This window comes from Haliotis rubra, unplaced genomic scaffold, assembly GCF_003918875.1.
Source record: "Haliotis rubra isolate DU_JTF1 unplaced genomic scaffold, ASM391887v1 Scf154, whole genome shotgun sequence".
Taxonomy (NCBI): domain Eukaryota; kingdom Metazoa; phylum Mollusca; class Gastropoda; order Lepetellida; family Haliotidae; genus Haliotis; species Haliotis rubra.
In genome coordinates, this window is record NW_025765492.1 from 628997 (window position 1) to 689944 (window position 60948).

At 38.4% G+C, this 60948-nt stretch overlaps 1 protein-coding gene across 1 annotated transcript; it reads left to right on the forward strand.

The window, feature by feature from the left end:
• The first annotated feature begins 23577 nt into the window (after window positions 1-23577).
• LOC124270700 lies at window positions 23578-44574 on the forward strand. Its single transcript, XM_046705734.1, has 14 exons — window positions 23578-23601; window positions 23838-23915; window positions 24568-24685; window positions 24870-24978; window positions 26026-26101; window positions 26785-26868; window positions 35748-35890; window positions 36644-36681; window positions 36857-36962; window positions 37973-38137; window positions 38667-38793; window positions 40382-40504; window positions 40695-40746; window positions 41032-44574. The coding sequence occupies exons 1-14, from the start codon at window positions 23578-23580 to the stop codon at window positions 42342-42344; spliced, it is 2556 nt and encodes an 851-aa protein (XP_046561690.1). The 3' UTR covers window positions 42345-44574.
• The last annotated feature ends 16374 nt before the right edge of the window (window positions 44575-60948 follow it).

Consider the following 60948-nt stretch of genomic DNA (forward strand, 5'->3'; position numbering starts at 1 on the left):
TCCTTTCAAGACCATATACATGGTTATATGCTCAAGAAATCTTGGAAATATGAGGACAGTTCACTAAGTTTCTCTCTGCAGACGCTTGGCATCACTGCCGAGTCTGTATGTCGCAGTTCATTAACCAGGACAGAGGGTACTTAGTACATTAGTACGAAATACTCAATTTCTGGTGGCCACAGGGAAGATTTAGTCTAAGCATATTTGCAACCTATCACAGTGGACTATTTGATGCGGAACTATTATGATATCAACGTATTGCTTTAACCGAAAACAAATTAGATTCCTTCTTTTAACAGACAACGCAGAGTTATTCCTATGTAAAACTCATGTGAACGGTTAGCTTGTACTCTAACGCTCATAAACATATTGTCTTATTGTGTTACTATTTGTGAATATGTAAATACTGGGCCTAAGGATGCAGCTTGTGACAGTTAAAAGTTATTTCTGTGTACAACAGGACTATTTAAATATGATTAATATATACTCATGCCAATAATGGTTGTCACCCCCTTCAAGTTTTTTCATTGGAGAGGGGTGTGGGGTGGGGGTGTGAGGTGTGGGGTGGGGGTGGGGAGGGGGTGACAACCATTATTGGCATGAGTATATATCAAAGCATTTGGGTATATATCAAAGCATTTGGGATATTTCTCTCACCCACTATGGGAGCAATATGTTTATAGATACACATAAACGAACCGAAATGTCACCTGATGGCATCATGCGCTCATACCCTGACCTAGGCCAAAGTTTCCCGTGAAGGTCAAGGTCGTGGGTATACAAAGGATCCAGATTAAGTCTCCGTTACATATATATCCATGAAAATGACCTGAGTAATTATTCAGCTTGGCTACAACATTCAAGGCATCAGAACATTATGTAGTTGCATGATATAGTCGACCCCTTGTATAAGAAGCAAAGTTGAATTTTTAAGAAAGAAAGAAAAATTATGTGGGCCTAATTCACTTCCGCAGGCTAACGTAAATATGCTTATGTAATATATTTCCTATGCCAAGTTTCGTACCAGGAAATGTCGGAGGAGTGTAATGCGGCTCGATGAGGATGCCTCTAATGTCTTCTGTCACATGGTCAACTCCGCCCTCTCATGATGTGTTAGTACTCGTAGACCCACTGTATTTTCAAAGACTTCAACGTCATCATCATATTATTATTAAAGGAGAATACGAACGAAAAAAAAAACTTTTCATAGAGGTAAAAGTCACCTTCCGTGATAAAAATTGAACAAAATTTTTGTAAAATCGCAATAAACAATAAAATCTTACGGAAACACCCGACAGTTAATGAGCAGTGGGGGTATCACGTGACATGACGTCATATGCGAGCAAACATTGCTTCATGCCGCATCAACAACCTTGCTGCTATTCAGGGCGACTATTATTCTTGACTAAGCAGGACGTGACCTGCAAAACCAACAGTATTGGCTAAACAGTGGAATCAGCAGTGTCTGAGCGTGTTAGGCGGCTGGCGTTGTGTGCAGGAAATTGGGTGCCTGACTCTGAGGGTGTGGGATCGAATCCCGGATGGGACTCAACCCAACAATGTACTAGAATTTGTTTGTGTTAATCAGGTTCAGTGCAGAATTGACAAGGTATATACAATGAATTTAAGGTAAATGATAGCCAAATCTTACCATGTTTTATATCACTAGATGGTGCCTCTAAGTACTTTAACATAATTGTATTCAGAAAGTGATCCTCATAGCAAGTTGAAATTTTGAAATGCTGTGTTTAAATTTCAAAATGTGATTCTCTGTGTCCTGAGAGATACCAACTTGACTTATCAAGATGCTTAAACTCTGTGTCCTGAGAGATACTAATTTGACTTATCAAGATATGTTTTGTTTGTTTGCTGTTGCACTCAGCAATATTCCAGCTATTTGGCGGCGGTCTGTAAATAATCGAGTCTGGACCGACAATCCAGTGATCAACAGAATACGCTTCAATCTACGCAAATGGGTTACGATGACATGTGTCAACTTGACCACCCAATCCCTTTAATCACCTCTTACGACAAGCGTGGGTTACTGAAGATTAATTCTAACCCCGGATCTTCACGCGTCTATCAAGATATTAAGATGAGTGAGTGAGTATGGTTTAACGCCGGTTTTAGCAATATCCCAGCAATATCACGGAGGGGAACACCAGAAGTGGGCTTCACACATTGTACCCATGTGGGAGTATTAAGATGAAAGCAAATGGGCTACTTCATAATAGTGCCCACATTAGTTTATTACATTGCTGGTGACTGCGAAATGTGAACAAACTTGTGGTGAATCTTGATGTTTAGCATCTTGAAATGTCAACTTAGCATGTTGAAATCTTTAGGAAAATATGAAGAAAGAGACACTAATACACCTTCTGGAGTAGCATCTTTAGGCCATCCCCATTTTTTTTTATATTCTCATCTCCAAACTGGTGCTGATGAGGGGCGGGGGAAAAAAGAAGCAGTTTGCCATTTTCTTTTCAAGCTGGTGACAGAAAATGACCCTCCTACAGTACCCAGACCATAAATTTTTAGACAGTTCTTATATCATTAAACATAAGGAAACTATATGGAATAATTATGCTACAAACTTTTAATAGAGCCTCTTTAAATGTCACATTGGATCAGAATACAACAAAGTCAGTTCTTCAAAACTGGCACTTTCTTTATTTTTGGAGAGATTTATCACTTTTTGTAGGTTTTTTTACCACCGGTCAAAGGCTGTCGTCCTTTGGTAGCTCACTGGTTGCAGGTCCACAGTTTGTTTAATTTCCAAGCGCAATACGAATTGACACGATAGAAGATAACGGGAAAACGCCATGGAAAATCGGTATATTGTCACGGCATTTCCTACGAGAGAACACGAGACAGTGTAAGTCTCGGGTGTCATAGCATCTATGAAATAATGTAAACTCACTTTATATATCAGCCCTTATGTTCTTTCCGACGGCAATTCTACAACTATTGCCGCATTCAAATTTAACAAATAGTTCTCATACTACCACCGACCTAAATGTAAACATAATCGGAGATACACCTCCAACCAACGGACCTGTATCCCCTGGAAGACCTTTATCGCAAATTTGTGATTATTACACATCCCTGACATTTGAAGAAATTCTGTGTAGAATGTAACCTTTAACTATAAATATGAATAGTACGTTTTCATCAGCAGTTCTTCACACATTTCATTTTGTTTTTAAATTCTGACACTGTTTCTGACGCATACTTAATGTACCATACACCTATTATCCAATTAGTCGGTTGCAGCATAAGTACCAGTCATCATAGTTTGAAATAAAAGATTTAGCCCTTATACAATGTGCCCATCAGTCAGTGCTGTGAGTCATTATATATGTTAATTCATTGATCCATTTCTTACAAAAGTTTAACACCATTCAACCTCTAAACATAAGTACTCATTTACAGAGATTCGTCTCAACAAACAGCGGATCATTCTGACCACCCAAGAGGATGTGTGTGATAGAATTATATGTGTATAGAATGACATATGTATCTTCTTGTTTTAGTAACATTATGTTGATAAAATATTTCACGTGACAGACCATATATTATCTAGCTATAGCTTTATATTCTGATTTTCATCCAACGGTTCTGAAGAAAACTTGAGTGTTATGTCTGTTTGTTAGGAATTAACATAGAAAATGTGTTTAAAATCAAATATGTTTTTGATGACATAAATTCCATGTAGATATGTGTATGCATTTTATATTCTTTATACAAATTTAATAGATAATACTTATGTACAATGACTGAATAAAGTCATGCATGTGTAATGTAATATTAAAAGTACACACGCACCATCATACCAAAATATCAGATAAAATTCACGACGAAATTCACACGTTGCGTAACAATGTTTTCACATTTCGCGAACAATATCAGCTCCCGACCATACTGAATGACATGAATGTATAATTATACCATATAGATTTGAGTACAATTTGCAAAACTACACTGCAGGCTTAAAAGAGTGATATTCAGACATCTAGTGCCAGATTTGAATTACCGATTGCAAAACGTCAACAAAATGACAAAATATGACCTAAAAGCGATCAGCTGATTCCACCGCCTCGCTTCGAATGGCCATTTTGCGATTCATTAATGCAATATAAGCAGTTATGGCTATCCCCGGTGTATGGTGGAATCACATAACAAATATTTCAGGATATCACACTTGATATATCATCGGTCAAGGGAAAAGATATACTGTACATATGCACCAGCGTGAACGTTAACGGTGATGGTGAAGGATATACTGGTTAACTGTCTCTAAGTGTTTAGTAACAATAACAGCTCCCATCGCGCATAAGTCATGCGCTGTCAGTTTAAGGTTGGACCGTCCGGATCAGCGCTCCTAGTGGATTAGTGAAGGGAAGATGAATAAAAAAAGATCGCCCTTTTAGATGCTTGAGAGACTTTTCAAAATATTATATTTTTTTCAAAGTTGACTTTTAGACACATTTTCCATTTGATCGGGCTGAAATTATTGCTATCGGCGGCATTTTGTGAAAAAAAAGAAAAAATAAATTGTTCCGTCGGAAGGAAAATTTGGGTCGCCAATATCAACACACGCGAGCAATTCCCGAGTTTTCATTTCTGAATTGTCAAACCAATGAAAAGTGATTCTACCTCTATGTCAAAGAGGGCCTGAAGACAATCACAGATAACTGCCGAATGCATACGTTTCGTTATGTTCGTGGCAATAGACCTACCACTCGTCTAATAGAGATTCTGGTGTCCCCCGCCGTCATATTGCTGGAATATTGCTAAAAGCGGCGTAAAACTAAACTCAGTCAGTCAGTCTAAAAGAGATGTTCGATCTTTTATATGAAATATATATGTTAGGCCTTGCACGATAAAACAATATCTGTTAAAAATACAAATGAGATATTTCATTGACAGAAGATACCTATGCAGTTCTATTTCAAATTACCGTTCATCAAACTAAAACGACATCCAGAGCAAAAAGAACGTCTTTTTACACATAATACCCTGAAGTTAAACGTAGCTTTAAAGAAACAAAACAAAAAATACACAAATACAATATCTTAGCAAAAGTGCACATGACACTGCACGCCAGGGGAACAACCTCACTGCATACAACGTATGTACCGGCGTTTAACGTTATGGTTTCACCCGATCGATCAAAGTAACAAAAAACTACGCCCGACTGACGACACTGTTTTTCGAACATTTAACAGCCGCTTCACCTGTAGCAGCTATGTGACAGGTATGAAAACGGCATGTGCATATCTCTATATTAATTAACCTTAAAACGGCGTTAAACCCGTATTCACTTCATCTCATCCTTCCTGACATTTTGACACACTACCAACAATATCGCCTTTATTCAAACGACATATACCATTTCAGAGACGATTAACATTTACGTGACAAACCCACATGATGATCTCATCAAAGACGGACAAACATTACAAAAATAAATAACAGCCCCAAGCTAGGTCTAACGATGTCCCTTCTCGTGAGAAATTCTTACATTATTTCGGAAGTGTTGTGGATAAATCATAGATATAAATTGCGTTTGTTATTTTATGAACTGCGTAAAACGATGTAGCCGAAAAAGAAATGAAAAATATATTATGTTATGCGGTGTTACATAAAAATGCGAATAATCCTTCTTTACATTTTGGTCGTATACAGAGCCATGCGTGTATGTTTACTGAAGAGGGTGGCCAGTCAGCCGTTCAGAAGTGAAGCTTTAAAGAGGACACCTTAATCTGTGTAAGCCCGTCCTTTTAAGAAGAAAGCATTTCTTGTTTTATTGCCTTAAGAGTGAGGCCTAAAAACAGGTCACATAACTGGTGTGTATTATCATTCAAAGCACAATCTTTTGTAGGTTATCGATGTTGATAATTATGATTGATGATGGTGATGAATTCCACCAAACACTTCTGTGTGCAGGTGTTCCTCATGTACAAGGTGTGTCTCTTTTGTATTACACATCGGTATGTCACATCCAAGAGACTTCACTGACCAGGTGTCCACGAAACGACAGGGCATCTCCTTACCCGGATGTAACGAAGGTCAAGGGTGCCGTCAGTGTCATTCCAATACCGTAACCGTTATATCACGATGTGTCAGACTGATGTTTGAGGGTAAAGCCCAATGTGATACACAATATGGCGTCTTCCTTATATGGCTACTTCTCACTGTTTCAGTTCTATGACTACTAAGTACAACCTAACGCTTGTGTTTGGACATTGTTTGTACATAAAATGGATACGGAATTGGATTGATCATTAATGGGGAAAAGACAAAGCAGATTTAATGTGTAGTCTGCATTTGAAATAGAACTTATATTTGAAAATATGTAATCAACATTTTGTGTGCGAGGAAATATACTGATGGAAGTTGTTTAAAATTTCAGTGAGATTCAACTCCATGAGATCTTCCATGACAAAGTTATACAAATTCTGCAAATATTGATCCTTAAATGTGTCTTCCACATTAGAGGCGCGTCATTGTGCGGTAAATGTAAACTAGGCATCGAACAACTCTGTAAACCCGCAATCATCATAGTAACCATTTTCACAAAACAAATACGCCGGAGTTTCGTCAATATACCATATGGTTTTCTAGTGTTAATTGTTTTCATGATGTTTTCATAAAACCAAAACGTTATATTGCCTGCTTCCTTTGTGTTCCTGAATGTAACCATCACGTCAAGTCGAGAGCAGACTTTCTCATTTTGTGTGTATGATATATGATATTTTATCATTGCTTCAAATGTGCCGTTTGAGTGGAGGATTTCTAGCCTGGTGCACCTACATATTAACTCTTTCAACACTAGTCAACAAAATATCATGGTTATTGCTATGAAGCCGTGCTCCCAGTAACTGTGAGGCCCACGTTTATCATTGCTGCTGTATGTCATACACCTTTTGAAAAGCTTAATTCTACTGAAAGTCTTTTCATAATAATTTTAAAATGATATGTATAGTCATAGCGAAATGAGACACCGCCGGGAAATACTTCCGTTTTGAAGTAAGTAGATTCATTTGATGTTTTGTATCGTGCGAACGCTCTGGACATAATTACAGTGACCTTACCAAGAGTATTTGCCAGTTGTAACATGCGAGTTTATTAGATTAATGTTGGTTTCTAATGACGTCTGGTATGAGGATCTAAGCACGTGACCTAAGGCAGCCAATCACATTACAGCAATGGCTACCGTTTTAAGCAAGAATTCGCTACCTATATTTAAAGGCATAATGTCACACATTAACGACAATATTTGGTCCATGTTATTATCTTGGGGCATATGCTCTAACGTTAGCTTCCTGTTGATCCAATAAAAGACTTATTATCCCTTACGACTTGCCTGAAATCGATAATTGAAACTTCGAGGCGAATAGCTTCCAAACAGAGAACGCTCGCCATATATGGGATGTAAACAATTGCTCCGTACATCGAAAACTGTTGCACGCGGTGATGTCAGTGTTTGCCGAACTGGTTGTGCGTGGGATATTCGTAAAGAGCGCTCCAAGGGACATAAATCTGAGCAGTTCGCTTGAAATAATGTCCGGCCGGTAGAGAGAGCGAGAGTTGATTTAATGCAAGGTTGCATTAATTCGTTCGAACTTTTTGATTTAATATTGTAATCTAGATACGTAATGTTTTAAATAAATTATATGGTAGCTTCCCCGAGGGCTGATAGATATTAAGAGAAGTCAATTGTTTATTTTTAGAGATGTGGTGTGATATAATGCCTTTAAATTATGGAAATCGTATTATACTGTGTTGTGACCTGTGACAAAAATGCCTCATGCACACATTTGCGCATTAAACGCCGTGTCCAAGTGTAAAGATCGAGGTGATATCCCTCGACTTACATATCACGATCGCACAAAAGATGGAAATACTTTTACTTAAGTGTAAGGTTGGTAGCTTCTTTTACTATTTGTCATATTGCTATCATAATTGGATTTATTTTTTAAAAATAACTCTTAATGCCATTTATTGCTCACTGTAGATATGGTCCGTTGCCGAACATGTGTCTGAGAATTATCCGTCAATAGGTACCAACGTTAAATCTGTCAGTAAAATATTTTTATTTGAATTGAAATATACAACTGTGTATCAGTTTAAAGTGGCTACGGCCCGACTGGTAATCTGCCCTGCGGTGTTGAAGCGAGGGATGTTTTTATAAGTTTTTGAGCAATATTCCACGTCTACCAAGGAGACTTCTGACATTGTGGTAGCCCTTGCATTCCTCCCCACGAGTGAACTCTCTTACAATGACTTCTTTATGGCAGAGCATCACAAATATTTGCATCAGTTTATTACATGGTATTTTCTGTGCCAAATTGTAGGCCTGAAGCACTCTTTCCCTGACGTCCCCTGCAACTCAAACTACTCGATTTTCTGATGAGAACTGCATTACATCTGACTGCGGGATGTTTTACGCTTCTTCTAGCAATTGTCCATCAATAGTTCAAAGGTTACGCTTCACACATTTGAGGAATCCAACCTAGGCCCTTGGCATATCACGCGAACACCTAAACCTGTAGGTTAACCTCTACGTGGCACTTGAGCCATTTTTAAAAATTTACTCATCATTGTTATCTGATAGGTAGACAAGTATACAGTTATTCCCCATCTATTGCTGAAGGATTTAGTTGATATGGTGATTTGCGTTTCTTGTATCTTTAGGATTATGTCTACATTGCCGAGGACACATTGCTCATCTCTATGTTTGTAGACCCGTGAAGATCCGGGGTAGAATAGGTCTTCAGCAACCCATGGTTGCCACAAAAGGTGACTATGCTTGTCGTAAGAGGCGACTAACGGGATCGGGTGGTCACTCTCGCTGACTTGGTTGACACATGTCATCGGTTCCCAATTGCGCAGATCGATGCTCATGCTGTTGATCACTGGATTGTCTGGTCCAAATTCGATTATTTACAGACCGCTGCCATATAGCTGTAATATTGCTGAGTGCGGCGTAAAACTAAACCCACCCACTCACTCTATGTGTGTACACATCTCCTATAATTCTGTTTGTGTGTTATGATCCTTTGTTAAGGAAATTATTGGTACCAGTATGTAAACATATGATATGCGTACTCCAATTTCCAATTTGGTCCTGTCTGCGTGGTATCAGATTTTTATTAGACACATATCAATAACGATATGTGGTTATTTGCAGAGTGCAGACACATTCAGATGAAAGCATGTTTTTTGACTGGGATGCCCCAAGGATCAAAACTGGGACCTTTATTATTCTTTGATGACACTGAACGATACCCGCAGCGGTATTTTATTTTATTTTGCATTTCAGTGTCACGAATTTTGGGAAATATAAATGTTTTAAACAAAACAAAATGTATTTGTCAATGTGTGGTAATGAAAAATATAGTCAGTGAGTGCAGAAACATACAGATGGAAACATATGTTTATTCTGGTGTAACCCAAGGATAAAAATTCTGGCCTTAATTATTTATTGCATGATGTATAAATGATATTGTGGAATTGTGAATTAACAGTATTATTAGGGTCCTTGAGTGAAACAACATATATTGCCTACATATTATGTAATTGTGGAAGATCCGTGGGTTAAAAACTGCCAAATTAAGTATTTAAGTTCAAGGTCTACTTCAGCGGACAACTGGCAAGTGGAATGTTATCCAAAAAAAGACTAAATATATGCATAGTTCTCCTGTAAATCCTTTTAATCCTGTACTTAAACTTAAAATGAATGCCAATATAGTCAAGGAGGTTCACTCCAACAAACATTTAGGATTAAGGATTTTGTGTCCGACACAACTCCCCTTGGAGTGACATTGTTGGTGAATTAGTTATAAACACGAGGCCTTTTATAAAATAAAATCTCAACCTTTCCGAAACCGTCTAAATGGGGAACAGAAGAAGCCACGCAGTAGTCTATCAAACTGTCAAATTTTACTACTGGGGTGCTTGAAAAGCTAAACTTTTATGCCCTTTAGTGAAAGGAAATATATACATATTCAACAATAATATATATGGCAAAAAGAATGAAAAAACTTGCAGCTACCAAGACGAGAAGCTACCAAAATGTGATGTTGCAGGAACTAATGACGATAACTTTACATATAACTAAAGGACTACACCATCTAAATTGCACCACAGCGAGCTATTCAGTTTGTGTTTCTCTCGGATTCTCCCTGATTGGAAATAGACTGTGTGTCTTGGAGACAGTAGATGGAATGATTTTAAAAGGATGACTAATGGCGATGAAATGCAATTTGCAACAAAACTTCAATTTAAATTAGGGGCTAGATTGAACTAATTTGTCCAAGTTGCTGCATTGGCCTCTATGTGGACCGGTATATATGTTTATAATGGTTTGTATCAGCTATTTAAATGTCCGTCTGGCTGCTACCACGACGAAGTTGCACGCCACTGTTTCCTTGTTTGTACAAACTTCCTCTGGCATTTCTTTTTGTATTTTCGTACCACAGGTTCTGATCTAAACTCCATTTTCATAAAATTATTTTAGAAACATTAAATTCTGTTTAACTCTCATGTACCTGATCTTAGCTTACACGAGGTCTGTTCAGGGTCGGCAGCTGTGTTTTCAGGTAAAATAATTACGTTATTACGTACTCTTGACTGTACATAATTGATGACCATGTATAGCATCCGGGATAATAGAAGTTTTTATTTGCGCACAAATCTATCTTTACACATTTTATGACTTATATTTTTAAAAAACCATGTGTTGGTCAATGTTTGAGATATGTGACAAAACGGGATGTTTTATTATTTTCTGCGTGTTAGATCCACGCAGGTGAACGTGAATTTGCTTATCAGTGTTTGAGGTGTGGTGATACAGACAGGGGGTGTTATTATTTCCAGAGAAAACGTGACTGGGTTTCAGTATGTGAAATGTGACAATGACTAAATCTGTATACTTACTCTTACTTATACTTAAGACTGGAAGCAGTAAATACGATTTGTTAAGCTTACGAAGAGTATCGTTGAAATGTTGGCCAGGCACACGTGTAATCCCGACCACCCAGCCCTTGCCCATTTGTGATGACACCCGGTGTCCCTCTGATGAATTGTTAAGATTTGTCTTGTGTTTTGCACCATTCACAGCAGAGTTCTGACGTCGACCAGGCGCTTCAAGCAAGGCTTCATACATATAAGAAGTTCTCCGCTAGACGTGAATGGAAGGAGACTGACACACATTATGTGCGGAGAAGCCGCTAAGCTCATTCATTTATTCTTGTAGCAAGGTAATAAAATCCAGCTTCCTTTGTCTAAAATGAGGTGTGGCTCATAAAGTGGTGTTGACGCAAATGTAGCTAGGAAGCCCTCTGGAAACACATGTCCTAACAGTTACATGATCTGAATATTTGAAACCTCAAGGATCAGATTTGTTTGCAACAGTTATGTTCGGAGATATTGCCTTTGTGCAGTAAGATTGTAAAAACGTCCATTAATTTAATTCATCATCTGTGATTGAAAGTTTGCTCAAATATAAAAATATTGTTTATTTCTTTGTTTTTTAACACTGCACGCAGCAGCATGAGGGCGGTCTGTCCATAACCGATGCTGCAGCAGAACGTCAAAGGACAGTCGTCATCTTCGTAATTACGATCAGATCAACCAAGTCAGTGAGACTGACCGCCCGATCCCGTTAGTCGCCTCCCACGACAAACACTGGCTGCTGAATGCTCAGATCTTCACGGTTTAAATATTTGGAAAAACACAACGGTCCAGTGAATGTGTGGAACTACTTTGTAAGGGCGTCGAAATAAAATGTTCAATGATTATCTCAATTAAAACAAAAGATGTTATTGTAGTCATATATCTCGATTTCGTTGTTATATAAAGACCCCCCTTTTCAACTGTAAATAGACAACACGCCAGAGATGCAACAACTGGAAAGTGCGATTATGTCGTTTGTCGCAGAATTTTCCCACTGTTGGTAAGAGTGTCATAACTTAAAACGGAAGTTCTAACCTAGGCTTATAGCACCTGCATTCTCACTTTGTGTCCATAATGTGTTATGATTTAACAAGCTCCTGTCCCTCCCAGTGTTTGCGAACAAGCTTCAGAAAGTCACGTGCTCCCCAGCTCGCCTCACGTGCCCGGGAAAACAGTCTGTCTCATAGTCCCTGAACCGCTGTATTTTCCCTTCTGCCTACCTCTTTCTACAACCCCTAAAAAAGCCCTAAATGAGACAAGTCTAGATTCCTCAGGTTCAGTCTGGACCTCCCTTCACACTGGGGCTCCTCTTCAGTTTATGCTTCTGTCAAAATTGTATATATCCAGAGACTAAGAGCTAGTCCGGGGAAAACACTATCAAGGGTGATACCTCTAGGTCCAACATGGCCACCATCTTTGACAACGCCCTCTTAGGTTACACAAAACCAAATGCTTTCCTATAGACTTCTATAGTAACTTCTAAAGTATTTTGATAATAATGACGTCATCGATGCTTCCAACGGTAATTACATTTACGCACAAACTTCCTATTCGACTAATGATAAAGTTTCTCAGTTTCCTTCCAAAATTGGTTTTATCCACCCATGCCTGTCATAAAAGACGACTAACGGGTTCTGGTGGTCATGCTCGCTGACTTGGTTGACACATGTCCTCGTATCCCAATGGGTCTATGCTCATGATGTTGATCACTGGATTGTCTGGTCCAGATTCCGTTATTTACAATATGCAATATATGAATTGTACATGACGCGTTTTAATGGTTAACAACTACGGTGCTAAACAACTAACAAACAAACAAACAAACAAACAAACAAACAAACAACAGTTTCCTTCCACTAAGGCAGCCGCTGCTCCCTGTTATCTTACTTAGACAACCTCCGACAGAATCCGTCTTCTTTAAGGAGAATTTATGAAGTGGTTACTTGACGCAACAGTACCTTGAATGCAAGAATTTAATGACGTTCTTTACAACTTAAACACCAGTTGCAGCACGCAAGTATTCGCCCTTTACAGATATAACAGGTTCGTTCATACCTTAAAACACATTATGGCCTGGCGACATGTTGTAAACAACAAATATCCAGGTGATGAGTAATATCTACAACAAAACACGTGCATATATGCATGTTTTGCTTTAAAAAAGCTGTTGTGGAGACAAGTACATTGCATGCATAACACCTGCACGCAGTTGGGCTTGCATCCTTAAGTAGCAGATACATCAAAGAGGCGTTACTTTACATCCTCTACTCCATCGTATGCTTTTAAAAATAGCGTGTATAACAACCCGACGGTCATGAGAAAGACCACAAGGGGACTACTTTACAAGATATCCATGTACGTACAGTCATATCTTTAGTATGATGCTTAGCGTTATGTCTTCCGATGTCTTGAAACTATTATGACATATTATTGAAGGGACGTAATATATCATTTGTGCAATGATGTAGACCCGCAGGCCAAAGACAGTTCTCCTATTTTTTTCCCCTATAATTGCCCCAAGACATTTTTTGTAATCGTTGTAGTTTCTTGACATTTCAAATCAATGACATTCTTCTTCTGAAAATACCTACAGGGACTAACAGCGTTATGGTAGGTTGACAATCATGGCTAATTAAACAAGTGCTACACCTGCATCTTTCCTCGTTTGTGTTTGAGGCCCCTGAGTTTCTTTTCCCATTTCAGATTTGCCTGTGAGTGAGTGAGTGAGTATGGTTTTACGCCGCTTTTAGCAATATTCCAGCAATATCACGGCTGGGGACACCAGAAATGGGCTTCACACATTGTGCCCATGTGGGGATTCGAACCCGGGTTTTCGGCGTGACGAGCGAACGCTTTAACCACCAGGCTACCCCACCGCCCCTAGATTTGCCTGTAGTATATATACATACAACAATGATACATAAACTCGTCTATATAGGAAGGTGGACATTGGTTCATATTAAATCATATACACAATATAATATATTTAGGTCTACCCTATGGTCACAACAAGACATTTAGACCTGTTCGTACGTATTGAGAGTTGTTGAGATTATTAACTTACATATGTACATAATCAATACCAAATTCTAACTCGATCAAATAATATACATTGACACATTCAGATCTGATCATATTGACACATTTAGATATTGCTTTGGAGATTACTGTGTTACATAAATATAGTTATCTACTTCATAACTGCTTACTTGTCCTTCCATTGCATTCTTTATTTACACATAATTACCTAGTTAACATTTACCGTGATCACATTTACCTATTTTTACTTGGGTATATATACGCATTTGCACATAATTACCTAGTTACGTGATCACATTTACCTATTTTTACTTGGATGCGTATACACATTTACACATAATTACCTACATGTAGTTACGCGGTCACATTTACCTATTTGTACCTGGATACATATACACATAATTACCTAGTTACGTGATCACATTTACCTATTTTTACTTGGATGCGTATACACATTTACACATAATTACCTACATGTAGTTACGCGGTCACATTTACCTATTTGTACCTGGATACATATACACATAATTACCTAGTTACGTGATCACATTTACCTATTTTTACTTGGATGCGTATACACATTACACATATTTACCTACATGTAGTTACGCGATCACATTTACCTATTTTTACCTGATACATATACACATAATTACCTAGTTACGTGATCACATTTACCTATTTTTACTTGGATACATATACACATTACACATTTTTACACATATTAAACCGACCGCTTTGATACATTTGCACATATGCACATATCATCACGGTGAGATGTTTCCTCACATATATTCTGCCTAAATAATTCTGCCCATCTCGTGTCGTGTTGTCATAACCTGTCAGAACACGAAACTGTCAACTGGTGTTTGTTTATTTTCCCTCCTCCAATCGTTCTTTTAAAAATGACAATGACGACACCCACACATTAATGTCGAAAGCAAAACGCGTCAAGTTCATCATGAAAAATTGTCAGTGTGACAAGCACCATGCAGTTATCAGACCGTAACGCGAAACCCACGTGACCTCATCAATCACGCTTGCTCATTGGTCAAAGAGTCTGAGATTGCTGACATTACGCTGCAATGGACAAATGACATCACACTAGTCACGTGGTGCTTGATATGTTCCTTTTGTCGATTCTTACCACTGGTAGGTGTGCCTGTTGAGTTGATACTGCTTTCCTTCCACATGCTTATGTGCGTGTGTGCAGGATGTGGTACTCTTTCGTCTTAAGCCTTGCATGGGTTGCGTTTATTACTTCAGTGAAGGCCATAACACTCAAACCCCGGGACAGATTAAGAGGTAAGTGTGTTAAGCTGGTCGCATCATGCATTTTGATTGCACCTTATACTGCATATGTCATTTTAATGTAGGAAGTTTTGAATTTTATAAAGCTGAAGATTTTGAAACCGTTATTATGTCAAGACTGTGATTATTCAGATATCAGTTCTGAATATTTAGTGTTCAGCTTGAAACAATGTTAACTGACAATATTTTCACACTTGACAATTTGCTTGATATCAACACACAAGGTTTCAGGACTTCTGCGTTCAGCAGGTTAACTAAGCCAAGAAACGTTATGTATATAAAACATAGGATCTGTTATCCATAATAACATTCCGTGTCATGTAAACATCAAACCCAAAGATACCCATAAAGAATCTGTGTTAACAAGTTATGAAAAGCTTGCCATTGACTTACACATTAATAATATGTAAAACATATGGTTTAAAATAGTGTGTATAATTTAAAGGTATGAATTGACTCCCAAACACATTGCTCTTGATTGTTCATCGTGTCATATGCCTGTCATGTTGATTGTTTAATGTCGCCATGCAACTTGTTTCAAGCACATTTTGATGATTGAACAACGCATCTTTGAATGCGTCACACTTCACTTTGAAAATAGGTTTCATTAACATATCCCTTTTTTTCATGAAATACAGTTTTTATCTGGTCTTTAAAAGCTACAGTTGCATTAATGGTAGCCTTTCAACACACCGTCACACACACAGTTAGAGTCAGTTACATTGTTTGGGAACTAGAGCGTTGGTTTGAAGGTAATTGCAATCTTTATATGAAGACAGCGGAGTGATGGGTATACTATGACTTTTATTAAGGATACGGGAGGATTTAAGTCTTCACTTAGACATGGCCAGGTGACAAAACATGTAATATACGGGAGAGGGTTAAAACGGTTAATTTTAGGAGACACTAGAATGGAATAGAACAGAGGAAACAAAAACATTTGCTATACAGTGTTATTGTATATGGATGTATCTGTGATTCGAAGCTGGAGGTGTGACATGGAGACCCATGTGGTTAACACCATACACCGTAACAGCTGTTTATGGTTTGAACCATATGCTGTAAGGGGGAGTTTGTCGGGATCTGAATCATGTGCTGTAAGAGGGTTCTGTGATTTGAATCATGTTTGTTGTAACAGGCAGGCGTCAGTGATTAGAATCATGTTTGTTGTAACAGGCAGGCGTCAGTGATTAGAATCATGTTTGTTGTAACAGGCAGGCGTCAGTGATTAGAATCATGTGCTGTATCAGACAGTTGTCTATGATTTTAATCATGTGCTGCATCAGACAGTTGTTTGTGATTTAAATTATGTGCTGTATCAGACAGTTGTTTGTGATTTAAATTATGTGCTATATTAGACAGTTGTCTGATTAGAATCATATGCTGTATCAGACAGTTTTATATCATTTGAAGCATGTGTTGTTGCAGACAGTTGTCTATGATTAGAATCATGTGCTACATTAGACAGTTGTTTGTGATTTGAACCATGTGCTATATGAGACAGTTGTCTATGATTAGAACCATGTGCTATATAAGACAGTTGTCTATGATTAGAATCATGTGCTATATTAGACAGTTGTCTGTGATTAGAATCATGTGCTATATTAGACAGTTGTCTATGATTAGAATCATGTGCTATATTAGACAGTTGTCTGATTAGAATCATGTACTATATTAGACAGTTGTTTGTGATTAGAATCATGTGCTATATTAGACAGTTGTCTGATTAGAATCATGTGCTATATTAGACAGTTGTCTGATTAGAATCATGTGCTATATTAGACAGTTGTTTGTGATGAGAATCATGTGCTATTTTAGACAGTTGTTTGTGATTTGAATCATGTGCTATTTTAGACAGTTGTTTGTGATTAGAATCATGTGCTATTTTAGACAGTTGTTTGTGATTTGAATCATCTGCTGTATCAGGCAATTATTTGTTATTGGAATCAGTTGCTGTAGGACAGTTGTTCGTTATTTGAATCATGTGCTGTAACAGGTAGTTACATGAGATTTGAACTCATGTGATAACAGACAGTTGTTTGTGATTATAAGCATGTGCTGTAACAAGCAGGTGTCATTGATTAGAATCCTGTGCTGTAGCACTGTTATTTGTGATTAGAATCCTGTGCTGTATCAGACAGTAGTTTGTGATTTGAATCGTGCTGTGCCAGACAGTTGTTTGCGATTTGAATCGTGTACTGTAGCAGACAGTTGTCAGTTATTTGAAGCATGTACTTTAGCAGACATTTGTTTGTAATTTGAAGCATGTGCTCTAACATGTGTCGCTGTACAGATCAGTGTCATGTGCATCTCAAACTAATGTATAACGTGTTCTAATCATCAGTCCTACCTCAAGATGTCCTTTGGCTCGTAACAAGTTAACTGCATTATCCTTTGAAAACTGTTCATGCTGAAAAAAGGTTTTGCACATCTTAGTATTATACAAAAGTCTGTTATATGTAACATGTTACAGACTTCATTACATTTACCTTATATATTTAAAAAATATATATACCGTTAATCAAGTAAATTTTATATCAAATATAATGTAATCACCATGGAATTTTAAACTTAGATGTATTTCTGAATGCTTTTAGAAAGGATACTTTAACAGCCTTTCGACAATGTCCCAGTGTAGTTTCCTTAATTACCTATTCATGTCACAGTCATGAGTATTATGCATGTGTATGAAAGGTGGGCATCCTATTTAGGCCAACCTTTCCGCTACACAGCTACAGTGGCATGGGGTCACCACATGGCCTGACATTGATATATGGAACACGTGAAAATAACACCAAGGGATTAAAAAGAACAATACGAAAGTGATATATGTACCAAACCATTGCAAGGGATAATGAATGCATCTTGTCATCTTCAAAGAAACAATGTCATGAATAGAGACTGCATTAATATATTTGTCACACGAAGCGAAAATATTTGCATTAACGTGGAATCTGACAAGAGTTCAGTAAACACAACAGTTCTGTATCATGTCTATCAGTAATAAAAGTAGGATCTTAGAATGTTTGGAGAGAATCGTACATAGATCGATATAGATAACAATTTACACATGACGTCAACAATAATGGTGAGTGACAGAATCTACTGTGACGTCACTACACGGTATGTCTGTGTAACAGGTATCTGCATTACGTCATCAAGGTCAAAATAATTTTTGCACGTATATTCGTTTGGTTTGTTCGTATCCACGCTGCTTTCTATCCATTATCCAATGCTTTTTTTAGGAGAGGTAAATTTGCAGACAGACTTCATCAGTAATGTTTAGGCATCGCAGCACAAGTGTCTAACGTAAAACTTAATAGTTTAAATGATAATTTCTAAAACATAATAAACAACAGACTGGGGTCTGTACTGTCCCCTTATCTTGACTTGCCTCTTTAAAGGATAGTGATGGAGTGAGTGAGTTTAGCTTTACGCCGCCCTCAGCAGTATTCCAGCTATATGGCGGCGGTCTGCAAATAATCGAGTCTGGACCAGACAATCCAGTGATCAACAGCATGAGCATCGATCTGTGCAATTGGGAACCGATGAAATGTGGGTCAACGAAGCCAGCGAGCCCAGTCACCCGATCCCGTTAGTCGCCTCTTAAGACAAGCATGGGTTACTGAAGGTTCATTCTAATCCGGACCTTCACGGGTCCTTTAAAGGATAGAATTACTATACATCCAAGGCTAGGAAGTACCATACATGTAGAATATTGCATGTGTACACGATTTCAGTTATATCTGTGTTTTGAAGATATGTCCCAGGTGGTGCTGGAGTTAATAGAGTATAAGCATAATTGATAGAACTCATTGTATACCCCTTGGTCACATATTCACTGGTACTATAGAACAGTGTGAGAGTTGTAAATAACAGCGATTACTAAGTCAGATTCTTACAGGGAGTACCATGTATGCCTTCTTTCAGCACGTCCTATCCGTGCGGAGGCGGTAGGGTAGCCTAATGCTTAAGGCGTCCGCTGATGTTCGATTCCCCACTGGGTACAATCACTGGATGATTTTATATAACATGACAGAAATTGTTGTGTTGGCTCGACATTCTTTCTTCCAAAGTGGTGTCCCTGACATTGCGAAGCTAATAATAAGATCACTTAAAGAGATTCACACTTCAAGGTTGTTCGTCAGTTTGTGGAACATTGACTAACGTAAATGCATACTTACATTCCGTTACCCCACCTGTGGTGAGAAACTGCATTTCAGTTAGGTTCCGCTCATATTTCTATGAACACTGATGGTTCGATATTAAAAGTATCATGTCCTTATGCTTAAAATGTCTCAAAAGTTTCAAAACGCCATGTGCAGTTCTTTAATATATAACATTAGATTAAATGAGTCCCATTATATACATATATTATACTCATGCCAATAATGGTTGTCACCCCCTTCAAAAACATTTATTGGAGAGGTGGTGTGGGTGTGGGGTTGGGGTTGGGAGGGGGGTGACAACCATTATTGGCATGAGTATATTTGAGAACACAAATATTACTCAGAACTATACTGAGAGAAACAAATAAAGGAACACAGGAAAATTCAAGTGTTCCTTTAATATGTTCCAGTTTTCATCACCAGCTTTGAATAGCGCTGTGGGAGGAAATCTGAGAATAAATAAGGAACACTGCCATGAAGTGGTGTTCCCTTGTTTGTTTCCTTCGGTATGATATTAAAAAGGAAATATATCACAAATGTTCTTTTTTATATTACCTTTTTTACTTATTAGTTATAGATTGCAAAGGAATTCCATCTTCACATACAAAATAATGAATAATTCATATTTTTGGTCTTATTTGACACAAAAATTGATGGGTGTCCTTAGCATAAGCCACATTATGACAGTTTTATATTCCTTATATAGCGCCAGTCGGCTACTCACGTGGAAGTAATCAGTTGTTCCACGGCGTTATATGATGACACTGTCACGCAAGGTGACGTACTACAAGCGTCGCGTTTACCCTAGGCAAAACCCGAGCTCCCTTAATAGAACCATAGACGCACGTGACTTAAATTAACAACTCATATACAATTCAGAAATGCAAATATTTCATTTTACTCGTTTCAAAGTAGTGACTTAAAACTCTACGTTCTACGGCAGCTTTCGTGTTTCTGGAAATGGGAAGTCATATGTCAATCTCATATCTTTCCCATGCTTCTAGCGTGAGGTTTGTGAGAAACCACGTGCTTACTGAGACGGCTAGTAAATAAATAAATAAATAAATAAATAAATAAATAAATAAATAAATAAATAAATAAATAAATAAATAAATAAATAAATAAATAAATAAATAAATAAATAAATAAATAAATAAATAAATAAATAAATAAATAAATAAATAAATAAATAAATAAATAAATAAATAAATAAATAAATAAATAAATAAATAAATAAACAAATAAATAAATAAATAAATAAACATTTGACACATCAACCGCCTCGCTGAAAAAAGCGTCCATTCATGTATGAGAATGGCTAAAATTGAAACAAGCAAGAAATGGTTGCGACTTAACAAAGTTTAATGAAATCCCACCCACAACACTACATAATGGAAAACAGCCTCAAGTGGTGGCATGTGGTCCTGTGCATTTTGCTCAGGTCACAAATCAGTTGAAGTTAAGCAACGATAGGCGCGAAGAGTCTTTAGATGGGTGATCATGTTCGGCAGCTTGACTCCTGAGAGTTTCTAGGCTTTCAGTCCTGCCCCACAACGAAGCACTTGTGATACATGGCTCACCTTGGGCAAGTGAGTTTGTTCAAACACGCCTGTTCACCCGGCAGAAAATGGGTACCAGGTGGGATAGGTCATGTGACTTTAACCTTCTAGCGCCTCATAGGCAGCTTGGGTTATCTGTCTGTTTGTATGCACTTGGTGTTTGGAATTATTAAAAAATCATTAGGTGTGTACTTTTCTTTGTACGTCAGTTTAGGTGTCCGAGCCTCAAGTCAAGTCAAGTATTTTTATTCCGTATGTAGGCCACAGGCCCATATACAACATACATACATTTGTTTACAAATATAGATACACTTTAAAGGGCAATAATACACGTGTTATTTGTTCGAATAGATTTCTTGTCAGTATAAATATAATATTTAATATAAACATATATACACACCTTTATAAACATTTAAAATGGAAAAAATGTGTGGTTTAAAGAAAATTTATTGGAGTTTGATTGCTCTGATTTTATAAGCATGAAAGATATATTTACACAAATTTCTTAAAAGTGTTTCATTATTTGTTGATAACAGGGACTTAAATTTATAGTAGTTTGGTTGTTTCTGATATACATATGGCAAGTATTTTAATCTAAGGGAGTTATATTCAGTACATATAAAAATAAAATGATACTCATCTTCCACACCCAGCTTACACAATGGACAATTACGTTCTGCAACCTCAACATTTAACCATCTTCCCTCATTATACTTTAACCTTAATAACCCACATCTAAATTTGATCAAAATATTTCGAAACTTTTTGTCCAAGATACATGATAAATATTTTTCTGGAGTTAACAGACTTTTAAACTCTCGGTAAATACGGTATCGTGAACTGTTATTCAATGTACAATTCCATGATTGAAAAACATATTGATTGCAACAGTCTTGAATCTATTTACAAATGAAGCTGCATCACCAACTGTCTGAGACATCCAGACGTAACCAAATCCATGTGAAAAAAGTATTTCTCTAATATATGAAGCATATGTCTTATATCCACAGTTATCGTAATACATTTGCATTTTGTACACTTTTATAAAGAGAGGATATCTTTCACACTCGCCATATACAATAGGGAAAACAATAAAGGGCTAAGAACTCAACCTTGCTTTAAACCAATTGGACAGTCAATATACTCAGTATATCCGTTATCACTTCTAACACAAGCTGTTACCGAGCTGTAAATACTCATTTTAGCAGTTAGCATTTTCCCATGTAAACCAGATTTGAATAAGCGCTTATATAACTTAGAACGGTCAATTGAATCAAAGGCTTTTCTAAAATCGATAAAAGCAACATATAACGTTTTCCTTTTCTTAATTAGACATTTTTCTATAACACCATGCAAAGTAAAAATATGATCAATCGTAGAGTACCCCTGTCTAAAGCCTGCTTGTGTTTCAGGAACTTTACTCCATATATTTGCCCAGTTCGTGATACGGACACTTAAAATAGATGTATATAATTTACTTAATATACACAATAAAGAAATCCCCCTGTAATTATCTGGGTTTTTGCGATCACCCTTTTTATGTAAAGGAATAACTATTGTTTTCGTCCAAGCCATGGGAAAAACACCTGTGTTAAAAATACTATTAAACAATATCTTTAAAAAAGTGAATACATAGAGGTAGTGAATACATAGAGGTAGTGAATACATAGATGTAGTGAAAACATAGAGGTAGTAAATACATAGAGATAGTGAATACATAGAGGTAGTGAATACACAGAGATACTGAATACATACATGTAGTGAATTCATAGAGGCAGTGAATACATAGAGATAGTGGATACATAGAGGTAGTGAATACATAGAGGCAGTGAATACATATAGGTAGTGAATACATAGAGATAGTGAATACATAGAGGTAGTGAATACATAGAGGCAGTGAATACGTAGAGGTAGTGAATACATATAGGAAGTGGATACATAGAGGCAGTGAATACGTAGAGGTAGTGAATACATAGATATAGTGCATACATAGAGGAAGCGAAGGTAATGGGGTAGTTGATAGATAGAGGTAGTGGATACATAGAGGTAGTGAATACATGGTGGTAGTGAAGATATAGGGGTAGTTGATAGATGTGGGTTGTGGATACATAGACACGTAGATAGATATAGTAGAGGGAGTGAATACATATATATAGTGAATACATATATTTAGTGAATACATATATATAGTGAATACATAGATGTAGTGAATACATAAAGGCAGTGAATACGTAGAAGTAGTGAATACATGGGGTAGTGAAGATATAGGGGTAGTTGATAGATGTGGGTTGTGGATACATAGACACATAGATATAGTAGAGGTAGTGAATACATAGAGGTAGTGAATACATAGAGGTAGTGAATACATAGATATGGTGAATACATGTATATACATCTTTATAAAACTGCTCCTTTTTGTACATCTCTTGCTTCCACGCCCTTCCCCTTGTCTTCTTCATCAGCTTACTGCCTACCCAATTATGTTAATTGTGTTGTTTCCTTGGTTACATGCACTATATATACTTCACATCCTCTTCATGTATCATTCCTGCTTGACAACGGTACAAGAATCTGTATCGAAACGTCGCACTCAAGAAATAAAGAAGTTGTTATCCATACAGTTTGTTCAATATTGATAGATATCCTTCATTACCGATGAGGTAAACATCAACGAAACTGTCAGGCTATCACTGACAAACTATTAGAAGCCTAAGCGTAAAACCTACCTCACTCACTCACTTATTATCTGAAGTTATTATCTTGTCTTTCCTGTACTAATCATCTTGTTTCCCCCCAGACTGCAGCGTCCTATCTGGACAAGGTGTTGGGAGCCTCCGTCATGGTCAGGAAACACCGCAATGGAAACTTCACATTGGTAAGTTCAACACCATGACTGTCTCTTCACTGAAAACTGATTAGTTACCCCACGCTGCCATGTCACTAATCTTACGACTATTTCATACTTATACATGTATACGTGTTTAACACCTTCACTATGTAATATTGCCAATGGCAATACCATGATTCCCATTGCATTAGATGTGTAAAGAAGTTCTATACAAGGATTTGTAATCACTGCCATAAGAACGGAAGGTATGGACACATGTACTGCACGAAAAAGATTTCACTCCCAAACTGTCCAATATAACCACACTTAAAACCAGACCTGCCGAGTTCGATTCTACGTTACTATAGACACGATATAGATGCAATGCAACAAAGAGTATGCCAGTATAAAGTAAATTTGGGAATTGGGTGGTCATGCTCGCTGACTTGCTCGATGCTCATGATGTCAATCACTGGATTGCCCAGGTTTAGTTATTTACAGACCGCGGACAAGTAGCTTGAATTTTGTTGAGTGTATCGCCAAACAGCAAACATACATTTCTTTGAGAAATATTCATCTACTAATGAATATGTCGGAGAAAGTCCTTGTTGTTTCTTTGATTACAAAACGGAACTATCGTCCAGGGTTATATGCATTTGTGTCTATGACAAAGAGGAAACGTGTTCCACTTGTATTGCAGGAAGGGACATACTACGATACCTCGGGGCAGGTGCACATCAGCCATATCGGTGGCCCCAAATATGCCGTACATCAAATTGCCGAGGTGAATTATGGGAACGACTTTGTGATCAACTCCGGTATGTTTTTACGTTTCAAAATATCATCAAGAATGTTTTAAATACATCTGTGTATATGTCAACATATATGTCAATCCGGATATGTGAAAGAACTGGAATATCTTAAATACATGTAACGACTGTCTATCGAGGTTTCTTACATCCTAAACTTTACTTTCAACTTAAATGTGCATGTCTGTTCTAGAAACCATCGCGAGACCTCCACACACGACAACAGCACGAGTGAGACGTAGCAGTGTTGACGAATATACCATCGAGATCCTGTTCTGTGCAGACTATAAAGACTACTCCAGGCACGTTATCCTCATTATTCGTGTCCATCTTAGTATATATTAATGGCATCATTTGTCATTTAGCTTTCATTGAAACTATTTCTTTTGACAAAAAGTTATAACCTTGATTTCACATTACTATTTTCTCAAAACAGAAGTGTGTATTCGCAACAAAAAAAAACGACATATAGCGGGAATATTGCTGAGTGCGGCGTAAAACTAAACTCACTCACTCACTAGCAGAAAAAAGGCTGATTACAGAATGGGCCGTGTCGTCGCATTTGATATAACCATTGGTTTATGACAGGGTCTGAATTAATGCCAGATTGACAATGCGAAGGCCTCTTGTCCACTCTTGCAGTGATTGGCCGATTAGCTGTTCATGTCCCAGAAAACTCACTTGTCTTGCGCAAGTGAGCAGCGATTTGATTGGCTGTTTTGTCTCCATTTCTTAAAGCCTGTATTTGTTCTTAATCGCCTCTGGACTTGTGTTGTTTGAGGACATGCACAGAGAAAGCATAAAGTTTCATTGCGTCGTGTCTGGGAGTAATTTTACATAAATAACCGTACCTCTGAGGACCGTTCATAATGTTTATATGTGTTGATATCCCATTTTTCTGTTCAGAGTATTACATGTATATAATTTATTATGCAAGCATATATTTCCGGTTACCTGATTGGTCTAGAGGCGGTCACGTGACCGTCGGCAGAAAAGCATATTGACTCCAACCCAGGTCCGACCAAACGTCATATTGACCTGAGTTACTATGACGTCAAGCTATGACGTCATTCTATTGTTTACATGTCACAGTATTGTTGACATAACGTTATTGGTTTGTAATGAAATAAAATTACTTTTCTTGACTAAATGGAAATGTTTTGATTTTAGAAGCTTTATTTCGGTAATTACATAATAAAACATAATTCGGTCAGTACCTGTTTTTATGGACCGAGGACGAAGTCTGAGGTCAATATTGCTTTTCGCGGGTCTATAAAACAGGTATTTACCTCATCACCAGTCTATAATTGTATACTGTTCACCTTCTTATCATCATTGATACATTGCAGTTGGGAGAATCACTTCCACAACCGTACTCTTGCCCACAGTGAGATGAGATTATATTATGCATTCATTGCACAGTCGGTGAGTGGCAGCTAGAATTGGAAATGTCAGACCATCACCACCATCATCATCACCACCACCACCACCATCATCGTCATCATCATCTCGTCATCATCATTAATATCGTTATTATTTAAATAAAAATAAATGCAACAAAAAGGGTCCGGATGATCATGCAGAGTCAGGCAGACTGTTAGATTAGGATCCTTTTTAGTCACTTCTGCGTGTGACTCAGTCGGGGAATGAGACACCTGAGCGAAGAGATTCCCCTGAGCATAAGACGAAAATAGTGATGAAGATTATTGAACAGACAATAATCTGTGATGGCAACCTTTAACCCTCGATCACTTCATAGCATGTTGTACTTTATGACCATAACAGAAATCACTGCCATAAATCAGGACTTTTCACTATAAGGATGTAGAAGTGAAACACATTCTGTCTCTACAGCAACACCTGCGTTATTTTCTTTTTGCAATCTGTCAATTCATTACTGTTGCAATCCGTCATGTCTCGTAAATCTACTTGATTTATAGAAATAGATCTGTCCCTGATTACTGATCGTAAACTCGATTTATGTGATATTCTTGTGGAGCTTGTATGTGGCATTAGGGCAGCGTTTTGTTGGGTAATCTGTCTTATCCATGATCTGCTCGAGTGGCTTTGATTGCTCGTAATTTGTACCTTTGATTTTTTTTCTACAGATATCTATGAGATATGCCAGCGTGACGGATGTAGATCCACGCATAAAGATTAACATACTTGTCACCGGCCTGCTGATTCTGGACGTAAGTAATACATTGTCAATACATTGTGGAAAGGCAGAAGACAATCATATGTCGTATCAAAATAATCAACACACCGTGTTAAGATAATCCACACATCGTTGAAAGACAAATAGTTATCGTGTTATGTACACCTGGAAAAGGGTTAAACACCCCCGATAATGTTTACACATTTGTACGAATCGGCTAACATTAGTTATGTGCAAGCTCAGTACGTTGGTACAACTGCATGTTGTTCTGTAAGATCATGTCTTCATTACACGAAAACAAAAGAGGACATTTTCCTTCAACATATTTGTTGTTGGATATTTTGGATATTGTACAATACACAAATCATCTGTTTTGGCTCAAAATGACACATGTTACAAGTGTGAAGCTGGATAGAGTTCCAGGCAACATGGCAAGAGTCTGATGAGACAAAAACGTGTTATTTGTACCCCGGGATCGTTGTACAATAATTCAATATCTAGTGTACCCTCCGTGTGCTTGGATAACTGTCTGTACCATACGCCGTATCCGCCCGATAAGGTCCCCTATGTGTAAGGTCTGGACTTATGGACTTTAGTCACTGCATAAATGAATGAAAGCTGTCATTGCACGAGAACGATGAGGCCTAGCGTTGTCATCCACAAATATAGGTCTTACAGCAATAGGATAATCATCAAAATGGGCATTAACAACTGGATACAGTACCTCGTGGATTTAGTCACCCGTCAAATTCCAGTGTATTGTCTCCCAGTCAAGTTTACAGTTATGAGAGACACATCCCCACACCAAGACGGAATCTCCACCGAAGGCAACAGTTGGTTGACTCTCAAACGCCCATCAGTTACATAAAGAAGGAATCGGCTTTCATTAGACCAGTGTATTCTTCGCCGAGTCCTCAGTTTCCAACGTTCCCATGCCACCAAGCTGAACGTGATCGCTCAGTAGCGGACGCTCGATGACCCTTTTAGAGTTGTACCCGGCTCTCCTGAGGTGATCCTTAGGACTTTTCGAATTCTCGTACAGACCCGGCGAAATTGTAACCAGTGGTGCTTCAGAATTAGTGCTTGTGGTGAATGTCTGTCGTCGAGTGAGCCTCAGTAGTGCTCTGTTTTCACTATCTGACGACACCCTGGGTGAGCACATCCCAGGAAGTGAACTCACAAAGAATTTCGGAGAATGTAAAGATCCCTTCCCCAACACTGCAGATTTCTGCAGTACCCCAAATGAACTCTGCTAAACAGCGTCAGAACTTGCAGCAAACCATGTTACTCTCTAAATGCCTGTCAAATGATTGAGATGTACCAAACCTGAGAACGCAGGCGATCCTTCACCTCTTTGATTTTCCTGTATTTTCTGAACAAACGACTGACAGCTATGTAGTGAACATTACCTTCCTGACATACCGGAGTTACGCATATCAATAATGTGCGCCCTACCCCCACCCGCGGCCATCTCATATTCTCCTTCGTACCATAGTAGTAGAAACTGATTGAACATTGTAGAACCTGCAGATACAATGTCGACACGTGCAAGTTGGATTAGAACATAGTTCTTCTAGCGGTCAACATAGTTAGGGTGCTTAACCATTTTCCGGATGTACTGTATATTTTTCGCGTTCATGCAGTCAAATAATTATAATGTGTTAATATAATCATTTAACGTGTAAAGATCATTAGATTCTGTGTGAAGACAATTTTACATTGTTTAAGACAAGCATACAGAGATCGTGTTCAGATAATAGTACATCGAGTTATTTATCACTTGCATTTCCCTTTCAAAGAGATATCAATAATTGTAAACAATGTACATAATATTTATAAATAACAAAGAGACCAATTTGTCGAAGGGTATTTAAAACAAATGTATTCTTAAATTCTTGTAAATTTGGATTTGTCACAAAGAGACCGTTATTACTTATCAGTATGAATATGTGGACATATTCATTCTTCATGTGAGTTTCTTTTTCAAAATATATACTTGTTGCAATGAAGAAACAACATCTTTCATTAATAAGATAACTCTGATGTAAATAGTAAACTCACAGAACAGATACTAGACTCGCCTATAACTAGAGAAGAAATATTAGACAGCATCCAGAATCATAAGCTTAACATATCCCCAGGAATAGACAATATGATACCTGAACTGTTTAAATATTCGGCTGACCTTTTAACTCCATACTTAGATTTATTATTCAACCTGATACTTGAAAAGGGTAACTTTAAGGGAATAATAGTTCCTTTGCACAAAACTGGCGACTTAAACAAAGTTAATAATTACAGAGGGATAACACTTCTCGGCATTTTCACTTCAGTTATCAATAAGAGGTTAGTATTTAGGGGGGAAACAATGGATAAGTTAACTGAATGCCAGGCAGGTTTTAGACAATGCTACACAACCATTGATAATATGTATATTCTTCAAAGTATCGTCCAGAGATACCTTAATATTAAAGGGGAAAATTTTATGTGTTATTTGTTGACTTTGCAAAAGCATTTGACTCTGTGGAAATAAATAAATTATGGAACATTCTAAACACAAGTGGGCTAAGCCCTAAAATGAATAATCTCTTAAGACAAATATATGAGAATGTTAAAGCTTGTGTCAGAAAAAATAATGTAGTATCAGAAACCTTTGACATTTACATATGAGTCAGACAAGGCTGTGTATTGAGCCCCTTCTTATTTTCTTTTTTCATCAATGAATTGGCCACGCAGATCGAAAATAATTGTACACATGGTGTACAACTACATCCGGATATCTTCCAACTATTTCTGTTGCTCTTTGCTGATGACATTGTCTTAATATCAAATACTATTATCGGCCTGCAGAGGCAAATATATGAACTGGAAAACTTTTGTAAGCAGTCAAAGCTGACAGTTAATTTGGAGCAAATTAGGCAAATGTATGAACTGGAAAACTTTTGTGAGCAATCAAAGCTGACAGTTAATTTGGAGAAAAAAAAGTAGTGGTATTTAAAAATGGTGGAAAACTAGGAAAAAATGAAAAATGGTATTATAAAAATTGCAAACTTGAAACTACAAATTCTTACAAATATCTTGGTCTATACTTCACTTATCATTTATCATGGTCATTGCATGCAAACTATGCATCAGTGCAGGCACAGAAAGTACTTCTAGGAATCCTAAGACAAATACATATTCTTGGTGATCTCAGTATGAATTCATTTTTCAAAATATTTGATGTAAAAATATATCCTATTCTTTTATATGGCGCAGAAATTTTGGGATTAAATATATTTGGAAAATTAGAAATGGTACATTTGTATGCCTGTGAAAAGTTTTTGGGTGTTAAACAAAACACTTCAAATATCATGCTTTATGGAGAATGTGGCAGGTTTCATTTATATATTACTCTTATTGTAAAGTAATTCGGTATTGGATAAAGTTATTACACATGCCAACCTATCGCTTACCAAAGAAATGTTATAATATGATGCTTTTATATGATAGAAACGGACACAAAAACTGGGCGACTGATATAAAACAATTATTATTTTCTACTGGATTTGGAGATCTTTGGCATAACCAAGGAATTGGAATATATCCGGAATTCATGAAATCATTTACTCAAAGACTAAATGATATGTATTTTCAAACCTGGGAAGATAAATTATCTATTTCAAGCAAATGTGACAATACCTAATGTTTAAAAACAATATCCATAGCGAATTCTATCTATCATGTCTAAATGTAAAATAGTATAGAGTAAGTTTAGCACGATTCCGATGCTCATCTCATGAACTTTTAATTGTGAAAGGTAGATATGTAAATACGAATAGAGAACACAGAACTTGTCAATTATGTAATACAAATGCAATTGAAGACGAGTATAACTTTATTCTTGTATGCCCTAACTACAATAATCTTCTAAGCAAATATATAAGAGAAAAACATTATTTCCATCCAAATAGGCTTAAGTTTTCATTACTGCTAAACAGTTCAAGAAATCGAAATCCTGTCTATGTATATTTTCTACGCATTTGTACATAGAAAACATATTGTTCCATGAACGTGTATAAAGTAAATGTATATAGTGTACTAGAGACCTGAGGCCCTTTCAGTACCGGAATAAAGATTATATATTATATATACATTAATAAGTGAAATAAATGTGTAATGGTTTGATGTAAAAGCCGTTTATGACCAAACATTGCACTGTACATGAGTTACTGTAGCCGGCTATCCTTGCTTCACTATGATAACCTAAAATGCAATTGTTCTGTTGATAAAATATTCAGTGACAACAAGCTGCTCAATGTGTGTTACAGAGGTATTATTATCTTTTATTCACAGGTTCAGTTCATTAGGCAATAAGATAAGTAACAGATAATAAAACTAATACCCATTAATTACTTACAGAAAGTGTCTTGAATAATGACGATATATGAAATCGTTGGGAACATAGGTTGACAAATACAGACCATATCTTTGATCTATTAAATTCCAGTTTGGATATAAATCATATTAATTAATTCTACATATATTAAAGTCAAATACAGGGTACAATGTGTGAAGCCTATTTATGGTGTCCCCCTCCGTGATATTGCTGGAATATTGCTAAAAGCGGCATAAAATCATACTCACCCACTCAACTCACTCTTTTACTAAAGTCAAAAACTGTATCGGTAGCCCATATTATGCAATGTATTTTTTTTCCTGGGCTCGAACCTGGTGGAAAAAACATTCAGAACATTTAATAAGTTTTTAACGTACATTTTATCATGTGAATACAATTAACACACGGAAGGATGACACAGTTTCACATCAAAAGGAGTCCCCTGTCTGCGCGGTATGAGTTTCACTTCAAGATATCACCTAAAAATTCATCAACTATGACTCTTCAAATTTTACGTCCTAATTACAGAAAATGATCCATCAAATTAAAAAATCAAGACACATTATTTAATATGCTTCAAGTTTAATTGACTACTTTTATGCTGACGCTGCAACATCTCGTATGTCCTGAATAGTGGAGATCGGATATGACCTTATGTAAATTTAGCTAAGCCTTGACACATGTATGTAGTTTAGGAGGTGTCTTTTATAGCGGTATCGAAACTGGGTTTATGGAGTATACGATGGTCGCCGGTTGGCGTGAATGGAGGTGTGTTTACCGCGCAGGTGTTTGGTTACAGAACACAAGCTGCTAATGTATCCCACTGAAAACAATATGTATGTTCTTCCATGTTCTTGCATAACAAGTTATAAAAACTGCTTATATATAATACATAAGTTATGCGTTTTGACCAATTAAAGCAGCTCAATTGCATTTAACAATATTTAACAAATTTAGATTCTGAACTGAGCGTTGACATTCTTCCTCCCTCTCATACTTTGAGGATGGCACAAGTCGAACTGTCAAACAAAACATATACTCGTGGGTGCGCTTCCAATATAAAAAAAATCTATTCCGTCTTATTGGGTATTGATGTTACATTGCATATGGGAGAAACAAAGGGTAACTTATCTTAATATTAACGACAAACTCACTGAATTCATCTAGTCGTAATTTGTACTGCAACCGTAGTTGTGCACCGGACATTGCGTTGAATAAACCGTGAAGTAAAAGCCTGGGCTCGTTACGCCGATAGACTCTTCCCTCTCATACTTTGAGGGTGGTACCAGCCGCCTTAATTAGTATTTGTAAATAATTTTCAGCTGTCAAATAAACATTATATTCGCTTTCAATAAAAAGATCAATTCCGTCTCACCATGCCACAGAATATCCAGGTCCATTGTCAGGAAAAGCCAAATGGTCTATAATCAGTATCCGGTGGTGTTTGAAATGTTCTGAGCCTGACGAGGATGGATGTGTGGTATGTCCATAACAGCAGGCTTGTATTTACAAACACTGTCCGTGCTTACAGACTGCAAAATACGCATTGTTAACTGAACAGCATATTTACATACACATCAAAGTACAAGGGTACTCTCTATTGATGAAAACTGGTCAAGCTTGGCTACCGCCGCTGTCATCAAGTACATATAACTCGAACAAACATACCGCCGTGATGTTGCTGGAATATTGCTAAAAGCGGCTTAAAACCAAACTCAGTCAGTCAGTCTAACAGACATTATGTTCTCTGACGCATTTTTAAAGCAACTAGATTAATCTGTGCCCACTAAAAATATATGTAAACATATATATCATTGTTCAGGTCTCAATATTATTTATGACTTCGTATTTAGTGGAAGCGTTTGATGAAATACTAGTTCATGACCTTACTTAGTTATGAAGAGCCATGTACCTTGGATTGTAAACGCCAACTTGGTGCTTGGATTGTAAACGCCAACTTGGTGCTTGGATTGTAAACGCCAACTTGGTGTTTGGTGTTACAGCTACAGACTCGCGAAATTCGTCGCAATGCGTTCTGGTATAGTTTTCCAAATGATTTTTACAAGAGAATGTTTTGTGTAAAATTGGGGATATGTTTTAAGCGGGTGGTTATGCTCTTAACTTTCCATCCCTTATAGATAATGAGCCTTGCCTCTACCCTGGGAGGACGGTGGGGTAACCTATAGTCCGTCAACTGAACTATTGGCACCCTGTTTTACACAATTTACCTTTTAACCAAAAATGCCTTCAAAATGTTTTTGTTCATACGCTCTTTATATCTTATGACCTATCTAAGGTTAAAATTTCATAATTTTATGTCAATTATTAAAGCTTCTTCTTAAGAAGCCATCATATAAAATAGAAGTAGTTATACAGGGGAGTAAAATGATATGATGGAACAGCCAACAACATGGTGTGACACACGTGCATCTCATTTACATTGTTACGCCTGCAAGCAAATCTACAGGGACTGTATAATCATCACAAATCCATTTTAAACAAGTAGATTTTTTTATTCTTCAATTTACTTGATGATATGGACTCATTGGATCGGTGTAACAGACGTATGAGGTCCCTTACAACCCTTCTATCGAATTAATCAAGCTTTCTTTTCTTTGCATGTTTTGAGACGGCCCCCGAGTTAACTGCCATGTCATCCTCAGGCTCTGAAATAGTGCCATGGGAGATAACTCTTTGCAAAGTTCTTTTGCAGATCTTGGTGGCATTAAATGTTCTTTTGGTGAAACACTCAACTGAGATAAGAGTTTTTTTCGCTTTGCCTCGCGCTTGAAAAAGTTGTGAACTCTTTTGATGATTTGCCGGGCATCTTTGGGCAACATCGTTTTCACTACTACTCTTCAACCTTTTGCTGACGATCTTTGACATCACTTAAGCGTGCTAATGTAAATACGCGTGCATGTACATTTCACGCTGACACACATTTTACAATGTTGTTGGCTTTTCCATCACGTGCGTTAACCCCTCGTAAAACTCTCCACAGTTTTACAATTATTACATGATAGGTTTAAAGGCAAACTCTTTAATAACCGTTTTGAAATGAATACACTCGATATCGTGATAGGTCACGGGATACAATTGCCATATGAACAGAGTAATGTTTTAAAATATTCAGGAGTTTTTTGTAAATTGTGAAAAACAGGGTGCCAAAAGTTAAATTGACGGACTATAGTGGTTAAAGCGTTCGCTCGTCACGCCGAAGACCCGTGTTCGATTCCCCACATGGGCACAATGCGTGAAGCCCATTTCTGGTGTCCCCCGCCGTGATATTGCTGGAATAGTGCTAAAAGCGGCGTAAAAATAAACTCACTCACTCACTCTACTATGGGCATTTATCGTAACTGGGACATGCTCTCACCGTAATGTGGAGTTATGTCCCTTCCACTGTTGGCCTGTCAATGTACACGCAGCACGGTGATCGCCTGATTACACAGTACTAGAAATTAGGACAACTCTAACATTACCTTAAAGGGCAATAATCCATATGTGTGTCATATTATATGGAATGTTATTTATGGGCATGTGTTAACCCTGCAGACGCGGTGGCACCCTTTTATTGCACCCACTCTAGGGGCCATTGACATGGGAATAAAATATTTCCGTATCAATCATATATAACGTGGCTGTAATACCTCAATATCCTAAAATGTCACTTTCTTCCATACTTATAACATGATCCTTATTGTTTTGTCTTTTTATTATGTTTGTATATGTCCTTTTTTACCGACCTACACAATATTGAAATTATGTATGTAATGGAATCATCTAATATTGCAAACTGTGTTTCAGGCGGGGGTGGGGTGGGGTTGTGGGGGTGATGATGGTAAGTGAACACCCTCCATGTCATGTATAAAATCAATGACACCACCCCTACCCCTAGTGCATGTATACAAACTTGATGCCCCCACCTACCCAGTTCTAATAGGTGCCCCCCCTTAAAGTCACCATCATCCCCTAGCCATATATTATGAATGGTCACTGCGCATATTCAAACGTTTCTTATTATTGTTTAAAAATATATATACATAAAACAGAAAGTTGTCTCCCCTTACAAGGAATATCCCCTGTCCAGTGAAATAATGCAAGTTATACTGACTTAACTAAAGGGATGCGTCGGTCCCGCGTGCAATCCAACACTATGATGATACCCCGTCTAGTGTCTGTGTTACACACATGTTTCAGTGTTTCAAACAACAGTCTGAAATGGTATGATAACCCGGAAGAGTACAAGGGGCCAGTAATGTATAGTTTCCTACTGATATTCCCTTTACCATTACATATACGACGAAATACCACATTCCAGACTGCGTAATCGAAATAATTGATGTTGTGCTGAACTTTAAGCATTGTACAAAGAGCAGGCTATTTTGTTTTTCATGGACGCGTCAACCACCAGATCTGTGCAGATACTAATTATGATCGTTGTTACTCATACTACAGATGTTGATGTCAGTAAATTTCCCTCTTTACATAAATGAAAATGAATAAACATATAAAAATGAAAATGTTATCTTCAGACACCAGAGAAATCCTACTGGACAGAAAACGAGGCAACTCAGTTGGGTACCGTGGAGGTCAAGCCTGCCCTGAGGTCCTTCAAAGACTGGCTTCAGTATCAGGACAATCTGCCACCGAGTGATCACTGGATGTTGTTTTCTGGGTAAGCGTTTCTCTTTATCTTGATCCACATACATTTGCCAGCGGCCCTGTGTGTATCAGTGTCCATATCACCAATGATACCGAGGTGATCTTGTCCCCAGGCCAATAACACGAGACGAGCAGAGGTCAGATGACCGATGTCTCTCTAATTGTTTGTCGTTATTGAATCAACTGCTCACGTTGGAATTGATCTAACTGGAAGATTGTCACAGTGATTAGTTCTATGATCCAGGGACCATTTTATGCGGTAGCGACTGGAATGTGTTAACGTTGATACATACTTTCGTTTCAAATAAGAGCTGAGTTTGAATACTGGAATGGAAATATAAAAGGTATACATGTGAATTCCGTCCTGTCCCACACTGATGCGCATGGTGCACATGTGGTGTCTCCATGGGAAACTGACTTTGATTGTACCCAACAGTGAATGGGTACCCGGCAGGGTGGGAAAGTCATGTGACGGTTAACCTTGAGCCACATGCTGTTTGGTTGTATGCTTATAAGGGAGATAATAAATGTTAAATCGAGTTCAAATCCATTAATCCGGGTGATTATACGCCAGCGCGTCGAGCAAAGATTTCTATAAGAGTTACATTGCGTATGGATGTTACATTGCGTATGGGAGAAACAAAGGGTAACGCTGAAAGATAGACTCCCCTTTGTATGCAATGTACTCCATGGTACCCCTCAACGTGATATATTGATAAACTCTACACACTGACATACTCACACAGCACTCCATCCCTTGTTTCAGGTACGACCTGACCAGCAGCGGTTCCAAGATCGTAGCAGGTACTGTCACCAGCAGTGCCAGATAGATTCTACAGCACACATAGAATGAACGTCTGTTATAGACAACATATCACTATTTACATAACGGCATACATCCTGACATATACAAACTTGTCTTATACACATGTGTATAATGCACTTCGTGGACAATTAATCAGCCGTTCTTTGTTGTTAGGTCTGGCTACCTTAGCTGCAATGTGCACCTCGGCGTCTGTGTCTATAATAGAGCAGGACTACTCGGCCAGTGTCGGGGCTACAGCAGCACACGAACTGGGACACAGGTGGGTACAGCAGCACATGAACTGGGACACAGGTGGGTACAGCAGCACATGAACTGGGACACAGGTGGGTACAGCAGCACATGAACTGGGACACAGGTGGGTACAGCAGCACATGAACTGGGGCACAGGTGGGTACAGCAGCACACGAACTGGGACACAGGTGGGTACAGCAGCACATGAACTGGGGCACAGGTGGCTACAGCTGGGGCAGGTGGGTACAGCAGCACACATGAACTGGGACACAGGTGGGTACAGCAGCACACGAACTGGACACAGGGGTACAGCAGCACATGAACTGGGGCACAGGGGGTACAGTAGCACACATGAACTGGGGCACAGGTGGGTACAGCAGCACACGAACTGGGACACAGGTGGGTACAGCAGCACATGAACTGGGACACAGGTGGGTACAGCAGCACATGAACTGGGACACAGGTGGGTACAGCAGCACACGAACTGGGACACAGGTGGGTACAGCAGCACATGAACTGGGGCACAGGTGGGTACAGCAGCACATGAACTGGGACACAGGTGGGTACAGCAGCACATGCACTATGAACTGCAGCACATGCACTGGGCACAACACAGCAGCACATGGGTACACGAACTGGGACACAGGTGGGTACACATGAACTGGGGCACAGCTCATGAACTGGGGCACAGGTGGGTACAGCAGCACATGTACTGGAGCACAGGTGGGTACAGTTGCACATGTACTGTGTACTACAGCACAGGTGGGTACAGTTGCACATGTACTAGAGCACGAGGTTGGGTAGGGGAAGGGAGGTACAGCTCCACATGTACCACATGTACCACGGAACAGGGTGTGTGTGGGGAGGGAGGGAGGTTGCAGGTGTACATTGTAGCCTTGGTGAAGGTTTTACTAGGTTAGTTCTGAGTGGTCAGTATTACTGATGAACCAGGCACCTATTGACACCACTGTTGATTAACTCGGGCATGGATGACGTTATTACTGTTAACGAACCATTGCACTAATGTTCTTCCTTCAGTCTGTCCGCGGTGCATGATGGGACTTTAATGGCCGGGGGTTGCCCCGCCGCTGACAACTACATCATGTCCAATAAACTCTTCAACCCCACCAACAACGCAACGGCATCACGACCGTGGGAGTTTTCCTCATGCTCCGTGGCTGCATTCAGAAACTACCTGGCAAGGTGAGACATCAAAATCACCTGTTGAGGATCGTATGGTCACAATGTTGTTACTAGCACATCACGATGTTACTCTAAAGTTACGAGTATGTATGAACCATTTTATCAATCGATCAGTTTTATTAGAGGAGAAGTATATAGTTACTACGGTTCGCTGTATATCGGAATGTTAGAGATCCATTCATATGGGGTAATATTCATATTCAAATAGCATCACTATTTATCATTCATTGTACGTGGGCAGTCTTCGAAAATTTCACATATTTTATCTTGATATCAGTGAGAATATGCAGTACGAATGCACAAGAATCACCGGGCGTAAAAATTCACCGTATAAAAATTAACATTCGTTTTGATATAAAGCACCAAGGCACAGTTTGTGTTCCGGCAGTGTACGCATGTAGATGAACTGTGTCTGCATTAGCTGGTGACTGTTAATATAACCGATGGAACATAGTGCCAAATATACCACCTTTTAAACATGGTATGAATACATTGATATACCCGTCTCTGGAACGACTTAACATTTCAGGGTATACTGTGCCAGGGAGACCGGAAAGACGGTGTCCCCAGTCACCACTAAACTGGTTCCAGGCCAGGTGTACTCTAGCGACATACAGTGTAAACTAGCACTCGGCAATCAATCCTATTTTGGCAGGGTGAGTAACCTCACAAATGTCTCCAAACACAACCACGCATTTTTTGTGTCTCGGATGTATCAAGGAAACTGTCGTCCTCGTTGTGGCTCTCATTTATTCCCGAAGAGATGTCGGAATGAGTGCGTGAGTGAGACGTTAATACACGTTATCTCTGGGATTTGCCGTGTTTTAACTTATATTAACCTGACAGAAACTACAGAAACGATCAGCTATTAAATTCATCACACAATAACAACCAACATTCAACACCGTATATTTCGAAGTCTGTTAACATGAATCGATATACGTTTAGTGAAAATTCTTTAATTCCAACACTATGGACATATATATATGTCAATAGTGTGCGATATATATATTTTTTTATATATATCCTTATTGGGATTCACGGTCCTATCGGTATCCTCATCTTCACCGTGTTTTGCTCTTCTTGTACAAGTGACCTGGCTAGAGACCCGAACATGTGAGGTGGAAGACCAAAGACCCTAGGCGTGTATTAGCCCTACAAGTGACAATGCCAGAAATACGTCAGAAGTAGATTTGACATATCTGTGTCATTCTCAACTGACACTTTCTGTCGTGTTCAGTGTCACGCACCTTGTCATGTTTGTTGGTTGGTATCCTTAAAAGGGCACTTCTGTATAGCGAGAACACACGGATCAAAACTGACATTGTGATTGCATAAAGGTGTTCACCAAAATGTGAAACATTTGCCTACATTTCGTTTAGATCGTTAGGAGTATTTCAACTTAGGTTTAAGGGGATTGAAAGCTCGGGAATGTTAAGATAGATATATGCAGTTGATTAAAGACCAGGGATCAATACCACACAGTATCAGGCATAATGACATGACCATGCCGTCAGTGTATCGAAGGGGTCCAGTATGACAGGGTGGTCACTACCGCAGTGGATCTTGCATGCCTTCTGTAAGTAAGCTTTCCAGCACGCATCGTGTGTAGTGCAGGTGGTCCTGATTGACAAGGAGGTGTGTACTGCTGGTGAACCAGTATAACAGGGTGGTGGGTAATTCAGGGATTCAGTATGACACGATTCTCTGTACTGATGGGATCAAGTATGACAAAGTGGCGTATTTTGCTCAGGTGGTCAGTATAGCAGAAGATCAAGTATGATAGGGCGGTCTGTCTTGCACTCGATCCAGTATGACAGGGTGGTCTGTATAGCTGAAGATCAAGTATGATAGGATGGTCTGTATTGCACTCGATCCAGTATGACAGGGTGGTCTGCATTGCACACGATCCAGTATGACAGGGTGGTCTGTATTGCAGAAGATTCAGTATAACAGGGCGGTCTGTATTGCTGGGGATTCTGTATGACAGGGTGGTCTGTATTGCAGGGGATCCAGTATGACAGGGTGGTGTGTATTGCAGAAGATTCAGTATAACAGGGTGGTCTGTATTGCACACGATCCAGTATGACAGGGTGGTCTGTATTGCAGAAGATTCAGTATAACAGGGCGGTCTGTATTGCTGGGGATTCTGTATGACAAGGTGGTTGTATTGCTGGGGATTCTGTATGACAGGGTGGTCTGTATTGCAGGGGATCCAGTATGACAGGGTGGTCTGTATTGCAGGGGATCCAGTTTGACCGCGGCTTTGACTCGATGTGCAGGGCCATGTACTGTGCCATCCCGGGACGACCACGCTACTTCCAGAAGAGCTTCCCAATGGAGAAGACAACGTGTGGAGATGGAAAGGTTGGTTTTAACATCGCTGTAGTGCGCATCTCAAATTGTAGCGCCTTAGGCGATTTGGCCACACGCGCCCCTGAAACATAAATGCTTTAATATGAATGGCAGTCAGATGTCACAAGTGCAAAGACAGTTAGATAATGAATGTGGCTATGTGTAGCACTTTGATACGGTGTTTCATTTGTTTCCATTGTAGTGGTGCATTAAAGGAAGATGTGTCGTGGATCCGGAGGCACCCAGAACACCCGGTAATGCATAGCGATAAATATAGTATTTCCTTTCAACTGAGAAAAACAGAGAATAGTCTATCGCACTGTTTAGTTAAAGGCGCCAGTTAGCCATTTAAGAGGTGGTCGGTAATTGAAATATTGAAAACTGAAGACTCTATTGTATGTTAGCCTAAATGTCCTCTGATACAATCTCCAGCAATCACTTTATGTGGAAAAATTGAATTCTATCAAGCCAATAAAAATTATAATTTCATTTAAGGTGTTGAAAGGTAATACAGTAACATAGATATATTTGAATTTCAGAAAACTGTCCGCAAGGGGACGACCCTGAGGAGGCCTGTCAGGTGTCCGACTGTCCATTCCTCACAGATAAGGGAACAATAAGCTACTGCTGTGCTACCTGCGGAGTCAAACCTGACATAGTACTGCACACCATGCTGTCAAACACAACACCAACGACACCAACTACAACCACTACACCGACCAAAGAGGTCATGTCATCACCGCCCTCTAGCGACCACCAGGACAGGGCGGAGAACTCTTGGCATGACACTATTGCACCTGAATCTTCCACAAACACCAAGGATTCTTCGGACTCTGTGTTGCCTGGAGATTCAGAGTCTGGTGATAATGGTCTGTCGAGTGATGTGCCTTCGGGTAGAGATCCAGTCTCAAGTCTAACCACAAGTCCTAACAAGGGAGGACCGAGCGACATCGGTCCCGGACTATTGGGAATGATACAAGGAATATTTTCAAGATTTCGAAATATGTTTGGTGGTTCCAGCAGAGGAAGGAATTCATATAGAACCTACCCACACGACACAAAGAGAAACTCTTCCGTTGTCGTGGTAACAGGAGACGCCAGTACCAGATCCACAACAACCCCAAAACGTGGAAATTGGTTTATTCGAATGTTTGGCAACAGAAGCGTTAGCAATAATAACAGAACCAAAGTCAAACCAATTTCTGTTCATCCGGTTGAGGACACAGGATACATCACATCCGTCCTGAACAGCCCTGGTAATGGTTTCTTTTCGTGGCAGTCAGACCCAAACTCTGGATATTCCCGTTCCTCCAACCCTACACCTATAATTGGTGGATTTTCACGATTCTTCAGCATTGGTGCTAGGGCCAAGGGTAACGCTAGCAATGAAGACAAAGCTATAGTAAGTTCAGTTCCTCCTATTGAATCTAGCCGTAGAAATACAGCAAGTATTGCTCCAGTTTCCAGAATATCCACCATCCCCGGGGGTGTTATTTCCAGGTTTAGCAACAACAACGGAAGACTGAGCCCTCGTTGGCGATCACGTAAAGTTGTGAGGGTGTCCAGTACCACGTCAGCTGACTCAGGATTTTCAACTATCACTCTCAGTCGACCAGGAGCAAGTCGATCGTTCTGTGTTTCCTGTTCTAGTTCCTGGACAGCTAAACAAAGGGAGATAAACCGACAGGAAAGAAAGGCGAGACAATCTTCACCATGGTCCAGTCGGTATGGTGGATATAGAAACATATCTTGGCTTTCCAGAAATGCCATCCGTGAGATTGCAACATCGAACACAAATAGTGATGCCTTCAGAGTTCTTCGGCCTGTGCCAGGTATCTTTATTGGGACATGAGTATATCTTTGTTGGGTGGGAGCACCAACCAGACCCTCTTCAGGGTTGTGGAAAAATGTTACCTGTTTGTTCGATGGAAAAATACTGTTGGAAGCAGAGTGTTTTGTTGGCTCGAAAAATCAACATTTTGGCGCCTGATGGCTTAACGGTATTAATGCAACTATTGCGTAGGATGAGTGACAGTGTCCATTCCACCAATAGATTTCAGATTAAATCTTTCTTTCTTTTTTCTAAATATCCGGTAATCTGACAGATGCAATAGGAAACCGTAATCAGGGAAATTGAGGTATTACCATCTTTAGTATATTTCCGGTCAGAAGTGTTTCTTAAAAACATTCATGGATCTATATTATGTCAATTCAATCCACATTCAATTACATCTCCCTTTCAGTACGCACTGTTCATACGGATGCATCAACTGTAGGCTCAACTCGCGTCCGGCGTAACACTGGAAACACACTTAAAACAATTATGATATTGGAAAATGGTCAAAATTAGTGAGCCACACGTAAATACCACTTATATTCTTTGTCATTATCCATGCTCATTGCTAATTATCCAAGTGTTCAAAAGTTGGACTGTTCCTCTATAGAGAACTATTATACAGAATTAAAGCATCTTCTCAGCTAAGATTCGGACCAATTATCTATAATATCCAAACGTAATCATTAAGAAGATACATGTCTTTTTGCTTTATCTGTAGACATCCAAGAGGCATTTACACGTATATCTGCTTGTAATCTTCCCATTAGCAGCAAATGACGGGAATTTGATTGTTTTGTATATAATCACATCCTTTTTCTAACTTAGTCCATCTGCAATAGTTTCATCTCTGTACATGAAGAGTATTTTTGTTATCCGTTATTGAAATCCGGGCAAGTCTTCTGTCTCCAACTCATTCCCACAATTTGTCACATAGGTAGTATTTATGAGGTACATGTTTGTTTTGTTGCTACAGTCCTTGTAGGAGAAACTGTTATCCTGCCGAAAGGATCACACATATGACTTTAAGGTCATTTAAAGTTAAAATATGATTTGCATTGGCTCTGTGACTCTCCTTTTCACAAGACGTCAAACAGTTTTGGTTTTGATCGGTAAAGGTCTTTTGTCACAATGAGTTACAAAATAGTCCGCATCAAAACGGAAGAGTTGTATTTCCTTACCTCGTGTATTTCGCCATTCTTGTTCACAAGATTTTGGCATACTGACAGAGATGGTCACTTGGTGAACGAGGCTGGGTTCCCAAAACGTTCGAGGCGTAATAACAGTGTTAAAGTTAAGTTACACTGTAGAAATACGGTAATTGTGGACCAATGAACACTTTGCTGAATGGAACCTGGTCTTTGTTTGATAACCGTTGAGCGAGTGTCACACTGGCTGGGTACTAAAGCAAAGATGATGTAGTTTATCTTAGTGTATCCAAACATATAAATGTACAATAACGTATGACATAATACCCCGTAAAATACGCACGCACATAGGTAATGTGTAAATGCTCTAAATACATTGAAACCTCACATGTCAAATATTAATTCTGGAATGTGTATATTGCTTGCTTGCTTGTTGTAGTACGCTACATTCAGCAATATATGACGGCGGTCTGTAAATAAACGAATCTGGGCCAGATGATCTAATGCTTGACATCAGGAATGCAATACTTTGCGCATTAACATTGACTTCAGCACTTACAGTTCGGGGTACAGTTACCTCCCTTGTGTCGTCATGACAACGGTGTATTTTCAGCCTCTGTCCCATAACAAAAGGCTCTTCAGGGGTGATGGAACGTATACTGTTACATCGTGACAGAGACCGAATAGCGCAAGTGGTCGGTCAAGACGCATAAACTTCAGCGATTGCCTGGAGTCATCAGTGCTTTTTACGCCGGATGGAATATATATGGTTAGTTAATCCAGACTGGTATTCTGTCGTTGTCGTATAATATCTACTACCTGTAAAATACATACGGGATATGAAAAGGGTTTTATACTGAGAAACTTATAAAAATTAGGATTTCATCAACTGTTTTCATAAACTTATGGAAGGAGGTAAATGAAAAGAAATATTTTCTTGAACCTATATAATATACTTGTGTGAAGATTGGGTCAATACCGCAGACTGTAATAGCCAAAGTAAGCAATCACACCATACATACTTAAACATTGTTTTTTACTCTATGTCTGAGTGATGTGTATAATGTGCACCTTTAATAAAACCATTTTCATAAAAGCTTCATTTTTGTTATGACAATATCATTCGCATAACCAAGTAAAAGATATAAACTGCATCAACATGTCAACAAACTTATACTGTGCGTAATACCCCAGGTAGGATATGGCGGATATTTACAGTTATCTGTTAGAGTGTCACCCACATTAAAAACACATTTACTCTTTAAGCCCCAATCAGCAGGAATCCGCTTGTAGATTTAGCATCGGTGGACACATATAGCAACAGTATAGCATCGGTTAGGTTCAGGATACCTGAACACGTGTGTGAAATAATGAAGTCAGTTTGAACTGATGGGGTACCTTATCGTTGTTCGGTAATTACATGCATATATCTAGCATGTTGTATGTTATAATCATTTTATATTATCATTGTTCCCAATACGTTGAATACAAGCATACAGATGAATATGAGTACAAACAGCTTCGGGCTCAATAGAGATATAGTACATTAAATGTCAATACCAACAGTTATATGTTTTGGTTAAATAGTTATTCAGGATTAAATACTGGGATGAGAGGAAACCATCTGGCCAAAAAGCTTTCCAAATAATAATTTCTTCTGGAAATGAATTTTTCAGTCTTTCAAAATCCTCAAGTGATTATCGACTTTTGGAATTGTTTTTCCAAACAAAAAGTGTAAAGATACCGTTTAGCAGATCATAGGCGGATCCAGGAACTGTCAAATGGGGTGCGGGTGTTTCAGGGAGTTCGAAGCCCTGGATCCGCCAATGGAGAAGATTATGTGATTCAGTAATGGGTTCAGTTTTAATAATAAACATACCTGTCCCAGACACCTGTATCATCCACGCGCCATGTTACAATGCGTGAAAACTGCATGAAATATACGTCACTGTGATAAAACCATTTCTACACTAAACGTAGAACAACTGCTAAAATAGTAGAGAATCTGCTAAACTCCATTCTATGATTCCGACTGTATCAAGAGCATGTGGTTATCATTGAAGACTGCAAAGGCAAGCCAGTTGTTCAGCTGAAAATACAAAGAAACATATGGTGCACATCAAAGTTGGGAATTGCATTGGTCATATTTGTTGTCACTGTTGCGTCAATATACGAGGGCGGTGGGGTAGCCTAGTGGTAAAAGCGTTCGCTCGTCACGCCGAAGACCCGGGTTCGATTCCCCACATGGGTACAATGTGTGAAGCCCATTTCTGGTGTCCCCCACCGTGATATTGCTGGAATATTGCTAAAAAGCGGCGTAAAACCTCACTCACTCACTCACTCACTCAAATATGCGAGTCTCCTCGACATGTCCACTTTAAAACATTTGAACGTTTTTAAACCTTCAGCGTTTCCATTCCGATTTTTGCGATATTATTTTTCTTACTGCGATTAACCCTTTTTGGTTTTGACATGTTAGCTATTGATAAGTGTCTCTTCTGTTAATGTTACAGTCTGTAGTCTGAGAAAGTCATTTGTGTTTAAGTTGATATGTGCTAAAACCATGAGAATATTTTTCTTTGGGTATAGTTCTAAAAATATTAACAAACATCATATGATATACAGCCCTTGGCCATGATGATGACCTCAAGAACATTTATAGCAACGAAAAGGACATTTAACTTCCGTAGAAATCAGCATTTCAATATAATTTTGATAACATACAGATAATTTACATTACCTAAAATAAGCACCAAGTAAAATGTAATCCAACATTTGATAAAAAGATCTGAAATATGATTCTAGATTTTATTCATTCAATCGGATTAAACAAGTAACATGGGAGAATAAACATACTGTTGAGTGTTTAAAACATGTTTTGAATCAATTTTGGAAATAGGGACTGTCAATATATACTTCAGACGGGAAAATACCTATTAACCTGTCATCTGACGTTGTGTGTCAATCCAGTACTTGTTGTCGAGTAGTTGCTCATCAAATCCAGAACTTGACCTCTCACAGATTGACAGACATGGTCACACGTACCAGGACGAGACTAGTAATCTGTCATTGGAGCTGTGGAGGTCAACGTATACTATTGTGTCTATCAGCCGATACGTTGGATGTAAGTCGCTTGAAAATGATGGTTGTGACTGAGTGTGTAGGATTTTACGCCGCTTTCAGTAACATTCTAGCAAGGTGTGGCGGGGTAAGGGGTGGGGTGTGTGTACCACAAAGTGTTAAATGATATATAGACATGGAGAAAAGTATCGCAACACCCATTATTATAAATACACATATCGTCAGAAATATTATATCATATTACTTATGATGTATGACAATTGTGACCCTATGGCCGCACCATACATTGATTTTTAGATATGCTCGTGTTACGATCAAATGCTAGCATCACGTGCAATATGTGTACCCGTCATTAAGCAAGTATCAAGTATCAGTAAACTGTTCTTACAGCTCAATAACTTTGAAAATCAATTGATTTCGTTGTTGTAAATATGAGGATCCCTCAACTGACGACTGCTCAAAGATTATCGAAATGCATGTAAATGGTCTGATAACTGGTTAATGGTTAATGGCTATTGTAAGAGATGTTTGTCATCATCCATCGACTTTTAGCTGATTGGCCAGAAAACAGTAAACTAATAATGTTAAAGACTGTCAGGTCGACCGCGAGTGACAACTCCCATGGAGGATACAGCCCTTCAAGAATTCTCGCGATTCTCATGAAACCTAAACACCGATCATCAAAAATATTTCGGCGCCATAAATAACGTAAATATATCACGAGTAACTACTAGTTCACTGTGATGTAATTTTATGATGATGTATTTTCACTCAGTCAAGTCATGATTATCACTTCCAGTTTCTGATCTGCAACTGTTCCACCAAGAAAGACCTCACATTCGCATTATTTAATGGAGACGGACACACGGTTCAACCGTTAACGTCAGTGTACGCCTACTGGCCTAATGATTTACAACCGCGTAATAGTTTCAACTGCTACATATAATATTCTGAAGACGTCTTTTCAGTTACATTCACGTTCTGTCATGTATATATGACTGACTGACTGAGTTTGGTTTTACGCCGCTTTTAGCAATATTCCAGCAAAATCACGTCGGGGGACACCAGAAATGGGCTTCACTCATTGTATCCATGTGGTACCCGGGTCTTCGGCGTGATCATGTACCAAAAAGATTGCACTAGGCGTGAAAGGTATACAAATGGGGAAAAGCTGAATGATTAATTAAATCGGCACATGCTCGGTTTTCAAGTGGATGCTCTCTGCATGTCGCCTTGCCTAAAAAGTGAAACAGAAGGCTTTCTGATTGCTGCTCTGGACCAGCCTCTTACCACTTAATGTGTAGTTTTGCATCGGAATGTAACATTAAATATAGAACATAAAGGCAATTTAATTGTGCCAACTAAATATGGAATCTAATGAATACGATTGTGTGTCATAATTCCGGGAACATTACGTCTCGTCAATATACTTGTGGAGAAATGTCCCAGTAAAAACACGATATCATTATTTACCTCTTTGATCAAGCTTATATTCACACTAAATCTCTGCTACCAGGACAAGGTTCCTCCCCTTCTTCCAACTGTTACTTTCTGCTTATGTTTCCGAATTACTGCTCTGACTGCGAAAACATTTTAAAAAAGTGAAACGGAAATGGATGATGTGATATCGTTATACAGCCGTGAAGTCCTTCCCAGACATTTAAACACCTTGAAAACAAGTAACAGAGACAGTGAAAACGCTACCAGACTGTGTGGCAAGAGAGAGGGTGTTTCCCTTTACACCTAACGGGATTTGTTTCTGAGGATAATCAAAACTGGGTATTCTTTTGCATTGACGTTCCATATATACTCATGCCAATAATGGTTGTCAACCCCTTCAATTTTTTAATTGGAGAGGGAGTGTGGGGTGGGGTGTGAGGTGTGTGGGGGTTGGGGTGGGAAGGGGGGTGACAACCATTATTGGCATGAGTATATAAGCCTTCTGGTGTCCCCTGCGCGATATTGCTGGATTTGCTAAAAGCGTCGTAAAACTTAGCCTTTGGTGTTTATTTTAGAGATGTAATCGGACATGCACCTTGTTGGAAGATTTCAAAGAACATCATATGACTTTTTCTCAAAGTCAAATGTGTTCACCCGGGTTACACAATTGAATACCTTTGAAAGTTTTTAAAGAGTCTGATGACACACTGTATTTCTGTAGCATCAACGACCAACGCCATCATGTCCGATTGAATCCCTTATTTTGACTTGTACCAGACGTGTTGTTAAGGTGGACAATTGACATGCCTTTGCGTGTGTGGGAACCTTGTTATATCACTCTTTGGTACTCATTTTCCTGATGAAGTACGGAAATATTTTGTCAATTAAGTTACATGCTACTATTCTACATTGTAATATGACGCAGGAATACAGATTGTTAGGACAGGGCGTGTATTTTAACATACCACATGCTAGATCCAGGTGTATAACTGGCGGATGTTTGCGTTTGGTTTGTAACATGACTCAACCTTCCCATCCTGACATCCTGAATACGACAGTATTTCGTAGAGGAATAGTTGCATTCGAATGGGGAAAGGTCATATTGTAATTGAAAAAAAATACAGCATAAGAAAAGGAACTACGATTATGTTTTATACATGACACGTTTGCATAAACCCGGAACTCTCCTTTGTATGTATGTATGTATGTATGTATGTATGTATGTATGTATGTATGTATGTATGTATGTATGTATGTATGTATGTATGTATGTATGTATGTATGTATGTATGTATGTATGTATGTATGTATGTATGTATGTATGTCTGTCTGTCTGTCTGTCTGTCTGTGTGCGCGCACAAACATAAAAAGAGTAGAATGTTATACATAATTTCGTCACTCTTCTCTGAAACATTGAGAAGGTTCCTGCAGCAAGACACTGCATTGGTGAAACAGTTTACCTTCAACATAATTCTTGTTACAGAGACACCAGACTTTGGCTTCACCAATGTATGAAGAAATGCATCACTTAGAAAATCTTAAAAGTACTGAAATGTTATTGATAAAACACTGCAATGTCATTGCCGAATAAACCCACCGCGCTTTTTCTATAACAAGGTTTGGTGACCTCAGTGGGGATGTAAAAGCATTCCATGAACATAATTTGGTAGAACGATTTTCCCACGTTCAAAAGGTTCATGTCCAGCGGCCTGGAACAATAAGTAAACAACATCGCTTTGTTACAGTTTGGTAAATGCCACACCGGGTCCCCCTGATTAACGTGGGCTTGGAAATACATGCGCAATAGACCTTAATGTGGCAGTCACGTTTTAGGAAAGTCATGGTTATTAGAAATGCATAGTTTCAGATAAACAGGATGTCGTGCCCAGATGTTGTATTTGTTGACAGTGTTACCAGCCGGCATATCACGTGTTTAGATTTTGCATTCTCTGTCTCGTAGAGTTACCCGTAGTATGACTTTGACGGGCGTCTTTAACTGGATCAGTGAAGCGATAATTCGATTTATCGAGGGTTGAGTTTGTAGAGGTTCGGCGGAATGAGGGATGAGTTAGAATCAGCATTCCTGAAAATTCATCCTTTTGTACGATTCAATTAAAATAAATATCCAAAACCGAATATGTGATATCAAAAACCGAATATATATTAACACAAGTCAGGCTCCTTTCTTACAGTGTTCTTAGTAGAATATTACTTTGGCAACACTTCACTAACTATATAGTATTTGACGTGCTGCGACATAGCTTAAACTATGGTCCGTTTACCCAACTCATTCACTCATCATCAGTTTCATATTACAGTCAAATACCTTCGTGTGGATGGTGAAGGGCCCTACATGGAAATACTTCGAGTTATCAAGGTTCGACTGAATAGCGAAATCATGAGTAAATGCGGTATACACAAGGACTCAGCTTATACTTCGAGACAACAAAGTTCGACACAACGGTATTCGACAGTAAGCATTGAACTGTTGTCTCATATTTGACTTGAGGTAGTTCAACTTTGATAGCATTTCAACCTAAAAGACACAATGGCAATTAGCCTGACAAGACATTACGCATCACACGAGTTATGTCTATATTTATGTAACATATCGCTGACCTCTATTGATATACAAATATAGATGTACGCTTGCTCAGTGGAACCTAGAGAAAAACGTTAAACCACACCTGGCGTGAGTGGAGGCCCGTAACGGGAGGTCGAAACCTTCTACCTATATATCATCATTTGTAGTGTAATAGTTCTCTGACAGGTGAACACTGGGCGCCTGAATCAAAACGTCAATGTATACTCCACGCTCTGTCACATGAAAGGAAATAGGGCTGTGACGGACATGTGCATTAGACTCCCAGAGAAAAATCATTTTTGATCATGAATATAGCTTGTTTACAGCGATGACACCAGGTCTTCCTGAAGCTGTCCGTGTCCCCTCTGTCAGCCTGTTGAGTCACGCTCATGGCGTTTGAACAGGTGCCCCTCGAATATGTCCCACCATACACGCCCACAAACACTTACAGATACGTGACAACACGCCTACACACGGACACACCCAGCTGTATATTACATCATAAAATATGTACATACACCAACCCAATATTTCAACATCATCACAACAATATGAACACAAGCCAACCCAATTTTTTAACATCATTCTAACAATATGAACACACACCAACCTAATATCTTTAACATCATCACAACAATATAAACACAAGCCAACCCAATATTTTAAACATCATCACAACAATATGAACACAAGCCAACCCAATATTTTTAACATCATTATAACAATACAAACACACACCAACGCAATCATTACAACATTTTCTGGTGCTAACAAAAGCATAAACACTTACTCACTCTACCAATCTTTAAAAAAGCTATTTCGTTACTTCATTTTAAGCAGTGACCTCTTAACCTTTGGGAGTCTGTGGGGTAGCCTACTGGTTAAGATGTTTGCTCGTAACGCTGAAAACCCGGTTTCGATTCCCCAAATGGGACAATGTGTGAAGCCCATTTGTGGTGTCCCCCGCCCTCACATTGTTGAATATTTCTGAAAGCGGTATAAAACCTTAATCAGCCAGCCAGTCTTAACCTTTGTATGACATTGGATGCGGATTATTTGCCGACCTTTAAAAAACACATTGACCTGAAATCTGCTGCGACTGAACGGCACCAGTGACCTGAGTCCATGGGTCAGGAGGAACGTTGTCTCGACCTTGTCACTGTAATTGTATCTGATATATTACTAATCTATCTTATTTGACAATAAACCAACACGGTCATGATGGGGTGACTCACCACCTACAAGAACCTATGTTTATTGATTGACACTTATGTCATTGTTGTATGCTTAGTTTTGACGACAGTTGCCCACGTTTCACAGTACTAGTCATGACATACCCTTACACAAACGTAGATGTATGTCAGCATCAGTCAGTTGTTCTCTCCTCAAAATTCTGTTCTTCTTACCACCTGCCCGGGGCTAGTGAAAACTGGGACGTGCGTCAGTGTTCTACTATGCCAACATGAGATAAGGAATCGTAATGTTTTTAATGTTCCAAGCTGATATCTTTGTGATGTGGTTTCAGCGGTCAGTAAAAGTTTATACCCTGAATTTGACGTCCATTCAGTGATAAGATCAAAGAATTTGTGAAAGAATGTACACTCCAATGTTTAATGGTGACTAAAACAGAGACAAACAAGATATAGCGACGTTTTTTATGAAGGTGTCATAGTTATGCTTCTCACCTTCAGACCTTCGGCAAATGTGGTCAGCCTATCAATGTTTTGCTGACGTTTGTGATCCCATTTTCAAGTATATGTTTTTGTTTGACATATGTAGGCATTATTTGCACAGAGAAAGGATTTTAAAGTTTTCCGATGAATGTAGTATTTCATAGTAATATATATGTTACAGGGAATGTGTGAAACCAGGGATTTCACGTAATCCCGAAAAGAGTCAGTGATTTCGTAAAAACCACTGTGACCCCCAGGGATTTCCTGTATTCCCTAAACTTTCAAGGGATTTCATGAAACTACAGATTTTCATGGTGTTCCATTACACACATTCCCTGTTAGGATATCGATGAATGTGTGAAATTAATGTTTGTAGCTTAAAACTTTACTGTTGAGTCTCATTTCATCCCTCAGTTCTTAGGAGTTGAAATCCTTGACAATTTACCGATGACACTTTTGGCTAATTATTACCTTTTGCGTTTTGCGTGAATGCCAGCGCAAATCCAAGCTAATGACAAGTATAGAACAGGCGTGAAATCCGGTATCCTCAAAGGTTTGTTCACGCGTTCACTGAACAGAAAAGAACATTTTATTCTAAAAAAAGCCACCTATGGTGGTACATGAGAATGCTATGATATGTAAGTTAATATTAATATACAATCAAGATGACGGATACTAAAATAGTTAAATAAATAAATATTATTATTCTGTATTCTGAGTTGAATTGTGGTGGTCAGGGTTTCACTGTAGGACATTGTGATCCTAACCAATGTAAATCGATGCGTTGTAAATGTTTTAAATCTACTGAAGTGAAATAGCCAGTGTTATAACAGTCTATCTTGTCCCAACAAATGAATTTTATCAGCATATACTCTGAAGTCGCATTATAAATTTAGTGTTCTCTATTTCTCTAAAGGCTTTAATATTTCAGTAATTTCATGAAATCCCTTGACATTTTAGGGAATACATGATATCCCCGCAGTAAAAAAGGCTATGTTGAAATGTTAAGATATAAACGTAATAATCAATTTCCTGATTGAAGATGACGCATTGTTTCCTTGTAGTTAATCACCCACTGTAAATGTGAAACATTATCATGCAATTAGAGTTCACAGGCAAGTGGAACATTCATAACGTGCACGACTGCTTAGTGTTGCAATCCTCTCATTTACCTGCAATACTCAACACTTGTTAGGGATAAAGCATAGCCTTGTTAAGTATTACTCAACTACACAAGAATCCCTCTTTTAATATAATCATGACTATTGAATCTGTGGCAATTCCTCTGTTCATATAATCATGACTGTTGATTCTGTGGTAATTCCTCTTTTAATATAATCATGACTATTGCTTCTGTGGCAATTCCTCTATTAATATAATCATGACTGTTGATTCTGTGGCAATTCCTCTTTTGATATAAGCATTACTATTGATTCTGTGGCAATTCCTCTTTTAATATAATCATGATTCTATGACAACAGTCAATTCATTTGTTTTCATCTAATTTCCATGTCAAACTAAATGTGGTGAGAGCTAAAGAACAACACTTACTGTTACTCTTACACAGCCAGGTAAAACGTTGTGTTTGTTTGCACTCAAAAGTTCACAGAAGGTGTGGTATATTCTGCGAACAACACGCTACAAATTGTGACAGCAGGATATCAAACATGTCCATATTTGTTATGCTCGACAAGGGTTGGAATGATTCTGTGCCTCAAGTGTTTGTATCCGCTATCAACGTCTTGTTGTTTGATTGTGTTGACATAAGTAACAGATGACAACGCAGATTTACATTCAAACCTAGATATTAAGGTATTTTCTTGTTTGTGTTTTGTTCCAATCAAGAATAATATAGATGTTCCAAGTCATATTTAATGAAATTGACACACATTATACAGTAACACAGTACCTGATTGTAAAATTAACGTGAAGTTGATGTCATTCGGCTAATTGGTGAAGCGATGTGAAGTGGTAACTGCTGGCAAAGTATTCGCGACATTCCAGTTATCTTGACTATAGATCCAGTGCGTCGTAAACAACAAACAGACAAATGTTTTTCAATGTAAACCAATTCATTTGTACGTTGTTAATCAGTGCAAAAAGGATAACGAACTCTAAATGAAGCTGAAATATGAATTATTAAAACGTTTTGGTATAGTTGTAAAAGGAAAGTAGGACAATTGAATTTTTTGCACACTAGTGTGGTATATGCACGTAGAACATGTTATGAGATGTTGCAATAAAAGTATGAAACTAAAGTATGCATGTTCGAATAGTGGACACATACGATCCTGCCTTTCTTAGACTTACAAGAACGGGTATGCTCAAGTCCAGAAAAATGGCTGAAATGATTGAAAATGAAGGATTTGTGACTAATGAGAGCAAGTCTGTGAGACAACTGTGAACATTACAAATTGTGTTTGTTCTGTTTTAACTATGTCCCCTACGAAAACAACACTATCTCTATGTCTATAATCAACAAGCACAAAAAGTGTGTGTCTAGAAGTGAACAGAGTCTAGGTCTCAGTCATGTGAACATATCTGATAACTGTCAAAATAATTTCAAATTAGTTTGCTCATTTTTTAAACTTTACACATCCTGTAGTCAAAAAGGGCTGTTATCAATCCCTGCCCTTTGAAGTTCAGAGATGAAAGATTCTACACCACCAAAACACATTTCAGAGGCATACTTCCCAACAGACCATACATATTGCAGGGATATTACAACACAGAAGGTCCGAAGGTCAGACACAGAAGAGGTTCGTCTCCATCAAGCCTCAGGTTTGAACCGTGCGGAAACAGCGATTGATGTATTATCTAAACATGATGCCGTGTGGCTGCAATGGCAAGTATTGGGTGAGTGAGTGAGTTTGAAGGTTTCCTCTTAATAGGCCCACACTATTTCCATCACACTCGTGAGTATGCATGAGTGATCGCGCGTTCATAGTATATGTATTGGCCTATATATACTCAACACAATATGAAACTTGATGCGTCTTCAATTTAATCACTCAATGGAAGTAGTGTTTGCATTATTATGAACATAGATATTCCAGGTTACAATACAGACAAAAAAAAGGATTGTTGCATCATTTTATTGGCCTTTTGCGATTGCTGCAACGGATTGTCCAGCATGAAGCCTACTCATGGTGCTGATTTGTATGCGCATGGTTGTTGCATTTCACGCTGTTGTCACTCCTTATGACCACGTTTTCTCACATGTTTCACCATATTCAAAGACTGTACTTGACAGTACCGGGTGTATGGAATCACAAGAAACTAATAAGAATTAACAATCTCACATTATTACCAATAATGTTTGTGTCGGGTTTCTAGTTCTGTTAAAGTAGGGAGACTATGTAACGTGTTGTAGATTATCCCTGGTTAAAGTCACGACAGGTGGCTAAGATGTCACAACCGGTGACTATGACGTACTGAAGATTTTCATGATTTATTTTATGAATGGACTTTGTCGCTTCTATTTATATAATCTCAGCCAAGGATAAAATGTTTGACTTAAAACCTAGATTTTACCACCTTTCACACAAATGTCTCTCGTGAAAGAGGGCGTTTGGTTCAAAGTGTTCGGTAATCGATGAGGCCAATTCAACTGAATGCGACTTATATTTTAATACCAAAAATAACCAATTAATGTGTCAGTTGCTGTATTGCAAATTTGGCCATGGAACATTTAAGCAAGCTCTACGTATCCCCCCTGGCGTTTCTTCTCATACGAATCCGATACTACTATTTCAAAAAAAGAAACTTACACATAGTGAAGAAGTTCAACCTCAGCTTGCCATGTATAAATGGTTCTGTCAACAGAGCGAACGTTAATATTATGTATGTCCAAGTCATTCTTCCAACAATTACGAATCAGATTGGATACCCTTTCGGGAACCATACATACCAATGTAAACATATGTCAACCTCAGTACAAATGTGCATGACTAGAGGGATGTATTCGATTTTCTAGTCATGTATGTCCCGGTTATATCCAACAGTATATCATCAGTTCCAGCAGATGGCGTCTACATGCCCAAGTGCTTAAGTGCTAGGGAGCATGTACATTATTCAAATTTCATAGAAAGACACATTATACTTACAGCTAAGCTTCTTATTCACGGTTTCACCATCAAAGGCTTGGTCAAGTCATTGCACAATGTTATTTTAGACATTCCGAGGGAAGGTACTGGCATGTCCGTTGCTTGGAAATACGAAGAGCGATGTTGACCCAATCTAGTACTTTTGCATGGTGTTTCTGACATGTTTAACTCTGGTACTTATTTTAATGGATCTGGTGATTATGCTCGGTATTGTCACGGTGGCGTGTACCACAGTATGGGGAATATTTCAAAATGGTTATCACCGGATTGTCTGGTCAAGACTCGGCTCTTTACATATTTCCGTCGTATGTCTGAAGTAGTAAGTTCTCTGTGAACATTGTGCTTGTGGTGGTTGCCACCGTTAGAACACTACACGCCTACCCTTGTAGCGGACACCTGGTGTCATCACAGACTTTTAGTGGTCCATTATAATGTTCATCACTAATGCCTCTTGTACGTCCAGTGTAATATATTTTGTCTGATAATCTGAAGAGAATGTTCTCTGTGCTACCTTATAAACTTTGCTAAAAGCGTCTGTCTTCTGTCAAACTACAGATATATGCCTGTCTTAACTATACTAAGGGATTACTGGCTGGCTCGTGGCGCCAGGACTCGAGTTTTTAGCTTACCCTACGTTTGACCAGGAAATATCTGGTGTACACGATTCGTAAACCGCCAGTCATTATCGGACAAATAACCCTACATAAAAATGTACATACATTTATATGTGAGTGAAGGATACATATTTTGTCCATCATATTTGTGAACGTGCAACAAGTTCATTTATGACAAACTTTGTCAGGATCACATTGGCCACCTGAATAACCACCCTTATTATTATTATCTAGTATCTGTCTTTGCGGCGTCTACACTCACACTTCTATCTCCGGGCTTGAAGCGATCTCAAAATTGTTTGTAGGTGTGGACTGTTGAATCGGGTGGTCAAGCACGAGGACTTGGTTTAGAATGTCCCGTTCAGACTCGATTATATACACTGTATATACACGCCGCTGTTTCATAACCGTGTTATATATGACTACAGTGCAAAACAAGGTGTTTAAGCATGATGTAGGTTATGAAAGTCAATTTAGCTGTAACAAATGCATTAAATATCATAGTACATACAATCTCTTATTGGTAACGGTTTAACCAAAATATGAACATCCAGTAAAGTATGAACCAAATATATCTTATGTTAATGTGTCTGGGAAAAGATAGTTGCTGATTTAAGGAAATGTTTTAAATTTTAGAAACATGTTTTTTTTCTATTAAAACAAAGTTGTTGTTTTATTTGTAATAGATAAAAACATTCGATACGGCTGATCGCATACCCCACCTATATCATTATCTACGAGTCGAGTAAATATTTTCCAGCCCTCTTTTGTTATTGCTAATATGACTCTACATTTCCTAGTCACCCTTTGTAGCTCTCCTCTCAAGTGAGACTCCCTAACAGCGTCAACTACACAGTTGACTTGCGGCCATTGAAGTCCACATGTTTACATGACAAAACCAGTCAGATAACATCACTACGACATATACCCTGGTCGTTTCATTCACTTTTATTGGCCACGCATGAAATCGTATATTGCCGCCAACGAAATTTCTCGGTGTGGCCCATGATTTTACGTAAACCAGATTTAGACTGACGTCAGGGTGTACCGTCTGACATGACTAATTAGAAGTGGATTCATTGAAGCTTGATTCCATGAAACATCATTGAAGCTTGATTCCATGAAACATCATGATCACCAGAATGCTTGGTATTTTAGTCTAAACTTGTGGTTTTCATTCAAGTTAATTTCTTTTTTCACAGTTCCTCAATAATGTACGTTCATATAACTGACTCGTGTCTGTTTTAAATGTAAGGAATGAAGTTTCGAAGTGAGTAATAAGGTATTTTAGAAGTTTCATAATCGCCATAGTTTGAACTGAGGCGACAGGACGGAAATGTCGTTGATGCATAAGTGTGTCACTGAACATTCTGTGGTTAAAATTGACATGAATTACATTTACTGAAAAGATTTATTTCCATGTGCTGTCTTGTAACTTGTTTTAAAATATTTTAAAAATGATGACACGAATCTATCCTGAATTTAGTTTCCAATTGCAAACTTCCCCCGTAATGGTCTGCTTCAGTCTGTTCTAATAGTTTATATATATTGTTTTTTACCAAGCAAATCAGAACGTTAGGAAATCGTTAGTACACGCAACACAATTATTTAAGCATCAAAGGAAATCAGTTCAATAAGAGCAAATTTATATATGTGTTCATGAATCATAATGAAATAGCGTTGATACCAGCTGGCATTAACTACAAACGCATGCAAGTTATCAAATGTGCTCAAGAATGAGAGATTTTTCAATTAAAAGCTTTCGACTCAAACAACGCTTTCTCGATGTGAGCGAAAATGTGTCACAAACAAATATTTTTAGTTCTCAGGATGCTCTGCGTTTAACCAAAGATTCCTTTAACGACGATATGGCTGAGATATTGCCGATGTGACGTTAAATATTAACTCACTCACTCACTCCTTTAAGGAAAAATAAGAGCAATAGTTTACAATCATATTGAGAAATGATATGGAAGCATGAAGTTCTCATTGTACGATTATTTTTTCTCTTTATATTAAAAAAGTCAGCCATTTTGACCATTGTACAAAGACATGTATCGCCATTTATTAAGTCTCAATTTGCACGTCTGAGGAAGAAAATAAAGCGAGTTGTCCATACTTGAAAAAGAATATTTCATTGCACTATTTCAAAGTTTTTCGCAACTTTATATGATACGTTTTATGTGAAACTTAATACCCGTTGTTGTGCCTATTTCTTTAGGATGTTTTTTTCCGCAAGAATAGTATAATTGCCTGATAAATATTACTGACGTTCCCAGCGTGTTGATTTCTACCCCTATCGAGTCTCACCTCTGCCCTGTAGATGCTGGAGGGCAGAGATCGCATACTGAGATACAGAGATCAATGGAGCATCTGATACCATCTGATGACTACAACTGAGAATAACACTCACAAACAACATAATGTCTTCACATGTTTACATCTTTCCCACTAACCTAGATGGTAAACATTTCATAATGCTGCTAATATTTAGGTGCAATTAAAGCGTGTGTAAGAAGAAAGACATTCGTCTTGCCCATTTACTCCAACCAGATCATTTATACTCTTCGTTTGTTTAATGTTTTCGTCGCCTTCAGCAATATTCCAGATGGTGGTCTGGACAAGACAATCCAGAGATTCACATGACGAACATCGATCTACGCAATTGGGATACGATGACGTGTCACTTTAGTCTTCTACTGAAAACAACGTACATTTACTATATTGTACGGAGATGTATCGGATTCATATTCCAAGTTAAATACTGGATATTATGGCGGGGATCAGTGCAATTTCTCTTACATGATTTTAACTTTACATCGGGGTTTACTGAAACAGTATTTCATAACATAACAATTCTGAATAAGTGTATAAGTTGATAGTTGCGTTCAGTTTCAAAGCCATTGCTTATGTACGGGATCTAGCAGATTTGTAATTTCAAAACGCCAGAGAAAAGTCAGCATAGATTTTCAACCGAAACTAATTCAGCAGGCGTATAATGTAAAATATCTATATTGGTCACTGAAAGTCCAGCCATGTCCTGCTCTGCCGGTATCACAAACCACCCACAGTGTAAAACAAGAATTTAAATGTTTTTGTTGGCTAAAGCCGGAGCAATAGATCTGCATGCGATGGCGGCCTGTCAATTCTTGAGTCATGACCAGACATCACACTTTAACGGACAGACCAGATAATCCAGTGATGATCGAATCTATTTCATCATGTGGGTCCTCATTAAACCAGCCTGTTGCCCAGTCACTGTCACAAGAGTTTATTAAGACTCACACCAACGCAATGAATCGCGCACATGGTACGGAAGCACTGATTATCAATAATTACGACAAATCATTCAAAATCTATCAATGACCATCCGCGAACAACAATTAATTGTCTCCGGTGACTATTGTTGATCACAACATTCATTCATTTGTACTAAGTAATAGTCAGAATTTTTAATATCCCATAAACATAGCTATCGCAAATAGTACATTTATTCTCAACGTATGTTCGTTAAGTATGCATCATGAAGTCCTGTTCATGCTCCACAGTGTTCGATCAATCATATCATTATGAATACCAGTGCCTGTTTAGTAATTATGTTGTATTTCCTCATCTGTGGGCAAGAGGAAATTTGCTATAAGTTGGCATATCATTTTGGCTACACTAATACAACCTTAATATACCTTGTTAGTCAGAAATATATTAATTACCTACATCGCCATTTCTAATACGTTTATACACATGGGCTCAGACTGTACCATGATATTATAATTATAAGATCATTTCCCACCTGGAGAATGTGTTAGACACGGATATAGTGTTTTTTGTTGATTCACACAACCTGAGTTGTTCAAGTATTCTGTCAACATCCTTTCATCTGATGACGTGAATCTTGTGAAACATCTCTTACGCCAACCTTTTATCAGATTTCGTGGTGTCTTCAACTGTTATGGTAATGAAAACAACATCATATACA

What these genes read in the sequence shown, in the direction of transcription:
- LOC124270700 (XM_046705734.1), top strand. Translation starts at nt 23,578, where the DNA reads ATGTATCATTCCTGCTTGACAACG. An exon ending in ATCATTCCTGCTTGACAACG is followed by an intron (nt 23,602 to 23,837) that starts GTACAAGAATCT and finishes GTTTCCCCCCAG; the next exon opens with ACTGCAGCGTCCTATCTGGA. An exon ending in CGGTTCCAAGATCGTAGCAG is followed by an intron (nt 36,682 to 36,856) that starts GTACTGTCACCA and finishes CTTTGTTGTTAG; the next exon opens with GTCTGGCTACCTTAGCTGCA.